Source organism: Cervus canadensis, chromosome 7 (genome assembly GCF_019320065.1).
Source record: "Cervus canadensis isolate Bull #8, Minnesota chromosome 7, ASM1932006v1, whole genome shotgun sequence".
In the NCBI taxonomy this organism is placed as follows: domain Eukaryota; kingdom Metazoa; phylum Chordata; class Mammalia; order Artiodactyla; family Cervidae; genus Cervus; species Cervus canadensis.
In genome coordinates, this window is record NC_057392.1 from 65,519,785 (window position 1) to 65,591,873 (window position 72,089).

Consider the following 72,089-nt stretch of genomic DNA (forward strand, 5'->3'; position numbering starts at 1 on the left):
CTGGGTCACGTGGAGTGCTTTTTTCTCACCCACCCCTTCCCCACCTTCCAGACACTTCTGGAGCCCACCCTCTCCTTTCAGGCCTCACCATGTCATTGTAGGTTGGCTGTGTTCAATGCCAGGACACATCATGTTTGCTGTGGGCTTTTCTGGCTTCTGGAGCCCACACGCCCATCAGGTCCTGTTGATACCCTCCTGCTTCTCTCAACCAATGGTTGCTGGGAGTTGGTGTATAAATTCCTTGGCCCCCTTGCCCTGGGAGGCATGCTTCTGAGGATGTTCCTCACAGGCTTATAAGTTCTCCTCCTGGGTGGTATGACACTCTGATTGCTTGTAGGGGTAACTTGCTTGAGTACACAAACTTTAGAGCCTGCCTTCTCTTCTCTTGTCCCCCAACCCCTGAATAAAGTACCTGTGCTTGAATTCCTTGCCTCACATTCTGCTTGAAGTGAAGTGTTAGTCGTTCAGTTGTGTCTGACTGTTTGCCACCCTATGAACTGTAGCCTGCCAGGCTCCTCTGTGCATGAAATTCTCCAGGCAAGAATACTGGAGTGGGTAACCATTCCCTTCTCCAGGGGATCTTCCTGACCCAGGGATTGAACCTATGTCTCCCACATTGCAGACAGACTCTTTACCATTTGAGCTACCAGGGAAGCCTAGGGAAGAACAAATCAAGGTGGCCCTGTGTTCTTGGGTGACCATGATGATGTACTTTATCTGGCCCTTTAGCATGCCACTATTCTAACTTCTCTTCCCAGTCATGTTGTGAGAGTATATTTTCCCCCTCCTGACACCTAGACTCTCCTGTGTGTGTGTTTCTTTATATTCATCCACACCAAGTGGCTTGTGAGATCTAAGTTCCCCAACCAGGGATCGAACTTGCATCCCCTGCCTTGGAAGCAAAGAGTCTTAACGGCTGGACCACGGGGGAAGCCCCTAAGTCTTGTGTGTTTTGAATTCAAGAGGGATGTTAAGGAGGTGGGCCAGCCTATTCATTGGCGCCTCTGGGGACAGGGCTGGGTGCCTGCCGACACGCTGGGCCCTTACAGTGACTCACAGAGCCCATGCTGTCTGTCGCTCATTCTCACTCTTAATCACATGCTCTCTTGAGATGCTTGATGAACTCTTGAGTGTAGGTTTGGCTACTCATTTGAAGCATCGGGTATCTTGATAGCAGCAGCTCTCTCACCCTGATTTTGAATTTCCCCTGGTACTGAGTGCTTCATAGATGCTTCCCAGATGCTTGAGTTTGGAAGTGTGGATACTGCTTTTGATTTTGTAAGTTATTCCACATGTGCTGTGTGCTTTCCCTTGAATATCTGTCATACCTGGAGTTGTTATTTATTAAAAGTTATTATTAAAGTTATTTATCAAAAGTTCATTCAAAATTCTTTAATTCCAAGTTTGTGTTAGGGCTAAATGAAGGCTAGAGTTTATCTTTTGCAGAGGAAAAAGGAAAAGAGGGCCTGTTAAGTCTGGCATAAACAGGTTTGTCTGGGAAATATGTATCTAAGTAAGAGAAGATTTTCTCTTATTGTTTAAACTGCTAGTTCACATACACTTATAAGGAAAGCAGAAGCAAATGGAAACTTTGCTTCATTACAGTTTTTACAAACTGTTCTTATTTACTAATGCAGAATGTTTACCAGGTGACACTGGTGCTTAAATGAATAAATACAGGAGGATTCATTCATGGCCAGGGTTCATGACACATCTCTGCACTCATGATGCTGTCATCCTGGGATCCCCGACTGGAATCTGGATTCTATGGTGCTGTGTTGTCTGTGTGTATGCTTACTGAAGAAGGGAGAATTAGTTGAGCATGAAACTTGCCCTTATGGGTTGCTGTAATGTACACTTTTTGGGTGGCTGCCTGGCTCAGTACTCCAACCTGCTCTGATCCATAGTCAAGGACTCCCAGCTGCCATCTGCCATTTTTGGTCCAATATGATCTTGCTTTCTTGACAATGGCTAATTTTTTTTTCAGTGATATCCTCTGACTATAAACTGAACCATCTAAATTATCTGTCCTAGGAATTTTATAATTTGACCTAAAAACAGTGAACCCATGAGTTATTAATGGGATATTAATTCCAACATTCCCGACGTTGTCCACTGTGGCTATACATTAAGATCGACTAGGGAGCTTTTGAAACATGCTTAGTTGTGAGTCCCACCCCTAGAGACTTTGATGTAATTTGTCATAGTAAAGCCAGTACATTGCTTGTTTTTCACATTTACCCATGTGTTTCTATTAAGTAGTCGAGGTTACATAATAAGAAATAAGAAATTACCAATGAAGTCTCTGGGGCATCACAAAGTCCTACTAGTGTCCTTTCAATAAAATCTTTCTCTATCTCCTTCAATGTCTCTGCATTTAGTCAGAGTCAGTATTTATTTCTCACTACTCAAAGACTCTTAATATAGGTAATATCAGTCTCAGAATTACCATCTTTGAAATATTTTTGTTTATGGAAACATATCAGTTAGCCACATGCCTTCCTATTTTGCTGTTATGCATCTGAGTTTTAAAAAATAGCTATTTAACATTTTTCTAATATGTTTTTAAAGGGGGTCATGCTTATTCCCTTAAGACATGACTATTTTGTTTCCTTAAGGTTTTCAGGAACTAATTCTGTTTCATTATTTTAGCTTCCTTCCTATTTTTATGTCTGCATAATTCTTGTCACACTGGCCTGACTATAACTTCTGGGAGTAAACAATGAATATGGACAGCTAGGATGTGAGTGTATGTGTGTGTGTGTATTTTAGTAGAATTGCAGTGCCAGTCCTCACCTTAATATGTTGTCAAATACCTCATTTACCTTCCTTTCCTGGCTTTTTTCTTTATTTGCTCTACATGATTTCAAAGGTAGAAACTTCATTTATTTGAGCATTTCCTTGCTTACTATCAGTCTGAAAAGCAATTGCCAATAGGCTATACTGGTTTGTATCATCAGACATACATAGATTCACACATACACATGGTCAAGTTTTCATGTAATCAAGTGGCCCAGTGTCTTTGGCATGGCTGCCAGAGACCAGCTGAGACTTCTGATACCAGACTTAGTACGTGTGTGTCCCCAGCTGTACTGAGCAGCTGGCATATGGCACCATGCTGGCACAGGGGTCCTATCCGTCAGCCCCACAAGCATGCAGTTCCACCCAGGATAGAACCAGAGGGCCCATTTGTCCCTCTGCACTGTCAGCAGAAATGTCCTTTCACAATGGCTTGCAATAATTTTGTCAGTGTGAAGGAGATCCATTTAATAGCATAACTTACTTCAGAGCCTTAAGGTTCAGAGGACCCAATGATTTTTTAAGTTGAAATATAGTTGAGGTACAATATTATATCAGTTTTTGGTATGTATTATTATTACATAGTGATTTGACATTTGCATACAATATAAAATGATCACCATGAGTCTAATATCATCTGTCCCTATCTAAAAATATTATATTACTGACCATGTTCCTTATCCTGTATATTACATCCCCATGGCTTATTTATTTTCTTCTGTACCTCTTAATTCCCTTCACCTATTTCACTCAACCCTCCACTCACCTCCCATCTAGCAAACCACCCATTTGTTTTCTGTATCTGAGTCTGTTTTTGTTTATTAGATTTCACATATAAGTGAGATCATACAGTGTTTGTCTTTCTCTGACTTATTTCACTAAGTGTCCATCCATGTTGCCACAAATGGCAAGATTTTTTTTAGTGGCTAATACTCCCTTGTGTGTATAGTGATACATCTTCTGTGTCCATTAATCTACTGATGAACACAGGTTGCTTCAGTATCTTAGCTTTTATAAATAATGCTGCAATGAACATTGGGATGCATGTGTATCTTGTTGAATTAGTGTGTTTGTTTTATTTGGGTAAATACACAGAATTGAAATTGCTGGATCCTATGGCTGTTCTATTTTTAGTTTTTTGAGAAACTGTCATACTGTTTCCATAGTGGCTGTACCAATTTACATTCCCACCAACAGTGTAGGAGGGTTGGGAGAGGTCAGTGATTTTTAATTGAAAATATTGGTCACAAATGAGGTTTAATAATGCTATTCCTGTCTTGAAATTCCATTACCTAGGATTGTAGTGAAGAGCTTTGTGAGTCAGTTGGATTCACCAGCTATGCTTTTTGATTTTGAATTACTGTGCTGCCTTGGATCTGAGAAGATGCCCATTATTCTTCTCATCTTTAGTGTGTGACATCCTTTCTAGTTTGTTTTAAAGTGAAGGATGGTAAACTGGGTTGGGAATCAAGAGGTAACCAAGAGATATATAATCAAGAGTCAAATATCTGTGTTCATTTCTATCACAAGGGTTGAGTGACCTTTGATTTAAGTAGGCTACAATCTGATGGTGAAAGTGAAAGTCGCTCAGTGGTGTCTGACTCTTTGTGACCCCATGGACTATACAGTCCCTGGAATTCTCCAGGTCAGAATACTGGAGTGGTAACCATTCCCTTCTCCAGGGGATCTTCCCAACCCAGGAATCGATCTGGGGTCTCCTGTATTGCAGGTGGATTCTTTACCAGCTGAGCTACCAGGGAAGCCCTCAAATCTGATGGTAATTCACTAAAAAATTGCCATAACATTCATTACTGTGTCACTCAAAGATATCCAGCCATCAGGAGTTATCATTCCTTTGATACTCATAAGCAAACAGAGCAAAATATACTCAAGGCCTATCTCATGTATAGTTGGGAATCATAGTATCTCTGGGAGGTGGGGGCTGGGGAACTAAACTGTTCCTAGCATGTCTGTCTGTGTTTTTTTTTTTTTGCTTATGCTAAATTGTTTGCTGCCCTTCATCTGACCTCCTGGTCCGTTTCTTCCCCTTCTATCCTTTCATCAATTCCATATATGGAAGACAGTTTTGCCTTGTTTTCTACCACATTTCTAAGACATCTAAGACATCTCAGACGGTGACTTTACTGAAAATCTAGAGGTAAAGTAGGTGGGTGGGGGTGCATGCGTGTTATGGACTGAATTGTACACCCCCAATTTCATATATTGAAGCTCTAACCTCCAGTACCTCAAGTTATTGTTGTGGTTCAGTGGCTAAGTTGTGTCTGACTTTTTGTGACCCCATGGACTGCAGCACACCAGGCTTCCCTGTCCTTTACTATCTCCCAGATTTTTTTCAGATTTTTGTTCATTGAGTCGGTGATGCTATCTAACCATCTCATCCTCTGGCACCCTATTCTCTTGCCTTCAATCTTTCCCAGCATCAGGGTCTTTTCCAATAGGGTCAAATCTTCACATCAGGTGGCCAGAATATTGGAGCTTTGACTTCAGCATCAGTCCTTGCATTGAATATTCAGGGTTGATTTCCTTTAGGATTGACTGGTTTAATCTCCTTGCAGTCCAAGGGACTATCAAGAGTCTTCTCTTAGTACCACAATTCAAAGGCATCAATTCTTCAGTGGTCACCCTTCTTTGTTGTCTAACTCTCACATCTATACGTGAATCTGGAAAAACCATAGCTTTCAGTATTCAGATCTTTGTCAAAATAGGGTTTTAAAAGAGATAATTAAGTTTAAGTGAAGTCAAAGGGTGGGTCCTAATTCAACATGACTGATGTCCTTATAAGAAGAGAAGATTAGACTGAGGTACCTACAGAAGAGAAGATCACATGAAGACACAGGGAGAAGAAGATGACCATCTACCAGCCAAGGAGAGAGTCCTCAGAAGAAATCAACCCTGTCGACACTTTGATCTCAGACTTTTAGCTTCCAGCATTGTGAGAAAATTCTGTTGTTTAAGCCACCCAGTCTGGGATAACTTGTTCTTGGCGGCCCTTGAAAAATGACTGCTGGGGGCTATTTCAGAGCAGAGCACTACACAGGAAATGATTTACAACTGAATAGCAGCCATCTTTATTTCACAAGTCTTGGCTTCCTTCACACTGAAAATTTCTCCCAGCAATCTTTTCTTCTTAAGATCTGGTCTTCTCCCCTCCGCCCCTCAACATTTGTTAGTGCCTTTCTTTCTCCTTCGACCTCCTTATCTTTCCCCGATTCTGCCTCTAAAGAGGAGGAATGCTGACCTTTGTCAAGAAGAGATGGACTTCTTAGAGAGCACATGGCTAGGGGAGTTCTTGGTAGCAGACAGAGAGGCCTGTCAGTTCCTATTAGATTCGACCATTTCCAAGCCCTAGATTTGGTTACTGAACCTCTTCATTCATCAGTGTCCTTACCTGCATGTTGGGGGTAGTGTTGGCACTTACCTTTCTGGAGTTGTTTTGATGATTAAATAAAACAGTGCGTGTAAGGCACTTAGCAGAATGCTGAGCTCAACAAATACAAGCTGTTATGATGTCACCGTCCCACCAAAATGGTGCATTAGTGGATGTAGCAGAAGGATGATAAATCGATGCAGGTGCCCAACCAGCCTGTGTATAAAGACTAAACAAGGTCACATTTACTCTGATGTACAAACGGAGCTGGCAGGCCCTTCTGTTTGCATTAGTGCCTCTCTTCTTTTATGAGCTCTGCTGTCTTTACTCCTCGGGGCTGTGGTGCAGGCTCTTTGAAGGCCCGACAGCAGCAGAGTGGGCCTGGATAAGGGAGCCACTGGGCCGGCACTTGCCTGTGGTATAGCTCAAGATTTTCTGGCTCTCAGAAGAGAGCCAGGTCACAGCATGGGAGAACAGAGTTTGGAGTGGAAGTCTTAGTTAATAATAATGTCTGTGTGTATGTGTGCATATTTCTTGGGGACCTGATGTTGCTATAAATTTGTAGGATAGGATTCAAGCATACAGAGAATTCACCTTGATCAGCGTTGCCATAACCAGCACAATTTTGTCATTGTTGAGGCATAAGTAGAAACAGTCTACATTAACCTGCTGGCATCCGCTCATTGTGAGATGGATCAGCCTAAGGCCTTGCATCTCTGTGGCTGCGGACGAGCTCCATTTATAACTCAAAAGTAATGAGTGTGGCTATCTGTAAGGAGCCAGCAGTCAGAGGGCCCCACAAAGACGTGCAGTCCCAGGGAGATGGCACTTCAGGCTTCTGGGGCGAGGACAGTCCCAAGTGACACTAGCCTTCGGCCATCAGGGGTATAAGTTGAGCAAAAGTGTCAGTACATTCTGGCATTGAGTCTCGACTTCATCTCCTTGGAACGCTGTCCCTTGTACGTGTAGTTAATAAAAGGCATTGAGGAGAAGGCACTGTTCAGGGCTTGACGTTTTGTCTATTGTGAATCCTTACAATTTCTCACATTGAGCTTTTAGTGGGTAGTTATTAATTATACACGGTATGGATTATACAATCAATATGCCTGAATTCCTCTAAATTGTCCCACAATTTGATCACAGAGTCATCCAGTTAACAAGACAGAAATAACTTTTAAATGATGTCTAATTACCGCCCTAACAGCCAGATGTCAGTTTTTAAAAGCAGGTCACAGATCAAAAGGCATTTTTCACAACTGTCGGGGAGAGGACGGTGGCTGGTGAAGGAAGTTCAGCGTCCACGTTTCCTGGGGAGTGTGTGTGGGGACTAGAGCAGGGTGGGGGAACTTCATTTCCATTTGAACAGTGATGCCTGGCGATGGAGTTTGTCTGTGTCCTGCGTGTCATAGTCAGACTATGGGGTGACCCTGCCCAGCATATGCCTGGGCTGCAGAAACTATTGGAAGAGCTTCAGACATGTGCTGAGTTGGGGATCTGTGTGCAGAGCTGTTTTGCAGGTGACAGAAATGGACACACAGTGACTGCGGGGGTGGGAGGTCAGAGAGGCAGCCCCCCTGTTTTTTCTCACTGAGTGAGACCCTCACACACACAGCAGCAGGCCATGCAGGCTCCGAGTCACTTTTCAGTATGTGTGCACGCTCAGTCGTATCCCACTCTGTGATCCCATGGACTGTAGCCCACCAGGCTTCTCTGTCCGTGGGATTCTCCAGGCAAGAATACTGGAGTGGGTTGCCGTTTTCCTCCTCTAGGAACTCTTCCTGACCCAGGGAACAAACTCGCATCTCTTGAATCTCCTGCATTGGTGGGCAGGGTCTTTATAGAGCAGCAGGCAGCCTGGGCAATGGATCACTTTTCAATAGAACCCCTCAATCCAGTTTCAAGAGAAAAGCCTGAAAGCTGCCTTTTTTTTTTCTCTCTCATCTGTGTCCAGACATGAGCATGTCAGTGGCTGATGAGCAGTGCCATTTTTTTAATTGTCATAGTTCTATTTCATAATTAGGTAATATAAAATGTGAAACTCTGCATCTTCTTGCAACCAGGGATGGTCTCTCTTTGAGATCAGTGAAGCTGTTTCATTTGTGTGAAAGATGTAGCCTTGTCATAGACATTCCTGTGTTTCTGATTTGGCCGTTGTGCATACATAGGCATACAGCTGGACTGGCAGGCTCAAGAGGTGATGTGAGCTCCTGAGTTTCAAAGAGGCAGAGAAGTGCAGTAAAGGCAAAGGCAAGTGGCCTCTGAGGTTGTAGGGATGTGTGTTCTAACCACAGATTTACTACTTTTTTGTATACTTTGGGCAAGGTAAGTTGAGGATAAAATGTACTTTATTATGACACCTCTTTCCTAGTGTTCTTGTGAACATTATACGAAATACTATAACTGAAGTGTGGGACTTGGTAGGTCACAGTAACCTGGGGCTGTCACCGTCATCAAGCATCATCATCAGCGTTGTCCATCACTGTAACCATCTTGTCTACTCATAGTTTCATAAACATAAATCAATTCCTGCTTTCCCATTGTGGTCAGTATTTTAAATCAAATCTGGCTTGACTATAACCTTCTCCCATCACCTCCCTCTTCCTGCCCAGCACACTCCACTGTTCCACTCTGCTCTAACTTTGCTACTGTTTCTGCCCTGTTTTCTATATTTGCCTTTTCTCCCCAGTGAAGATTCTGGAAAGCCGGAACTTGCCTCACCCTTGTATTTGTCTTAGCTGTTCCATGCCAAGTAGAATTCATACAATAAGAGGTCAATACTTACTTAAATGAGGAATAAAAATGTGTGCAAGCTTATTAAGTATATTCATGTGGTGAAGTGAGTGGATCAGGATTCAACTGCACAGAACGAAGAAGTTGGGAAAGACCTCTGAACTCATGCAGTCCATCTTTTATTTAATAGGTGGAGAAATGGAAACCCAGAGGAGCAATAGACACTTGTCTTCAGAGCTTTAAGTGTGTTTCTTTGCTTGAACTGTATCATGTTCAGTAAAAGTTCACAGAACATTTATGTCCTAGTAGACCTAAAGATGAAACATTTGCCATGGAAGCATATTGGATTCTTGGTATGTGGACTATAGAAAGCATCCCCTTAAAATTATTTCAAGGATTTGAAAAAAATGATGAACAATTCATCATATTGATCATTGTTTTCATAGCCCAGACCACTGTGTCTCTGTGTTCTCACGAGAGTGGGGACTTGAAGCTGCGTGCCCTGCCCCCAGCCTTTCCCTTTTCTGTTTTTTTTTTTTTTTTTTTTCCCCTTTTCCTTTTTAATGAACCTGATTGCAGGTCTACTCCCCTCCTTTATGCAGCCCCTGGAACTCAGCGGAAGCTGACCCCATTCTGCCCCACAGACAGATCATGATTGAGCTAAGACTTCAAATCAATCAGATTAATCTTACAGGCAGCCAATTCAAGAATGGATATGTTTTAGTATTTTGACGAATCAGCCTAGAGAAATGACTTGTCAGGGCTGAATGGGAAGAATCCCATTCTTCCCACACCTCCCTAGGGTGCACGTGGGAACCATTCTTTTTCCCATTGAATATGAATAGCATGCCATACGGCCCAGATCTCTACTGGAAACAGTCTAAGGCCACACGAGTAACCTGCTTCAGGATAAAATAACATACCGGACGGCAGAATACAGCATGAAAAGGACATGGGTTCTTTGTCAATACTGTCCAGCTGCAAGTCATCAACAACGCTGCCCCTGGACTTCATGTTGCGAACCACAATAAAGTCCCTGAGGATTAAGTCCATTTCAGTGGGTGTTCTGTTGCCTGCCTAGCATTGTAACAGAAGCCTTCATGGGAAGGTGCGTGCCTGCAAGTACGGAATGGTTTCCTGGCAGTAACAAAGCATTATATCAGCTGTAATGCAAATTAAAACTTTGGAAAACTTGCAAAACTGAAAACTTGCAAAACCCTCCAGAGAGTTCTGAACTATTTAAGTGCTTCAGTACCATCTAGAGATTTCCAGAACAGTGATTTCTTAAATATCACACTGCAACTCCTCTAACAATTCTAAAGATCTATGACTTTCAGCTTATTGGACACTGGTTTGGAACTAGCACTTGGTGAAAGTGGAGAATTTTGTAGGCTGAATTTTAGTAGCAAGGATTATGGTGAAGGAAGAACTCTTAAAGCTTGAGGCCCTTATTAAATTGCTGCCACCCCTCATTTGAGCTATAGAACTTACTAATAATGGTCATAATATTAATTATTATGCACTTACTCTGTGCCAAGTACTTTATAAACATTTATTTGCCCATTTAGTTGTTCTAACTACCTTGGTGTTATTATCTTTATTTAATAGATCAGCAAATTGAGGTTCAGCAGAAGATATAAGAGACAACCACAGTTTCAGCTTATGTTCATTTGTTTTTAGAACTGAGGCTATTAGCTGGTACATTGTATTGTCTTAAAACATTAGTATTTTGCTCATTTATTCATAGTAAACACTATTCACTAAGTGCCAGACACTGTTCTAGGCCCAGTAGAATACATTAGTGAATAAAATATTGCTGCTGTTGTTGAGATTACGTTCTTGTAAAGGATGATAGACTTAAAAAACAAGTACATAAGCACACACATGTGTGTATGTATTATGTAAAATGCTTACACAATGTAAAATGTAATGACAAAAGTGAACCTTGTTATGTGATTTCATTACAAAAATATTAACATCTAGTGAGGGAAACTGTACACCTAACAAAACTGGTGCATTTTGGCTCTAGGGAAAAATCCTGTCTTGGTTAGATTGCAAAAATGAAGTCCCTGGTTCTTGGTTGGATGGTGCAATCCCTAATGTCTGCCAGTGGGTGGCAGTCATGCCCTACAAACATTTCAGACAGGAAACTGATAGGCACTTACAGCTTACAATGAGGCTTAAGTTCTTTGATTTTATAATGCTAGAGCTTCCTATGCTATCTAATTATCTCTGTTGAATGGGTTGGGTATATGAAAGTCTTAATCAGTGCAATTTGAAATACAGGTAATGTGGCTGTGTAATTTTCAGTGACAATTTATACAACTTTTATTTTAAGGTAGTCCTAAAAATGTTGAACACATTTTGTTGAAGCCTATGGATTATATTTATGTTCATGATAAACAATCATACTGCATGATGAAAATAGGATTATGGAAGTGCAGCATTTTGCTAAATTATATAGTCAGAACACACTTAGAGTTGAAAATCTAATAAAGGTTTTCACAGAGGAAAATGCGATTGAAAAGTAAAAACCTCTCCTAGAAATTGATATGCCTTTTAATCAAGCTTGCAAAGTTGCTCTGAGAATCTTTGCTATTTTAAAGGAAGGAGAACTTTGCAATCTGCTGGATTTAGAAAGAAAAGGTATGTACATTTTGAGTTTTGATGCAAGATCTTTTGGTATTATCCTCCATCGTCCTTGTCATTTTTCTTTCGAAATTAGGTTGAGGGGTTAGAACAGGGAAATTTGTAGCACAGGGGCATCATTTGGTCTTTTCAAGCCACACTGATTTTTTGCAGTGAGTGGTTGAGCCCCAGTGTTGGATGAAACCCGAGATGGGGAAGGGAAGGGAATTTTAAAGGAGGTGTCTGTCCGGCTGCTCTGCTGGTGTTGTTTGAAGGTGCAGCCGCTGCCCTGGAAAGCTTCCTTCTTAAAAGTGCTGTTATCCTTGTGAGTCTGTAGCCTTTTGCATTTGCTGAGAGTGTTATTTGCTTTCTGTCAGATTTATTGTTTGAATTGCAAGGCAACATCTTATTTTAAAAGCCTCAAATCCCTTTTGTTGCATTGTTAAGAAGCTATCCATCAATTAGTATTCACAAAAGACATCTTGCTGGTGTCTGCAGCAGCCAGTGAATGTGTGACTTGGTTCCTTTTGTGTTGAAGACCTGAGGATTCTAGTGCTTTCTCTTCTACAGGTAATCTGGAAATAATTGTGTTTCAGGAAGTTGCTGGATTTTTGTAAAGGAACTGCCAAACTCACATGTGTTTCAGTTGCTAGCCCAGCATTATGTTATTATATTACTCTGAAATTACTGTTGGATACATTTATTTTGGTTTACTTTCGTTCCCTCTTGGGGTATGTGTGCCTATTAATCTCAGTAATAACAAAATGGCATTTTCTTGAATTAAATTTCATTTAGGAAGTTGAAACTTGTCCTTTACCTTTTTTTCTTGAAGGGTGGCAGGAGAGTGTAAGGAACTTTTCAATTCTCAGAAGAACTCCGAGTCTCTTTTCTCAGATCCTTTCTGGGAAGTCCAGCCACTCATCTGACTGTGGTTCCTGGCTCTTTCTTAAGTTGGATTTACTCCAGTTTCTAACTATGCTGAATTCATCTCAAAAAGTCATGTCTTATGTCTTCCATTTCTATCCTAACTAAACCTTAGAATTAAAAAATAACCCAAGATTGGTACCCAATAGACTTTTCAAAACCCCATAATTTGTTTCTCTTTTGCTGCAAGACCAAAGGAAAAAACCCCCATGAACTAGTAATAACCAGTCTTGAGCTGGGATAAGATGGAAGATGAACTAAAATTGGTCAGAAGATCTATAGAAAAATAAACAAACAAACAAAATCTTTCTTTGATTTTGGTTTAGTGATTGTCCTGAAGATGTTAACGTAACGATACTTGGGTAAGAAATCACAGAGCATATGAGGACTTCGAATTTAGAAATCTTTGCATCAGTCCATTCAGTGCTGATCCTGGGACTCTGCTTGCAAGTACCAGGGAGAGTTTTCTTCAAAATGTCTCAGTAAAAATGGGATCAGGGTGGGGGAGCCTTTGATGGAGCAAAGCTGAGAGATTAAAGGCAAGTCACTTGTGCAATGTGGCATTTCAACAGAGTGACAGCCAAGGAGCATCCTTTCTACTCCCTGCCTTAACTAAATGTATCTTTCTTGGAATGTTAAGGTGGAGGGAAAAAAAATCAACATTATTTATAGCTAGAAAGAAAATCTTTTACAAAGCCATAGAAAAGTGGGGACCCAGTGTGGTTTTCTAAAGTGTCTGAAGAAAGACAGCATGGCTCACTGCTTCTAAATTAGATCACAAATTTTCTGGCTGATGGCAGCATCTTAGTGCTCACCCTAAAGGCAAAGATCTGAACAAATTACATTTTAATATCTTAGGTTCATTTATCCCTGCTGAGATCACACAGAAGCAAAGAAATACACACACACGGAAATCCAATAGGCCCACGGGACCTGGCAGCAGTGTGGTACGTGGAGAGGATAACAGAGTGAAATGAAGCTCTCTGCTTCTGCAGCCGGCGATACCCTCTGTTTTGCACATGTCATTGCTCTGATGGAGCACAACCCTCTGAGGGACCACACCCATCTTCGATAAAAAGGGGCACAATGGATTTGAGAGCTAGCCCTGGCTTGTTGAAATGTTCATGGAGTTAGGGACTGAAACCCTCACTTGTCCCCTTCCCCCATCCCATACCCAGGAAAGATGCTAATCTTGACCTAAAACTCAAATAACATGTTTTTGGGAGAGTGTAATGACTTTGGAGGATAAAAGCAGGAAAAGGTAACAGAAGGTATGACCAAAGAGGAGGGGGATACTTTGGGCTGGGCTAAGACATTCCATCTTGATTAAACAGAGGTGGTTCTTGGGAATGACAGGACATTTCTGAGAGTGGAAAGGATTATTGTGGAAGAGGCATGTGGATGGTAAAGAGGAGGCAGATCATTTAGGAGACTGTTGTAATGCTTGCAGTAAAGAGAAGTCGGGGCTACAAGAAGGAAAATGAAGGGAAGAATGGAGATAAGAAAACTGAAGCGAGGATAAGCATGAATTGGCAGGCTTAGGGAGACTTAGCAGTAGCTTGGTCACACCAACCAGAGAGAGTGAGAGGGGAATTCCAGTCCTGTGAGCTCTTGGGCCTGGGTCACTCTCCAACTGGTGCTGCTGCTGACAAAACAGGATCCCTGGGGATGGAATTGGGTTTGGGGTGAGACAACAATTCCATTTTCAGTGCGGAGTGTGATAGATTTCTGGGGGAACTATGTAGAAATGTCCATGAAAATAGTGAAAATGTGGAACTGGAGTGTGTGAAGGTCTGACCTGGAGGTGTTTGGGCAGGGAGGAGTTAGGGCATAAGAAACAAATTTCCTTGGCAAGTTTATGCTTCATCTAAAAATTTATTTTTCCTTTTATTCTTCACTATATATATGTTTTTTTCTTAACATTGTTTTACAACTAAGCTTGACAAAGTTAAATGAAAACAAATCTTAAGTATATAACTTGATATTTATATTTGTTTTAACATGAGAATAGCTTTTAATATTACTTACAGTCAAGAAGCAGCAATACTTCTGAGTATTATGGCCTATGCTTTAGCATGGACCCCAGGGTGTATATAGTTGAGCATTTGACTTCAGTGGTCACTTTTAGTAATGGAAGGGGTTGTCGAAGGAGAGAATAGAGAAAGGAGGCTAAAGGGCTCTGTTGACACATTGGGGACAAGCCTATAATTAAGAGGAAGATAAAACCAAGAGATGAGAAAATTCAGGGAATTTGTGTTGCTGGTACTGTGGGGAGGAGGAGATTAAAGCACAGATGGTCAGCTCAGTCAAGTGTTCCCAAGAAAGCTTCAAGAATGAAGAAAGATTTTTAGATCAGAAGTGAAGGTTGAGGGAAGGGATTCCTGCAGAGTAAAAATGGTGGAAAACAGACACCAAAGTAAAGGAGTGAGCTGATCAGGGAAGGGGTAGTGGAAGGTGAGTTTCTAATGAGAAGACTTGCGAGTTTGAAGGCTGACGGGAACAAGATGGTGGGTTGGCCAAAAAGTTTGTTTGGCTTTTTCCATTACATATCATGAGAAACCAGAATGAACTTTTAGGTCAACCCCATAGTTTCAAAGGCAGGATAGAAAATACAAGTGAGACAGAGGAGAACTTCATTTGGGGGAGGCAGGAAGACTGGGTGGGTAGAAGCAAAGACTTAAACCCGGGTGAATCCACAGATGCTAGATCCTGTTTCTCTCCTCTATGTCTAGCAGAACTACAAGGAATTTAGCGGTTTAAAAAAATTGTTTTGTAAAGTCATGGCAGATCTGAGTGATACTAAAGGCAGCATTTATTCTTGTTGGGAAGTGAATCGTGGGGAACCCGGTCTGGTTCGATGGGCTGTTTCATGCTGATATGGTCTAGAAGTGCCCTCCTTGCCAAGCTGGGGTTATGGGAATGTGTCTGCCGTAATACAGTGACCAGCTCTGCCTCGTTTTTCTAATCCAGTGGATTATTCCAGGCCATAGAATCATGCTAATTTAATTATTGCCGCCCTTGCCGGGAGATATTCTCTAACATTCCTGGGCTTGAGAACTATGGTGGAAAGCATGGCTTAGGTTGGCATTTGACTCTGCTGAGATGTCAGGATTGCAAAATTCACATCCCATTCCTGGAGAAAACTAAAACCTACTTGCCAAGTGTGCTAAACGTGCACAGAACATCCTTGAATCTGTTAGAGGTTGAGCATACATTTCTTTTGCCAAGTTGGCCAACGTAGTATATATACTTCCTTTCCAAGCTGAGGAAAATGAGCCGACTTTCCCCAGTTCCCTAGAGGGATGTCAGCTTGCTACTCTTCCTTGTACCTCTCATCAAACATCAGTGCTAATTATGACTGATTAGGATAAGTTGGATTTGTTGTCAGAATATCTAATGTAGCTAATCAACTCCAATTTTTTTTCAAAGTTAATTTTGTAAATGTATTCCAACTGAAGCACCATGGGGTAAGAACTTTTCTTGTTACAGCTCTTGATCTATCAAAAAATAGAAATATGAGATAAACTATTGTATCACACCTCCCTTAAGTTACTTAGGCCTGTGCCTGAGAACAGCAAAGAAAGGAATTCCTAGGGGAATAGACCTGTCTTCAGGAGCAGCGTATGCTATCGATGAACCCAGTGGTTCTCAGATGCCATCTATCTTGTGATTGATTACTCAAAGATTCCTCATTTGTAACAGTGGATTTTATTGAAGGTTGCTTAATGTCATGTCTGAAAATGTAAACTCAAATCCATTTCACTTGGGTGCATTAGCAACATTTCCTTGTGTTGAGTGGAGGTATGTCAAAACGCTGCAATACTGATGCTGAGACTTTTGAACTAACATTTCAGTATCCATGAAACCAGAGCTATAAATGTCATCACTAAGTAGCTTCTTATAGCCAATGCAAATATTCTGAAAATATTCTGATCTGACAGAGTAATAGAAAATTAGTTTAAATCTAACCTCTAAAAAATTCTCCCCCAAATCACCTTAATACTTTTCTGAGAGATGGGTTTTTCATTTTCACAGTTCTGTTTCCCCACCCAAGGTGCTTTGAGTATGCTCTCCATTGGCCATTCTGGGATTTGGGTGTTAAGGTTTTATGTGTGTTTAAGGTTTTTTTCTTCTTTTGGTCAGCTTAAATGCCATACCTCAGTTTTCAATGGCAGGAGATTTGATTTATATTAAATATATGGACTGTATAGTCCATGGGGCCACAAAGTGACTCTCACTTAAGGAACACTCAAGGCATTGTTTACATGGTAGTTCATTTTTCCAAATTAAACTTCCAAATTTTAATCACTTAAAATTCCTATTGATTCCTATTGTGTGTATACATTTTTGGGTAAGTAGTCTCTTGTACAGAAACCCAACCTCATGGTCTCAGAGGTTATCATTAAAATGCTTATTTCATATATGCACATACACAGGGGATATAGAAAGACCAAGGATTTCCATAGTTAAACTTCCGAGGTTTGACTGAAGTTGGTAAGAAGGCTATGAAATATGTGATTTTAACCTTTGCCTATTACCATGTAAATCATTTAGTTTCAGAATGTTTGCCCTGGAATGAGTGAAGGTTTGTATTTTCTTCTTGTCAAAATGCCTGTGAACTGGGAATGAAACAATGATGTTTGCAAATGTCAACTGTAATGCCTGTCTGCTGGATCCCAGGCAGCTGCTTTTATATATTTAAAAAATCTGAAACCTTTGGATGTAGTTTAAGTGTGAGCACTATGTAAAGGTGGTTTTTCAAAAAAGCTGAGTATATAGTGACCAGAGAAAGAAAATATGAAAATCAATGTCATTCCTGCTTCACTTACCACTAGAAAGCAGGTAAAATGAGAAAATTATACCTTTTATTTTGCCATAAAACCATTTCAAAATAAGCATTGTTGTTGAGGTATTTTTTTTCCAGCACTGTATTATGTCTTTTTTCCAATTCCTATGTTTATAGCACGGCATTTGAGATGTAATTTCTTCCAGGAAACTTAGAAGCTTTGGGTTATGGTTGTGATCTCATTAGGAACACATTCTACCCAGTGATTGCTATTGGTTTCACATGGTAAAAGTAAGTTATTGCTCTCAAAACAGCAGATGACAGAGGAATGGTTACAGTTCTTGCCACAATACTGCCTGCTCTCCCAAGAAAGAATTCTAATATGCTTTGCATATAGTTGACTTCACTAAAACTGTCATTAGGGGGATGGATATAAGTGTGGGAGAAATGCAATGACTAGATTCAATTTTAATATAGTAAAGGTAAGTTTTTGAGTGTTACTCTCTGCTAGAAACTGTTCTAGGTACTTTCTGAGTTTTATCTCATTTAGTCCTCAGAAAAGCTCAACACAGTAGCTATCTTTGTTTTTTCCCTTTTACAGATAACTCCACTGAGGTATTCCTTCTGAAGTTTGAATTTATAGAGTGAAGACAAATGAATTGAAAGATATTCTGAAAGTTGGCTGAGTCAAAGATTATGCTTAAGCTTAATCTTTCCCCGTAGCTATGTAAGAATTCATTTTGCCTGGTTTCCAGCTTCCCTGAAGAAGATAAATAGCCTATCCCATCCCTAGGGGAGGGAGAATAAGAAAGATGTGGCTGATTGTTCTTGCCTTTCAAGGGGCAGGTGGCTGGTGTGTCCTCTGGTGGTGGGTTAGTTTGATGGCAGTTTCTTCAGGGAGGATCATAAGGTATTATAACACCTTTCTGGGCTTCCCTGATGGCTCAGCAGGGAAAGAATCTGCCTGCGATGCAGGAGATGCAGGTTCAATTCCTGAGTCAGAAAGAACCCCTGAGGAGGAAATGGCAACCCAGTATTCTTGCCTGGAGAAGTTCATGGACAGAGGAGCCTGGTGGGTTACACTCCATGGATCACAAAGAGTTGGACACAACTGAACATGCACGCATATTAGCTATTAGTTCTCATCCTTTGAGAGCTGCTATCTGGGGCCATTTCAGCTTCAAGTTCATAGTAGTGTATCATATTTAAGCTCCTCTGTTATAAAATTTTGCATCCCCCTTCTGCCTGGGTGTCTTGAGAGAAGGGGTGTTCAGCCTTTGGGTGGATGTGGACAGCATGTGTAGTAAGTGTGAGCTGATGGGAACCAGCGGAGCAGAATGGCAGCCAGGGCAAGGATGCTGCATGAAGGCTACAACTGTGGCAACATGTGCAGGATGGAGAGGAGGAAGGATTTTCCACCAGGGTAACAAACAACAAAGCCCAGACAGGGAGTAAATTCAGGAAGTGGGAGACTGCAATTTTTCAGCAGTGTACAAAAAATAACTAAAAGCCAAAGAGAAACACTGACTGACCTATCCCCATTCATAAAGAGTTGATCTTTCTGCCTGAGAAGAGATCAGTGGTCAAAGCTAGAATCATACTTGTTTTATTTAACTGAAGTGTTCTGTTTTTTAGAATAATTCAGTTAATAATTCAACAATCACAGTGCATTTTCTTAAATCTTTTTGGGTTTTAGGTTGTGATTAAAAACCATAGCTATTTATTTTTAATCACTTCAGATTTACCTGAATTTGACCGATGGCTTTTTGAATCATTGGACAGGTGCCTGACCTGAGAACTTTTCCCCATGCCGTGTCCCTCATCTTTGACCTTTCTGGAAAAGAGGAAGGAAGGCCCTGAAAAGATAGTAAAACAAAGCCAGAGGCTTGGGTTATTTTCTAATATCGAATGCGGAGAGCTGCGAGTTACTGTTGAAACAAGATTATATTCCACAGGAATTTGCTGGAGGTGTGTTTGTTAATGGAGCTGTTGGAGTCTTAGCTTACACTGCTTAATTTCATAGCTGTCACTTTGTCTCATGGGAATGTGGTATTTCTAGTCATTTGCAAGAATATGTGGGCTAAACTTTGCCAGATCTCATGGCCGGGATGAAATTAACGTATATATGATCAGAGTCTTCCTCCTGAGGCCCTTAACCCATTAGGACCAGAATACCAAATAACCTGTTTAAATGTGCTCTGTTGGCTCTCGGTTTATTTTACAAGCTACTTTAAAACTTTAGGCAGATATATCTATACCTATATATCTACAGATACACATATATACACACACACACACACACACATATACACATAATATACATCTGAAATATATATTTTAAAGATACAACATGCCAAAGAATTAAAAGCAGAAAAACATAAGTGCAAACGCTAAGTCTTCTGTTTAAAGCTAAGCTTTAGCAGAAGTATTTATTTTTCCCTTCTCCTATTTACGTTCTGTTTTCTACTTGATTACCCCAGATATTCATGAGTTTAAAGCTCTAGGTGCCTCTTATACAGTTTCTTGTGAAGTGCATTTGATATGCAAATTGTTATAGTGAGCCATCATTCATAAGCTATTTATGTTCATTTTAATAGGGCAAGAAGTACCATGTCTTATTCCATATAAATTTCTCTTTACAGCCTATCAAGTACAGAAAGATGCTTGAGATTAAATAAATGTGCTACTCATGTTAGTGAACGTCTGATACTTGATATAGTTCAGAGATTTTTGGACATTTATAATTACATTCCGCTAATTGCTCTGGGAACTGGCGACAAAAATGAGTGATGGGTAGAGCTTCAGCGAGTGGTCTCCATAGTCGCTTGTCCCACTCCTAGAGTTGACTTACTTCATAAGGAGACCACAGGTCAGTAAGTGGAAAAGAGAAGCTTTAAAAAGGTGAATATCCCCGAAAGAATGAAACAAGCATTCATGCCTTCATTCACTGAATGTTTGTTAATGGTCACCTCCTCTGCTGGTGTCCATGAAGAAGACATGACTCCGACCCTCAAGATACTGAGAATCTGGTGGGGAGTCAGACATGCGACAATGTGAGTGCTTCTTGCTATGTCACCTTAACCTTATCTCTTGCTACAGAGAGCGTGTTCCTTGCTTTCCTAATCTCTTTAAGGCTGCATCTAGGCATTGTCACCTAGTTTCTAGGATATACATCTTTCCTGCATCTCTTCCTCTTAGGACTTGCTCCTCTCTGGAATAGATGCTGCTGGCTACACTCTCCGTCCATTTTGGGTCACTAGAAGAGCAGCAGCACTGCTTCCTAGCAGAGGAGGGGACACCTTTCCTGAACGCTGAAAACCCACCCTAAACCTGGTCCTGTCAGTTGATGGTGGTGGCGACAGCCTTGTAAGTGTGACAAGTCTCCTGGTTTACTTACAGCAGCTCTCACTGGCCTTACAAATGGATTTTTACATCCTCTTGCACTTACAAACAAGAAGCAATTTTTTTCACTTTAATAAATCAGGCTGATGGTTGGTTGCTGTGAAGCTTATGGCCATAGTTTACACAAAACAAGTTTGTGCTGCACCCCCCAGGCATAGGCATTGTGGCCCCAGGCAAAGAACTGGTTTCATCCTGTGTTTTCCATTTTATGTTTTATAATACTCCTTTTTTCATTATGAGAGATTTTTCTGGGGGATATATTTAAGTATTGGAGATTCAGTTGGATAACTAGTTAACTGTTAATAGTAACTTATAATTAGTAACATGTTTTTTGAGATGAGGATTCTCACTTTTGGGGAGCTCATCAGGGTTGTTGTGTAGGTTGTGACACAGCATGGAGTTTGTGAAGCTGTTTGTAGACAGTGTAATTCTGTTTTATAGGTGACTGTAATTCTGTTTTATCTGGCAACACATACCATATTTCTGATAAAAATAAGTTACAACAACATGAACTTAATATTTCTAGGTCAAATTATGATGTTGGCTTTGTTTTAAAGACAATTACATTCCAAACTTATGAAGATATTAATTAGGAAGTTGGTAATGATGGGAAAGCCATGTTCATAGATTTGTTTTAAAGTTTATTTTCCCTAATGATAACACATGTAGAAAGCTTATTCTTTGAGTAGCATTAAGATTAAAAAAAAAAACCAAAAAACAGGTTTTCAAGTCAAACATACCTGGGATTAAATCTCAGCTTTGTCATTTACTGGCCGTGTGACCTAGGTTAGATAAAGTTGTCTGGAGTGTCAGTTTATGTACCTGTAAAATATGAGTGAACATACACTTCTTAAAGGTTGGCTGTGAGTTTACATTAAATCATGTATGTTTGGTATTCATCCCAGGCATTGGTATTCTTGTCACAGGCGGGTCATCAGTCAGTGTTGGTGGCTGAAGGGGCACAATCTTAATTGAGCTAAGATGCTGCACTAGTGATGGACAGCCTTTATGGACATTGCATTACTGTTCGCCAAGCACCTTTTAGGTGTGTTGGACTCTGGGCTACGCACTGGGCCGTGGAAATGTTGAGCCCCAGGTCCTCCCCGCAGGGAGGTCTCAGTCTGCTGAGGAAGCCAAGCCCGCACATCTGCGTCACAGTGTCATACAATAGGAGTCATGCAGCAGACATCCTGGCAGTGTGAAGAGGCTCATCTGATTCAGTGGGGGAGGCCCATCTGGGAGAGCTTCTTGGAGGGAGTGACCCTTGAGCTGATTCCGGAAGGACAAGTATGAGTCACTTTAATTTATTCAATAAGGGAGTAAGAAAGGAGGAAAGAACAGGAAAAAGTCCATGGGGGCCTGAGTCATATCCGACTTCTCATTTTGGGCTAGAAGTTTATGGATTAAAACATCATCTTCCTTTTTTGTGGGGTTCATGTGTTTTGACTTTTCTCCCTCTGTCAGCACAAGAATATCTGAGGAGGAGAGGGAAGACTGCAGGGCTCACCTCATCTCTGACTCCAAGTTTTCCGTTCCGAATGGTGCCACTGAGGAGGCCACGGTGGACAGGCTGCTTCCCACACCTGGGGAGGCCTTGCTGTCTGTTTCCCAGGGGGTGGCACGTGAGAGGGCAGGGCAGCCTGGCAGCGGTGACTCTGCTTCATGTGTGTGTGGTGACCGCATCGCTGAGTAATTCCGTGGCACTGACACCATGCGCCTCGCCCCCTCAGGTCAGGGAGAGAGCATTCTGACGGGAGGACCGCAGCCATGCTGGAGTGTGAAGCCTCTTCTGGGCCGTGTTCTGCTTCTGAGATTCCCACCGGTCTCCGGACCACCCTCTCCCAATATCCCATGGCAGTTGCTCTTTCTTCTGGGAAACACACTTGTACCTAAACACACTTGCATGCTGTTACTTCCATCACCAGAATGTAAATCACTCCTTTGAGTTCCTGGGTAGGTGGAATTTCTGAGGCTTGCAATTACCCAAGTTATGCAAACAGCCTCTTTTTAAGATTTCCTTAGAGTGAGTGCTGCACAGGGAGAAGAAGATGCTTTGTGGAAATTGGGCATTAAAATTGCCTTGAAAATACATTTATAATTGCATATAAAACAAAATGTGTATGTGAGCTGTGTGGTTTTATTTTTAATTATCTGTTTTTTAGTAAACATTACACTCAGATTTCAAGAAATAAAATCCCAAGGCCTCATAAACGAATAAATAAAATATGAGGCATAATAAAATCAGATGATATAATGCACATGAAAAATGGGACAAGAGGAATATAAATAGAAAATATATATAGTCTTGTAAGACTAACATTGTGCTCCTTTATGAGATATCTCTAGAACATTATAAGCAAACAAGTTTTAAAATTTAGAAATGCACTCTATTATTTTATCTTGAGTTTTATATCTAAGCATTAATGTATTTATATTTCTTTTTGTTTTCATTAATCCACTGAAGCAGCCTTTGGCTAATTCCCACAACCCAAATGTAGTTCACAGATGCTATCTTTTCATAAAGAAAAGAAATAAATTTGTATTTCGTGATGTGGCTTTATTATTTTCAATGAGAGGAGTTTTATTATATTAGATTTTTTCATTCCTCTGTAACATAACAGTCTCAAAATCGATAAAACAGCAGCACAAATAATAAATACTATGTAGAAAAGTAGGTCGCTCTGCATTAATTCATAGTGAAAATAGGTCTGCTTGATGGCTGGTCGGAGAGGCATAATTAGTATTAGTCACTGTTTTAATGCTGGAAGTTGTTACCAGTTCCTGGCTTCCTTCCCTCCCCCACTTCCCAGAGTCTTGTGTCAGCAGGCACTGAAAAGGCAAATAAAAGAGTTATTTCAGCGGATCTGAGAGAGGCGGCAGAGTGAAGGTCTGGGGTTAATGTGACTGTGTTTGGAGGCACATCAGATGTTGACCGCCCAGCCGTGGAGGCTGTGAGGCAGCCGGTTCCCTCACCTGAGCTGCAGAGACATTGCTGCCCATTCGTCCCTTGAGGAAACTTAACTCCAAATACAGGAGTAGGAGGGTCATCTGACAATCACGTCTCTTGCTGATGCTTCTGTATCCTGGGGCTGGTATAACTGCTTCCTGTGGATTTCGTTAGAATACTTGTCCACTAAGCTGACCTTTGGTCCTTAAAGAGTCACCCTGGCCATCTATGTGGGGAGTGGTGAAGTATTTTTATTAATGGAAAATTCTTTTGTGTAAATCAGCATATCTAGGACACAGGTGACAAACTCCTTGTTCCAAGATGTACTTTCTTAAGGAGGCATAGTATTCTAAATTATTTTTCAGGACTTAAAATTCAGGGTTTTTGATGTTAAAAATATCCAGATTTCTGTGTAGTCTTAACAAATCAGAAAATCTGACAGCCACTGGCTCCTATTCCTTCATGGTGACAACTGTCTGGGGCTAATCCCCTGGAGAAGGAAATGGCACCCACTCCAGTATTCTTGCCTGGAGAATCCCATGGACAGAGGAGCCTGGGGGGATACTGTCCTTGGGGTCGCAAAGAGTCAGACCCAACTGAATGCCCAACATGACTGCTAGGCATCAGCGGTACTTCTTAAATAGGCATCCACATGTGTGGTTTCTGGCTCCCCGGGGTGCCCATGACTCCTGAATTAACACACCCTGCCTATTTCCCTCATTGCTGCCTACCTTTTTGTTTTTGGACCAATGATTCACAAAACTAGTGGTATAAAATCACCGGGGGAACTCAGGTGTTGGCTTCACCCCCAGAGATTTGACTATGTTGGTCTAGTGTGGGGCAGTCTCAGCAGCACCTCAGGAGATGCTAATAGACACTCCAGGTTGCCGAAACATGGCCCCAGGGGAACAGAAAGTGGACACTGGTCACCTTCTCGGGAGGTCCTAGTGGAACCATTGCTTGACCTTGGGATGTCCATTAAGGAAACCACATTTCTTTGTTCTTCCAAAAAGAATTGACCTAATTTTCTTTGCCTTTTAAATTTCCTTGTGTTGAAGGGGTTTCTTGAAGTTCGTGAGATTCACAGTTCAGTGCCACTCACCGGGGATGGTTTCAGGATCTTATCTGTTGAGCAGTCACAGATGCTGAGACTCAGGCTCTGGGTTTTCCTGTCATACCGAGCACCACGTGGGGAGCTGTAGCTTGCTCCCTGTTATCTCTTCCTCCCTCCCTTTCCTGCCATTGCTCCAGTTCTGTGCAAGGTGGGGACTTTCTGGAGGAGTGAAGGGGGATGCGTCTGTGGAGCATGTCATGAGATCAACCTTTTCAATGCCCATAAAAAGACAGGATGTCAATTTAAAGCCTCATCTGTCACAAGCGTTTTCAATCTTGTGGTGATTTATGAAATACTGTAAATTGCAATCACATTGGCCCATAACAACCTGGCAGCTACTTCAATAGCAAAACTTTCATCCAAAAATATGATCTATAAGTGGAATAAAGGTATCAGAAAGGGAGTGTCATTTCATAGGCAGGCGCTATTATCATGCACTTACTGACAGGGGAAAGTTTTCTCAGTTCAGGAAGAAATGTTCTTTCCCACCCACACAACACCCTGCACAAAGCAGGGTGAAGGGCAATTCTGCCTTGCAGTTTTGTGCATCCCACGAGCAAGGAAGAGTTCAAGGAGGATATGTCAGAAAAGGCACGAGGAGAGTTGAAGCTTTCATTTGAAATGAACTATCCAAGGTTCTCTTCACTGTTCTCTGAATTTTCACCTGCAGACAGATTTCCCCTGGAGTCTTGTGGGATAAGGTGGGAAGCTGTGCAGAAGAGTCAGGATGGGCCAGTTTGATGTGTAATGGATTGGTAGATTTAAGATAAAAAAAAAATGCATCTCTGTGTGTGGTGTGGGGGAAGGGAGATCAGCTGGGGCTGTGTTCCAACTGGTTCTTGTACAGAAAGTTTCATATTAAAGTGGAGTGACTTCTTCAGAGCTTGTTGACAGAGAACCATACTCTTGGCTTCTCAGAAGAAGCGTAACATTCAGGATTCCTAAACTGCTCTTTGGACATGAATTTGCCATCAGCGAAGATTCAGGTGTTACTGGGTTGTAGGGAATTTAAAGTCAGCAGGGATCTGGTGATGGTGGGGGAGAGCACAGATTCAGAACCAGAACTTAAAATCAGGTGTTGCTGCCTAGAGGACCTGCACTTCAGAAAGGAAAGAGGGGGCTTTACCAGTCAGGGGCTGGGAATTGCCTCATCCCGGTGTTTTTAAACACATCAAAGTGATAGGCTTTCTTTCATATTCAGTCTACCCTTCAAGCTTTGCCTTGTGGTCAGCTGAGGAGAAGAGGCTTCATAACACTCAGGTAAGAAAAAGGAGACGAAGGGACGCTTAACAGGGAAGGGAAGATGGACGTGTATGTTGTCAGGCTTCCAAAACTCTATTTGAAAGGGGTGTATTTTAAAGGGGTACTGATAATGTACTTGAAAGGATGTCAAATATACATTTGAAAAGAGGTCAAATACACTTTTGAAAACAAAGGGAGACATAATATTTGTTCTGGAGAACAAGGAAGATTATGATATGGAAATTCTACAAAGGGGTCATGTCTGTTCAATGGAGTAAAATATAAAGATGTTTTTGGACAGTTGACTTTTTGGTGAGACAAGAAATTCTCTAGATTGAGAAGGCTGATTTCCCCTCATATTCTTTTTTTAAGCTTTATAAAAATTTATTGGTATTTATTTATACATCTTCATGTGACAAAATGGATTTGAAGCAGCTGTCAATTTCAAGATTTATCATTTCCTGACACCATACAAGGGTGGACAATAGAACTAAGCTAGGGCAAGATGATAATCAGTATTGCTTTATTTTATCTTAAAGTGTTTATACTGTATGCTTTATCCCATATCCTATCCTGATCGTCTTGGTATTCCTTTCAGGTAGTCTGACCCAGAGTAGATGCTCAAAGAATACATTTTGATAAATGATGTCCCCTATGGGCAGAAAGAAGCTAGACTTAATCACAATTTTGAAAGCACTTAATTATTTGTTGTAAACCACTGTGCAAGATCAATTTTGTTATATCCTCTGACAGTGTTAAACTTTATAGTAGGTCTGTGCTTCCAGAAAGCAGGGACAGTTAAGAAATCCCATCACAGGTTTGTGATTTAGAAATGGCTTGTCAAGAAAAAATTGCACTGGATAGAGTTAAACAGTCAAGGAAAACTTTATTGAAGACTATAGCAATCAGGGAGAGACTGAACTCGTCTCCAGCATTGAAGGCAGTTGTGGATTTATAGACAAGATGCAGAGTAAGAAAGTCAGTGGATGAAAACTAAGAGGAACCCTGTTAGCTATCGAGGGTAGGGAGATTCTTGCTAAACTGGTGTGTCAGGGTTCTGGTTACACGGGGTCAGCAGGCCATACACAGGGCCTAGCTGAGAAGCGGGCTCAGAGGAGCCTGACTAAAGAGCAGTTGGGGTGACAAGGTCCTTTTTATCACCACAAAGGACCATCTCACTTTTGTTTATTCTGAGGGAAAGCTCACCCTTTCTTCTTCATGACTCCTCTAAGACTGGAAATGCCTCTGTGAAACCCCAAACTCTTTTTCTTCTCCTTTTTTTTTTTTTTTTGCATTTGCATTAATGAATCATCTCCTTCTGGCAATAGCCTAAATAAAATTGCCTCCTTCAATGACTGGTGCATATTGTCCTTCCCAGTTTTGGTCCTGTATCTTGGAGAGGAGTGGAACCCTTGCCCTGGGAAACTTGTTCATTCCGCCCAGGTGAAATGGCCTCTCGGAGTTCTTTGTGCTCAGTTTCTGACTGACAATCAATAGGGGGTGGATTTTGTGTGTGTCAGACTGTTGCCTTTCCAGAACTGAATCCAAGACGATATCTTTTGCATGTAAACTATCTTTGATATTTCCGTGGGGCGCTGGAAAATCACAATGAATCTGTTTTACTCCTTGTAAACAGAGATGCTAGAAAGAATTAGGCTTATTTGTTGTTACTATTGATGAATTGCACAGAAAGAGAGGTCAAATCAGAAGAGATACTCTGCCTTCTCTAGGCTACATTTTTCTGGGTAAAATGTTAATAATACAAATATTTCAGAAATTGTAAGCTGTTGGAGAAGTTCTCAGGGAATTGTCAGTGTCCTTGCTGTCCTTATCTATCTTTATGCTGTTGCTACTTACCAGAGACTTGGGATGATTTGCTTGATAATTGACAACAATGGGATAGTGTTATCAGCCATAATTGCAGTTATTTTTTTCAGTGTTAACTGAAGAATGAAAGTTGGTTGCAACTTACATTGTGGGCAGTTAGGGTATATATTCCTCTGATGAGATATAATATTCATCCCCAACCCCCCAAAACCACTAGATCACTTAAACTGCAAGCATTCACATGTACATACAAACTCTCAATAAATGTCAAATGACAGCTACCTATCAAGCACTGTGCTAGGCACTAGTGGTCAATTAGATTTATTAATATTATCAGGTTTATTCTATTGGTAAAGACAGACAATAGATGAGTGATCAAAAAGTAAGAGTTACAGGTGATTTTTATAAGGGAAAAGGGTGATGTGTTGAAGATGAGAGGAAAGATAAGGGTGATCCTGGAAGGCTTCCTAGGGAGGTGGCAAAAGCTGAAACTGGAAGGTTGTTGTAGAGCCAGCTAATGAAGACTGCTGGGAGAAGGGCCTTTCCACCTTTCTCTGATTTCTGCTTAGGCTACCTGCTGGGCTAAACAATGTTTTCCATTTGCTCAGTAAAAATTTTTTTGCCTGGTGTGGCTAGTAGGCTACTTTCAAGAATGCATTTACCTTCCCATCAATTTTATCTACTGAACAAGAGTCAATTGTACTTTTTCCCCCAAATTTGTTTGCTCTGGCTATGTTGTTTCGATTATGCAAACTGATGAAATATGCTTTTGAAAAGAGTAATTTCTATGGAAATTAACTTCATTGATATGGAAAAAGTTTCCAAAAGGTGACTTTCAAAAGTTTTGCTATCAAATTAGTTGTGTGGGCAAGACAACTGTCAGAGTTGGAGAAAAATTTCAAAAATATGGAAGCATTTTGGACTTTGCTTCACAAGAGTCTTTGTTTTCTCACCAATTAAAGAAATTGAAACTAGAAATAGTTGACAGTGTAGTACATAAAGACAAGTGATGCAGAGCTATAAAAAGTGGACTCACAACCAACAAACTTTAATCTTGGCCCTTTATGAAACAATTGCAGGAGTGTACATTTATGTTTAGTTTAAAACAAAATATTTGAGCTATGTATGTATATTTATAGATTTAGCATTAAACATTTTAACATACTGTACCTATCTATCATCCTTCTTTCTTTTTATTTCTTATGTTTTACCACTTTAACCTATTTTTTTTCCTTTTAACTGACCAATCCCCTGACCTGACTAGGTAAGGGGGAAAAAAAAAAAATCACTCCCCACTGAAAAAACTACAGTATCTTTCTCACAAAAATGAGATCATCCTATTCATATTGTTTCATAACATTTTTTCCTATTTACCATACTATGAACATCTCTCAATGTCAGTCAGTATATTTCTATAATATAATTTTGGATGCTATCATATTCATTACATAAATGGATCATAGTTTTTTTTTTTAAGCTATTTATAATAGTTAGCTATTTAAGGGGCTCAAACTTGTCACTACAGTGATCAGCCTTATATACACATATTTGCACATATCCTTAATAGTTTTCTTAAGATGAATTCCCAGGAGGTGCATTTCTGCCTCAAAGACAGTCACCTTTTAAGACCTTTGATATATACAATTAAATTTTCCTCCAGTTAAGTGAACACATGTCTTTTTGGAATGAAATGTTTCTGAGGTTCTCTGAATATTTCTGAGGCAATGAGGCAATCAATCAGACAGTAGGGTCTGCTCTTAAAGGTTATGTGCACATATAGGAACACTGAATGCAGGCCACTCAAAGAACAGAATGAATAAAACATAGCACTAAAATAAAACAAAACACCATAGCGCAGCAACAGTACATGCCCAGCAAATTCATCATCATCTGGTCAGAAGCTTGCTTTTGCCAGTTAAAACCTTTATTTTGAATGACGAATAACATGGACTAGACTGTGAACTATTTTTGTCCTAGTGGTCCTCCCACTCTTTTCTCTGAAAAACTCTCACTGGCTTACCTGCACCTTTCAATTGAGAAGTTTCCCAGCAGAGAATAGCTACAACCTTGCTTGAAGGAGCTATCTCCTTTGTCAGCACACCTGGCTATCTTTTTGATGATGTCAGTATAAAATTTGTTACTTCCTTTTCTTTAATCTACTATGTGGTCACTTTAAATGTCATTCTTTAAAATGTCTCTTAGAGACAGCCCTAGAGGAAAAATAATTGCATTAGTTACAAACACCAAGATGCAGCACAGCCCCAGAGTGATACACTAGTCAGATTTCACACCTTTTCCTGACATAGCTGTCCCTGGATGTCTTTTGAGCTGATAATTAGGTTTCCAGGGTTTTCTTTCTCATTAATGGCCTGGTACTGTCAAAACCCCCACTGAGAGCGAGATTTATTTAAGGTAGAAATTAAATTCCAGTGCAGAACAGAGAGCCAGGAATTCCCACCACATCATCAGGTGATAATGCTGTCTCTTGCCACTTTGTGCTTTAAGACGATTTAATAAGGGCCGCTTTCTTGTTCCAAACTCAAATAATGACTTCCATATGTAAAATTCTGTCAGTTGTAATTAATTTTGTCTTTATTTACTCGGTAGCTTTGGATATAAATGCTGGCTCACCTTCTGGAGCAGAACCTCTTAAGGATCCTGGAGGAGGAAGACATTGAGACTTGTGAAGAAGCTTTGTCCTCTCGGGTGTGGGGAAGCAGCCCCTTGGTGGCTTTGAGGGAGGTGGGACAGAGGCCAGTGGAGAAGGTGGGTGTGAGCTTCTGCAGAAACACAGAGAAAGCATGACCTGAGTCCTTCTCAAAGTATCATAGCGGACTCTACAGAGGAGGAGGCCCTTGACTGGGATTTTGAAGGACAGGTAAAAGTTATGCAGAGAAGGGTTCTATTCCTGGGTGGGGAAGATTTCCTGGAGTAGGAAATGGCAACCCACTCCAGTATTCTTGCCTGGGAAATCCCATGGACAGAGGAGCCTAGCAGACTACAGTCCGTGGTGCTGCAAAGAGTTGACATGACCAAGCACACGTACATGAGGCAGAAAAGACAGGTAGAAACAGCCCTGCAGGTGGAGGAAGACAGGGAATGCTTGAGGAAGCACCACAGGGGCCCCCAGAGGGCAGGGTTGTTTGAGGAGACAGAGAGTAGGTGTTTGTGAGATGACCTGAGTGAGCAGGCAGAATGCTCTCTCCAAACCTTTGTCCTTTACAGCCTCTATTATCTGTGTTACCGTCATTAAATAGTTGTTTAAGAGGTCACCAAGTCTTTCTTGTTTTCAGGAATCTACGAAAAGGGGAACAATCCTGGGAGAAGTGAAGGATAGTGGGGCCCCAGATTCCACTGGAGTGGCTTTATACGTGCTGTCCCGCTTAGCCCTCCCAACAAGCCGTCGGCTTTTTGGTTAAGGAAACAAGGCTTTTTCGGTAAGTGGTTGTCAAAGGCCACATCCCCTGGCAACTTGTGGAAGAAAGAACCTTCAAAGGTCGTGGTGGAGGCGTCAGCGGGGAGCAGGACACCTTGCTGGGTGGGGGCACAGTCAGACCTGGGGTGCATCTGATGGCAGTGCTGGCGTGGCACTTGGCAGAGTGGGTGCCTGGAAATGGGGTGCGGGGGTAAAGAGTAGAAGTGGAAGGAAATGGCGAGAGCTGGTCACACATTTCTCAAGTGCATTGACTTACCTCTTACTCATTTAAAGGGAGTTTGTTGAACATCCAGGAGTAGGCAGTGAGCAGGATTGGGGTGACAGGGACATGTTGAGGAGTGTTACTCCCGTGGTACACACGGCCTTGTGAGAACGTGAGCATAGATGTGTCACCGTTCACCATCACTCACATGGAGGCACGCCCAGGGTATCAAGGTGGCAGCTCTGCTTGCTAACCTTGAGGGGCTAACACTGAGGTGGACCCGAAAGAATTCCTTGGAGGTTTTCTGAGGAAGGCAGGTAAAGAAAGACATTTGAGGCAGAAGCAAGGAGGATAAAGGCGTCCACTTGTGAGGGAAAAATGTGTATGTGGTGCTTTCAGCAGAAAGAGGATGAGGAAGTGCAGTAGGGATGAAGATGGGGCCTTGGACAGGTTATGGGCTTTAGAAGTCATTCTGAGGAGGGAGCTTAATCCTGTTCAGTTTTTTTTTTTTTTCCAGTTTTTTTTCAGTTTGGGTTTTAAGGAGGGAGCAAGAGGATAGTAACCCTGGAGGGTTGAGCTCAGGGGGAGAGAGACTGGAGGCCAAGAAATAAAACAGGAGAACGGTACGATGGCCAAGGGAGAGGTGATGAAGATCAATAGCAACTGAAAAACAGAGAAAGGTATGGAATTCCTTTATATTTCTGTATATTTTAGAAAATTATAAAAGTGATTCATGCTTACTGTAGAAAATGCAAATGAATCCACACATGTAAAATAAGTGGAAGTCCACACTTGCCATAAACTTACCCCAGCAAACCTGTATGAATCCTTTCCAGACAGTGTTGTGTTCTTTCTATACACACACGCACACACACACTCATTGACATATGCACATTTATAACCCACCTTCTGTGTGAGTCCAGCATTGATCCTGTCCTTCTGGAGTTCACAGGTGTTCACTAGACTCCCAGTCATATGAATCTGAAGCTCAAAGCAGGGATTTGAGATTATGAATGATAACTGAAATATATCCACTCACCCCCCACCTCCATGGGAGACAGACGAATCTTTGAATTCTTGTCTGTTCACTACTACTCACTGTGTGAAAGAAATAATTGTTCATACCTAAGCCTCCTCAGCTATCTACAAGGAGAATCAGAGATAATAGATTTAATGAGTTTCTGTTCCAAGCAAAATGTTTGGTTTTTTAAAAACTGGTGAATTAAAGATCTCTTCTGTTACCTACTTGGCAGTCCTTACCTATGAGGTGGTGCAGTAGATAATCTAACACCATCATTATTATATCTCTGTTCACAGGTTTTATAAGAGCCTCTCAGTCTCACAGGAGGGGTACTTTAAAAAGCAACTCCATGATGAAGAGGGATTAACTGTTCTTTTAATAACACTGGGACATGATTTAATAGCAATAGAACATGGCTTCCTGAAAAGTGTGTGTGTATTCTCATTTGTTATTTTCACTTTTTAGTTTTACACTTCACATTTTTAACAGCTCTAACAAGGTATAATTAGCATACAGTATGTCTTAGGCTGTTCAGGCTGCTATAACAGATGTACCCTAGACTAGGTGGCTTATACACTTCAAAGGTTTATTTCTCCCAGTTCTGGAAGCTGGAAGTCTAAGATCAGGTTCCAGCAGATTTGATGTCTGGTGAGATGGCAATCTATTCACTAGGTCCTCACATGGCAGAAGTGGGCTGGAAGCTCTCTGGGGTCTCTTCTATGAAGGCAATAATCTCATTCATGAGGAATCTACCTCATGACCTAATCATCTCCTAAAGGCCCCACCTCCATATACCATCACATTGGGGATTAGGTTTTTCAACATATGAATTTAAGGAGACACAAGCATTTGGCATAGTACATTCTCTACATGTGTACTTGATGTATGTAGAACTGGGAAACATTGTCATGATAAAGATAGTGAACATGTCCATCATTCCTTCAAGAATGCCTCATGTCCCTCTGTAGTTCCCCTTCCTGCACCTTTTTCCTGTCTCCAGGCAACCACCCATCTGTTTTCTCTCACTGCATAATCACATGTTAGGTTTTATAAACACGGGGCAGGGGGAGGGGGCGGAAATTGAACCAGTCAGGGAAAGGTAGTTACTTACTCAAACACCCATTCCCACTTTTAAATGAATTTTAAATGTTCCTTTTAAATCAATCCTGATTCATAGCATAGAGAGCAATGATCACTCTAGAAGAATTTTTTCCCAGCCTTCCTTGCCTCTAGGTATTGCCATACAACTGAGATCTCACCCGTGAGATGCAAGTAGATGTGTTACGTGAGACTTCTGGAAAGAGAGCTCAAATGGAGCTGACTTGGCTGGGGAAAAGACCTTTTCACCTTTTTCTCTCATTTCTTCTCCTGTGGTGTGGAATGCATCTGTAATGGCTGAAGCTACACTGGCAATCTTGAACTATGAGATGACCTTGGAAATGAAAGCCATTTACTGAGTTGGTAGAGCAGAGAGATGAACTTGCCTTTCTTATGTCACCATGATGCTTTCATACCAAGCTACCACTATCTGTACTTGGATTTCTTCTATATGAAGGTATCATAAACTTGTAAGTTTCTTAAGCAACTCTTATTTTGCTTTCATTTTCATATGCAACTCACCTTATCTTAACAGAAACATTCATACTTCTATGAATGTTTTTTGTTAGTTTTCTTAGAACAGTTCCAACAAGTCCATTTGATTTTATTTCCTTTCAAATTATATATGTGATTTAGATCCTCTTCTAAACTATTATATTTCACTTAACTTTGACAGGGAATGGGTCACTTCACTGGGGTCAACCCGATTGCCTCAAAAATGTTAGCAAGCCAGTCGTTCTAGCAACTTGATTCCCTAGGCTCTGACAAACCAGCTCCTCTGTCGGAATAAACTGCTCTACGGTGAAATACCTTTTTACCTTAAGGGAATTTCATAATGCATGGTGCCTTCAGCCCTTTCACAGCGGGCTGGGGAGAATCCTTCTGACACCCTTTGTGAATGTTAAGGAAACGAAAGAACACAGAAGCTACAAACCTAGGTGGTGAAAAAACGTCATTAGGGTTAAATGAGAATTTCCTAGAAACATTATTCCTTTCCTGACATGGACATAGAATATGTGCCTCACTTCCCTGGCTTAGTGTACAATGTCAGTTATCTTAATGTGTGTGAAAAATAGAGTCCTCCTTGTTGCATTAGCCACCGGGGGTTTCCCTGGTAGCTCAGTTAATAAAGAATCTGCCTACAATGCAGGAGACCTGGCTTTGATCCCAGGGTGGGCAAGATCCCCTGGAGAAGGAAATGAGAGCCCACTCCTATTCTTGCCTGGGAAATCCAGTGGACAGAGGGCAGAGGAGCCTGGTGGGCCACAATCCATGGGGTTCCAAGAGTCGGTCACAACTTAGTGACTAAACCACCAACACTACAAGGCTCCATGGAAGACTGTGGTGGGCTTCACATGCTTTTCTATGGGCTGGGTCCTAGGATACATCCTCTTCATTTCCCTCTAACAAGCTTTCTTTTGTAAGGCCATGTGACTTGTGCTGTAAAATATAAACTTAATTAAGCTCTGTTAGATGCTGGCTTCCTTGTGAACAACAAAAATGGATGAACTATAATAAAGAAGATTTGGCCTAGGCAAACATTTGGGCTGTTTTTCACTGGCATTTCTGGAAATTAAGCTATTAAATCAGGAGAACGGGTCAGACCAGTTTGATATTTATTTTTCATTCTTGACTGCAAAGTAAAAGGCTTAACTTATAATGACATAAAATCAACACCTACTGTGTTCCATTAATTAATTCTGGCATCCTATCAAAAACATCTCCCAAGTTTGTCTAATCTGATTTTTTTCCCTTCATAAAAGCCTAAAGCATATTAGTCATGATGCCATTATATTCTAGATGCTTTAAAAAGATTTCTGTAATTCCTGTCAGCCCCTGCCTACTACTTTTTAGTGAGAAAACCAAGCTGGGTAAATGAGAAAGTTTGTGGCTTGTAGAGATGTCTTGGCATTTTCTCATAGCCGTTGGTGGACTCTTTCCAGTTTTTAGTATTTTAAGAATATAGTGAGCAGTTTATTGAAAGCATGAACAATTTGAATACTCTGTGGCATACTTAACTCAGAGCTTCCTATTTATTCCAGCCTAAACTTTACAGGGGTTTATTTCAAAATAATATTTCTCCAAATCTTCATTATTTTCCAACTGAGCACATTTATTTTTGCCATTTAAAAATTTTTATGTGTAATGGATTTGTCTTGTTCTCATAACATTTCTATCCTAGAAGATAGAGATATTTCAACTTGCTTTCCTTTCCTTAATTTTAATGAAAAAATTCCTCTCATTTCCTTTACTCAGATCATCAGTTCAGTTCAGTTGCTCAGTCGTGTCCGACTCTTTGTGACCCCATAGACAGTAGCACGCCAGGCCTCCCTGTCCATCACCAACTGATGAAGTCTACCCAAAGCCATGTCCACTGAGTTGGTGATGCCATCCAACCATCTCATCCTCTGTCATCCCCTTCTCCTCCTGCCCTCAATCTTTCCCAGCATCAGGGTCTTTTCAAGTGAGTCAGCTCTTCACATCAGGTGGACAAAGTATTGGAGTTTCAGCTTCAACATCAGTCTTTCCAATGAACACCCAGGACTGATCTCCTTTAGGATGGACTGGTTGGATCTCCTTGCAGTCCAAGGGACTCTCAAGAGTCTTCTCCAACACCACAGTTCAAAAGCATCAATTCTTCAGTGCTCAGCTTTCTTTATAGTCCAACTCTCACATCTATAGATGACCACTGGAAAAACCATAGCCTTGACTAGACGGACCTTTGTGGACAAAGTAATGTCTCTGCTTTTTAATATGCTGTCTAGGTTGGTCATAACTTTCCTTCCAAGGAGTAAGCATCTTTTAATTTCATGGCTGCAGTCGCCATTGGCAGTGATTTTGGAGCTCAAAAAAATAAAGTCTGACACTGTTTCCACTGTTTCCCCATCTATTTGCCATGAAGTGATGGGACCGGATGCCATGATCTTAGTTTTCTGAATGTTGAGGTTTAAGCCAACTTTTTCACTCTACTCTTTCACTTTCATCAAGAGCATTTTGAGCATTACTTTACTAGCATGTGAGATGAGTGCAATTGTGAGGTAGTTTGAGCATTCTTTGGCATTGCCTTTCTTTGGGATTGGAATGGAAACCGACCTTTTCCAGTCCTGTGGCCACTGCTGAGTTTTCCAAATTTGCTGACTTATTGAACACAGCACTTTCACAGCATCATCTTTTAGGATTTGAAATAACCCAACTGGAATTCCATCACCTCCACTAGCTTTGTTTGTAGTGATGCTTCCTAAGGCCCACTTGACTTCATATTCCAGGAGGTCTGGCTCTAGGTTAGTGTGAGTGATCACACCATTGTGATTATCTGGGTCACGAAGATCTTTTTTGTACAGTTCTTCTGTGTATTCTTGCCAGCTCTTCTTAATATCTTCTGCCTCTGTTAGGTCCAGACCATTTCTGTCCTTTATTGAGTCCATCTTTGCATGAAATGTTCCCTTGGTATCTCTAATTTTCTTGAAGAGATCTCTAGTCTTTCCCATTCTATTATTTTCCTCTATTTCTTTGTATTGATCGCTGAGGAAGGCTTTCTTATCTCTCCTTGCTATTCTTTGGCACTCTGCATTCAAATGGGTATATCTTTCCTTTTCTCCTTTGCTTTTTGCCTCTCTTCTTTTCACAGCTATTTGTAAGGCCTCCTCAGACAGCTATTTTACTTTTTTGCATTTCTTTTTCTTTGGAATGGTCTTGATTCCTGTCTCCTGTACAATGTCACGAACCTCCATCCATAGTTCATCAGGCACTCTGTCTGTCAGATCTAGCCCCTTAAATCTATTTCTCACTTCCACTGTATAGTCATAAGGGATTTGATAGGTCATACCTGAATGGTCTAGTGGTTTTCCTGACTTTCTTAAATTTAAGTCTGAATTTGGCAATAAGGAGTTCATGATCTGAACCACAGTCAGCTCCCAGTCTTGTTTTTGCTGACTGTACAGAGCTTCTTCAGCTTTGGCTGCAAAGAATATAATCAGTCTGATGTCGGTGTTGACCATCTGGTGATGTCCATGTGTAGAGTCTTCTCTTGTGTTGTTGGAAGAGGGTGTTTGCTATGACCATTGCATTCTCTTGGCACAACTCTATTAGTCTTTGCCCTGCTTCATTCTGTACTCCAAGGCCAAATTTGCCTGTTACTCCATGTGATTCTTAACTTCCTAGTTTTGCATTCCAGTCCCCTATAATGAAAAGGACACCTTTTTGGGGTGTTAGTTCTAGAAGGTCTTGTAGGTCTTCATAGAACCGTTCAACTTCAGCTTCTTTGGCATTACTGGTTGGGACATAGACTTGGATTACTGTGATACTGAATGGTTTGCCTTGGAAATGAACAGAGATTATTCTGTCATTTTTGAGATTGCATCCAAGTACTGCATTTCGGACTCTTTTGTTGACTATGATGGCTACTCCACTTCTTCTAAGGGATTCCTGCCCACAGTAGTAGATATAATGGTCACCTGAGTTAAATTCATCCATTCCCGTCCATCTTAGTTCGCTGATACCTAGAATGTCAATGTTCACTCTGCCATCTCCTGTTTGACCACTTCCAATTTGCCTTGATTCGTGGACCTAACATTCCAGGTTCCTATGCAATATTGCTCTTTTCAGCATCAGACCTTGCTTCCATCACCAGTCCTATTCACAATTGGGTGTTGTTTTTTCTTTGGCTCCATCCCTTCTTTCTGGAGTTATTTCTCCACTGATCTCCAGTAGCACCTACCGACTTGGGGAGTTCATCTTTCAGTGTCCTATCTGTTTGCCTTTTCATACTGTTCATGGGGTTCTCAAGGCAAGAATACTGAAGTGGTTTGCCATTCTTTTCTCCAATGGACCACATTCTGTCAGACCTCTCCACCATGACCTGTCATATACCTATCTTAAAGAGAAGAGCACTGTAGTAAAATGTGGGCATGGGGTGTAGCAGTCCAACTCCCTGCTGGATTGAAAGCCTCTTTGGGTGGGAGGTTGTGTTTATCTCCTTTAGCCCATTTCCTGCATTCAGAGAATTCTCCATATACACTTGTTGAATTGATTAGTAATGGTACCAGAATAGAACTTCTTGACTTGTGCTCACCAAGGTTGTACTTACATACAACAACTGACCTAATAATTTTTAAGAAAATGACTTGACTAAATATCTATTTCCCTTTAAGCCACACATGTTATGGTTGCCTAGATACAAGCTTATGAGTTGATTTTACTATCTACTTTTGAATTTTTCATGTGAAGGTATTAGAGCCAAGCATAAGAAGCCCTTTGTTGATTATTTGGTTATCTACTCATCACTCTACAAATGTTTCCACTTCTTAATTGTGAAGTCCCTGAGATAAGAGAAAGTCATATTGATATTTTCCTTGTAGCCTGTGTCTCAAACAGGATAAAACTGAGCAATAAACATTGAGGAATAAGTGATTGATACACAGGGATTAAACTAAACAAATGGAGAATATAATGTTGAACAAGTATGAAACTGTAAATTTATTTTTGACTTTAAAAAGCATTCTTTTTATTTATAATCTCTGAAGATTACACATCACCTTTCCCCAGTTTTTTGTGCCCTTTTCTAATGTAAGAGTTGAATCCTGCAGACCAAAGGCTGGGGATGGAGGCAATGGGAAAGGAAGCAACCTCCTAATAACTGGTGATGGTCAGAAGTAGTCTACTCCATCACTCATCTGTGATGAATGTTTCAAACAGACTCAGACCACTGGCATCTCAGAGAAGACTTATTCCAAAATCTTTGGAAAGAGAAAATGCTGAATAACCAAAGGCTATGTGGAGCTTGACCACTACCTGAGGTGGAGTGTTAGGAGAGAAGCCGTTTCCAGCTCCAAATACACTGAGTCACCCCTCAACTAGGGAAAGATAATCCTTTTCCTCCAATCCTATCAGAATGACTAGTGATTATCTATATTGATTAGAAGGTGCCTATCTTATATTTTGAGCTTCCTTGGTTGGCTCAGTGGTAAAGGACCTGCCTGCCAATGCAGGGGATCTAAGAGACAGGGGTTTGACCCCTGGGTCAGGAAGATCCCTTGGAGGAGGAAATGTCAACCCACTCCAGTATTCTTGCCTAGAGAATCCCATGGACAGAGGAACCTGGCAGGCTACAGTCCATGGGATTGCAAAGAGTCAGACATCACTTAGCAACCAAAATAAAACAACCACATCTTATGAGTGAAATTTTTGAGGTAAATGTACTACATAGATGAGTGAATTGAAGCTAATTTACAATAAATACTCAGTTATGAAATATACAAAAAGCAACTTCACTGACCGTAATAGTACCCCCGCAAAATTTCTTACGATTCAAGTATCTTTTAAAAGCACCTGTAGGTGAAATTGCTTTCCAAATAACTGATGGCACTCAATAACACATGACACTTATGGTTTTGGACTGCTGTGACTCCTGGAAAACAAAGGTGTCCTATTGCTGTTAAGTTTATTGAGAAATGAGCTGGTGCCACACTTAGCCATTTCACCTCTGTGGGCTCCCAGAGGCCTCTGGACTGACCCAGTCACCTACAGATAGGCACCTAGGATATGGTGCTTGCCAAGCTGACCGCAGCAACTTCTCCACTCCCAGTGTGCACACTCCTTTCCAGTGTGATCTGGATGATCCTCCTGTCGAGAGGTGAAGTCTCTACCCTCTTAAGTTTGGGCTGGCCTCAGGATTCACTCGGACCAGAAGAAGGTGGTGAAAATAATGTGAAAATTCCAAGCAGGCCTGAAGCTTCATTTCTCACACTGTTGGAATGTTGCCCTGTAAGTGCCGTATGGCAAAACCGTGGTCTAACCAGCATGAAGATGGGAGGTCATATAAAGCAGAGATAGACCAGCCCAGCTAAGTCTCCACAGACCGACTAGCCAGTGGCCAGCCACAGCTACCAGCATGTGAATGGGGCCATCTTACACTACCCGGCCCCACTCAGCTGCCAGGTGAATCAACTGCAGGAGTGGCCGCAGACAGAATCCGCGGGAGGTTGCCCACTGAGCCTAGGTCAAGTTACTGCTCCCCGGAATCATGAGCAAATGGATTAATTGGGGTGATTTCTGACATGGCAATAGACAGCTATTACAGCAGCCTGTGAGAAGGACCCTTTTCCTCATGTTGGCAATTCGTGGTATCTCTTCAGACTGTTTCTTACAATTCCAGTGCCCCTTGCTGGCTGCACCTCTTGTTACACCCTCTTTGACTCACACTCAGCGTGTCTCACTCAGTCTCTGGCCTCTTTAGACTCTAGATTTGCTTTGGAGTGTCTGTTTTGATTCCTGACTCCAGCCTCACCGGGGAACACTGGGCCTTTGGCTCCATACCGTTTACCCTGAAGGCCAGACCAGTTATGCTCGTGGTGACCAGGAGCCTGGCTGGATGTGGTGTTCAGAGTCCCAAGTTGGTCAGGAGGGAGTTCAGAAGCAAGAGCTGGTTGAGTAAAGGCTGTCTTATAGTCATGGAGCCTACAGGAGAACTCTACTTGGGTTTACTGCAGCCTATTTATACCTAATATTTAAACCCTCTTTAAAAAGGCTTCTCTGAAGATAAATTCAAACTCTTTTTATGGCTCACAAAGCTCTGCATGTTTTATTTGCTGCCAAACTCCATCATCTCATCTCTTACCATGAGTAGTCCCTGCACTGATTCCGTCTTTCTGTTGGCCTGAACTTTCTTTATATTCTTGAATGCACCTTGCTAACTAGCCCTGATGTTTAAGCCACCTAGTTTGTGCTTTGTTATGATCTCCTGAGGAAACTAATACAGTCTACAATTTACCACATAGTGTTCAGATGCTTGGAATATGTCAGTTAGCAAAATCAAGATCCCTGCCCATGAAGGACCTACATTCTAGTGGACAGTGATGGACCATGAACCACAGATATATGTTGGAATGGAGCATATGCTGTGAAAAATAGAGAAAGTGTAGAAGAGTAAGGGGGATTGGAAGTGTGGAGGAGTGGGTTAGTGGAGGTCTCACTGAGAAAGTGACATTTGAGCAAAGACTTGGTGGCAAAGTTATCCAGGGGTTTTGTAGGGGAACAGTATTCCAGGTGAGGAAAGAGCAAAGTCAGGTCCTGGCATGATGGAGGAGAGCTAAGGAAGTCAGTGAGAGGAGTCACAGGTAAGTCCTAGGGGTGGGGTGGGATGGGATGGTGTGGATGGGTCCAGATTAGATTACATGGGCTCCTTAAGCTCCTATTGACTTTTTTTTTTTTCTGTTCCCCATTGACTTTTACTTTGAAAGCAGAAGCTGGTGTGGGTTTTGGATTAGGAAGAAATATGATCTAATTTATGTTTAAAGAAGATGGCTCTGGCTGCTGCATATTAGGACAAGGGTAGAAGCAAGGAGAACCTATAGCAATAATCCAGGCAAGAAAGGAGCCTCACTTGGCAGTGGCAGTGAGTGAAAGAATTCACAAATTCTGTGTGGCTTTGGAAGGTAGAGAAAGACTGGATACAGGAGTGAGTGTGTGAGAAAGGGAGGAGTCAAGCGTGACTCTAAAGATTTTGGCTTGAGCAACCGAAGATATGGTGTTCTCTGTTATTTCTTCTCTTATTTTGCTGAGGATTTTAAAACCTTTTTAGCAAAGTTGATTCCTTCTCTCTTTGCAACCTCTGTTTTTTCTAGTTTGATTTGTTTTCTTTAGAATAGATACCTGCTTTCCATTTTAGGTGATTTCCTGCAGTGTCCAGTAACTCTTGGCTGTTCGCATTTAAGAGTAGAGCACAGAAAATCTATGCAGAAGTTCTGTGTGTGTGGGGGTGATGAGGAGTGCCTGTTGACTGTGTCCTCTCCATAGGGTGACTTCTCATGCTGCTTGAATAGGGAACCCCAGTGACAGACATTGTCTTTCCTCCAGTTGTTGAGATTCCTTAGAAAAGAATCTTCCAGTTTTAGAGATTTACTTGTAAATATGTGCTTAGGATGCTAAATGGTTCAAGAAGGGTGGGTCTGTCAATAATGAGTAGGAGTCCTGTTTCCAGTAGTATGTCTTTGCTTTGGGCTGTAACAAATGTTTTTAGTCTAGAGACCTGTTTTACTCTTTCCAAAGGAAAAATCTTGGGTGTCTTGTCAGGGTAAGTGGTGAGCAGGTGCCGGGCTAGGCAGGAGAGGAGGAGGGGACCAAAGCCACTTGTAGCAGAGTTTGAATGAGTGCCCTTGTTGTAAGGCCATGCTCAGTCCTGCTTTCCCAGATACCAAGCACCACAGACTTAGGAGCCTTTGAGAGGCTCAGCAGCATCTGTGATGTTGCTTTTTGGTTTTACCCTCTTGTGTTTGAGAGTCAGTTTTCTCCATTCAGTCAAGTCATTTTCCACTTGTCAATCTGCTTTCCAAATTTCAAAATTTCTTATGGGTGTTTTATTTCCATTATCTTTGCTCTTATAGGTTTATGTGTTTATGTCTTTTATTTAAAAATTTCTTTTACTTTCATATTAGTGATTTTGTCACCTTTAACCAGAAGTCCTTGTTGTCTTCTCTTGAGTAATCACTGCACATCCTTCATTCCTCAGCTGAGATGTCACTTCTCTTGGGAGGTTTTCAACACTGAGTTGTGTTTCCAGAGGTTTCTATATTCCCCTATTCAGTTCTTCAGAAAGAACATCATGTTGGAATTACCTGATCACCATGCACCTTCCTCAACAGATGATAATCTCTATAGGGAAAGTAGAAAGGGTGTCTGTGTTGTTGGCCATTGTAACCCTGGAACCTGACATAGTGCCTTGTATGTAATGGGGATTAAAAAATATCTGTTGACTCATTGGTTAAATAATTCTGAACAACATCTGCAGCGCTCTGAACTCTGCCCACACTTCTTGAGGAGAGAGCCTGGAGCTATTTGCTATTTTCTCTGACAGCGTACACCACACCCCCAGGAGTGTCTACCTCACAGACCTGTCACGGGACCCTTTGAACCTAACACAAGAAGCACATTTCTAACAGACCTGCTGGGAAGAGAAAAGCACTGTGGTGGAGAGCCTTCCGCAGCTGTGTGACAAATCTCCCACGTGCTCTTGCACACCATCTCTTCTCCCACAGGAATCTTCAGCTCAGGTACTCTTTGAACAGCCATCAAAACCCCTAAATCTTCTTCTCAGTGTGCTATATATAGATTAATAAGTCAACTACCTCCAGCACACCAGGTTTTCAAACCCTGGCATCTCAGCTTATCGATCTGGATCTTCTAACAAAATGCACAACCGCGGTTTCATCTCGTGCCACAGAAAATGTCTTTGGTAGGAAAGCACTTTAGTTAAAACCAGCTTTGGGCATCTGGGAGCTCACAGCCTGGAGGCCTGTAGGTCAGAGGGAAAATTATGTGCTTGAAAGACCCAGCTCTCTTAATTAATAATAAATTCCTCAAATTAAGAGAAGATTTTGATGTGGTGAAACAGTATTACTATTTCAAAAGACTTATTTCTCCTTTTTTCCAAGGCTGTCCTAGGCTTTCTTTGAAAGGAATATTTTCTCTCAAGTTTTCTTCTGTCTTCAACTGTGTAACCATACAGTCATTTAGCCAGGGAGAAATAAATACTGGTGCAGCGAGGACATAGTAAAATGAGACATTCAGAACCAGGTAGATTCAAGAAGTAAAGAGCTCTGATATTTATACAAAGGAAAGTCTTCCCTGACCCCCCATCTCTTACCCCAGTTCCACAAGCTACCTCCCCCTTCAGGTTGGCTTAGCCTACACTCTTCCCCCATTCAATTATTTTTCAATTATTTAAAAAAAATTATTTATTTATTTTTGGTTGTGCTAGGTCTTTGTTGTTGCGCAGGCTCTTCTCTAGTTGTGACCAGCAGGGCTATTCTTCCTTGCAGTACACAGGCTTCTCATTGTGGTGGCCTCTCTTGTTCTGGAGCACAGGCTCTAGGGCACACAGGCTTCAGTAGTCGCTGTGCGTGGGCTCAGAGGTGGTGGCTCCCGGGCTGCAGAGTACAGGCTCGGTAGTTGTGGCACATGGACTTATTTGCTCCACGTCATGTGGGATTTTCCCAGATCAGAGATTGAACCCCATGTCTCCTGCATTGGCAGGCGGATTTCTTACCACTGAGCCACCAGGGAAGTCCCTAGCCAGTTACATTTTTCTAGCACTCATAGCACATCATTGTTGCCCAAGGCCGGTCTTCCCTGCTGGCTGTGACCCCAACAAGGGCAAGGATTATGTCTATCTTGTCCGTTGCTCTTCTTCTGTGGCTAGAACAGTATTTAGAACTTTGGAGGCATTCAAAACCTTTTCTTAACCTGAGCATGAATGACTATGACATGGAAAAGGAGGCCTGGTAAACTGTTTGCAGAGATGGCTGCAGCAGTTCCTTGCTCTCTTGCACAATGTGACTTTGCTGCTTTTTGCATCAAGAGGTGGAGTCTGTGCTTTTCAAACCTTGAACCTTGACTGGCCTTGTGCAGCTTCTGTTGTCTCTGCCTGGGCACTAGTCCTCCACTGAGGAGGCCCAGTTAGCTTGCTGGCTCAGGGGCAAGTGGGGGTGCCAAGCCAAAAGCCTCACCACCTACACGTAGAGGAATGAGGTTTTCCAGGAAGAGCCAGCCCCCGCCTACCCACCGCCTGATTACAGACACATAAGCAAGCCCAGTCAACACCGTGTGGAGCAGAGTTGAGCCCTCCCAACTGGGACCTGCCCAACTTGTTGACCCAAAGAATGTGAGCAAATAAATGACTGATGTCTTAAGCCATTAACTGTTGGGGGTGATTGTGAAGCAGTGATTGATATGGGAAGATTTTTCAGATTTTCCTCAGCCTGAGAGTTGTCCTCCTCATTCAAACTAGAGAATCTGTGAAATCTGTCCTCCCCACAACCTCTGTGGCTTCACTGCAGCCTCAAAAGATGAAAGCCATTCCTGGGTAAGTAGATGCAGCTAGAGGTAACTTACAAACAGCAAATCAAATTAAATCCCGGAATAACACAGGTCCCTTACACAGACTGACAGAATGTAGTTGATGAAGAATCTACTTTTAAAGAAAATCATTATTTTTATGAATTCACCTTGATTATAGAAGTGGTTCATGATAATTATGAAAAATTTGGAAAAATGAGTTAATTATAGAGGAATAATAAAATTTACACTTAAAAATTCCAAAATGTGAATCCTGCTCTACTAATGATGCGTTACTACTACTGCTGCTACTAACTTGTTAGTGGTGAGTGTGCTCCAGATCTTCCAAACCTCTGTAGTGACCTTCCCTTTCAAGAACATGGGACTGTCTTTATTTACTCCAGTCTTCTCATGCACATTGTGGTGGGATTTATAGGTGTCTGCTGGTTAGACTGGCACTTGTTGCTTTGGGTTTATGCTTAGTAGCTTTTAAACAGATGTTTGTACTGACTTTGATTTTTTTTTTAAGTTCAACATTGTTCAGTTCAGTCCAGTTGCTCAGTCGTATCCGACTCTGCAACCCCATGGACTGCAGCACACCAGGCTTCCCTGTCCATCACCAACTCCCTGAGATTGCTCAAACTCATGTCCATCGAGTCGGTGATGCCGTCCAACCATTTCATCCTCTGTCGTCCCCTTCTCCTCCTGCCGTCAGTCTTGCTTCCCAGCATCAGGGTCTTTTCCAATGAGTCAGTTCTTTGCATCAGGTGACTGAAGTATTGGAGCTTCAGCTCCAATTGTTTATTCATTATGAGAGCAAAGCTGGCTAGCAGACAGCCACACAAAACGGTGGCTTAAAATAACAAGCACTCATTTTGCTTGAAAGTTAGTAGGCCAGCTGGGGTGCCTGTCTGGTCTTGGCTGAACTTATTCATGGGTCTGTGGTCAGCTGTGAATTAGTTAGGTGGGCAGGTTAGGTGACTGTCTTATGTGTAGGGGTCCAGGTGGTGACAGCTGATCAGGGAGGCCTCTGCTGGTAGGACGAGACTGACTCAAGTGAGCTCCATGAATTTCATCTTTCACCAGCTTAGTGGGCCGAGTATGTGATGGCAAAGACAGAGACCTGCCAACTCACTGCAGAGCAGAAGAGGCACAAGAAGTACTAGGAAAACGCAAGCACTTTTTCAAGGTTCTGATTATGTAGAATTTGCTAGTGACCCACTGGCGAAAATAAGTCACAGCTAAAACCAGTCAATGGGGCAGACACTACTGCCAAATGGCACGGAGACATGGAGTTTTACTGGTAAGCAATTAACTTTGTACACTTGTCTTTTAAATACTATTTTGCAGTTATTGTAAGAGACATTTTAGTAAATGCTCATGTTATCCTCATTTTAATACTAGTAACTGTAATTTCTGTTTCATTTGTGTGAATGCATTGATCAGAACTTCCAGTTTAGCTAGTTGGACCCTTGGTGTTGCTCAGATTTTAACGGGAAAGCTTCTAGTGTTTAGCACTAATGTACATGGCTGCTGGTTTAAGTTAGGTATTTTTATCAAGTTAAAAAGGAATCTTTGTGTAACAGTTTACAAGGAGTTTATGTCAGCATTGCATTTTGGATATTATTGATTGTCTTCTAATAGCACTTGCTTAGGTCATGTTGGAGGTCACTGAGAGGACATGGCCACTGGGTGACCCACAGCCTGGATGGACATGGGCAATCAAAGACTGTTCCCTACATCCTGTCCCTAGAAAGTGTGTTCCCATTGTCTCTGCTCCCAGGAGCTGCCTCAAGGACACTGTCTTGAGAAAATAAGGTGGTGTTGAGGCAATCTAGATTGCACACATGGCCTGGTTAAGACCTCTGTATAAACTTTAAGGTTCTGGTGGGCTGGATCAGAGATCTCCTTGTTCTGTGGTACCCAAGACAAGCATCCTAGGTGGGTTTCCTTGCTTATTAAACTTGCCACCTACCAGTCTGGAGTAGTCTGCCTTTTTGATCTTCCCTTGCCTTATGTGTCTGGGGCCAGTTTGCAAACCAATAGGTCATTATTTGAAGTTTCTTATTAGATCTATTAATATATTATGCTAATAAATTTCATAAAGTCATCTTTGGTATTATGAGAGAAAAATCTTTTATTATCAAGTGGTTATTTGTTGTTAGTAAACCAGCATTTTATTTAGAAATTTTGCATCTACATTTACAAATAAAGCTGTTTTATGGAGTGGGTATGCTTTTTCTTTGCCAGTTGATAAAATCTGGGTTATGCTTGTTTTATAAAGGGCATTAATGTTGTTGCTGGTCAGTCACTAAGTCATGTCCAACTCTTTTGCAATCCCTTGAACTATAGCCCTCCAATCTACTCTGTCCATGGGATTTCCCAGGCAGGAATACTGGAGTGGGTTGCCATGCCCTCCTCCAGGGGATCGTCCCTACCCAGGGACTGAACCTGAGTCACTTGTGTCTCCTGCATTGGCAGGTGAATTCTTTACCACTGAGCCACCAGGAAAGCCTATAAAGGGCTGTAATAGATTAAAAGACTCTGGGAGTGTTTAATTATACAGAAATTACCATTTTCTTAAACATTTGAAAAACATTAATGGTAAAACTTTTAGACACTAGTTTTTTTTTTTTTTTTTTGAGATACTATGATGATAAAAGTTTCAGTTTATGTCATGGTTATTTATGGAGTCTTTTTGATTAAAAAGCTATTTATTTAATTTGAGATTTCATTTCTTCAAGATCATGAAAATCAAATCTTAAAATTATTTTATATATAATTAATCTCTCACATTAATCTTTCATTTTAAATGAATATATTTTCCTGCTTTAATATTAGATTTTAATAGAAATGTTTATCTAAATTGTTTCCCAAAGAACTAATTTTTTGATTTATTCAATTGTAACTTTTTGAATTTTCTAATGTTGTCTGTCTTTACATTTATTAGCCTTAAGTTTGTTTTGTTGGTTTTCTTAATTCTTAAATTTGCTTAATAATGAAATTGGACTATTTAAAGCATTTCAAATATACAGAAAATTATGGAGCTAACCTAGGGAACACACATGCAGTTTCCTTTAAGTTTTAACAAAATTTAACATTTTCCCCTGTTTGCTCTAGACACAGACACATACACACACATGCAATTTCAGACACAGGTAAAGCCCTCCTTTGCTTCTAGTGGGTTCTTCCATCCTTTCTTCTGAGATAATCACTGTACTGAAGCCAGTGTATATATCACTGACATAAAGTTTTTTACCAATATATTTTTAACTAACAATTATGTTTGCATTTATAGCAACATACACTATCATTTCTTGTGTTTTATATTCATTTATTTATTTGTGTTTTGGCTACACCACACGTCATGCAGGATCTTAGTTCCCTGATCAGGGAATGAGCCCATGTCCTCTGCAGTGGAAGTGCAGATTCTTCTGGGATGTCCTCATTTCTTATGTTTTAAATCTTAAATGAAGGCTTTATACTGGAGTAGAGTTTCCCAGGTGGCTCAGTGATAAAGAATCTGCCTGCCAACGCAGGAGACAAGGGTTCCATCCCTGGGTCGGGAAGGTACCCTGGAGAAGTAAATGGCAACCCACTCCAGTATTCTTGCCCTGGAAATCCCATGGACAGGGGTGCCTGGTGGGCTACAGTCCATGGGTTGCAGAGTTGGATGTGACTCAGCAACTAAACAACAAACAGCAACATTATCCTACAACTTGCCTTTTTATCCAACTTTATTTTTTACTATATTTTAAATTAATTCATTTTTAATTTTATATCTCAGTTGCATTAACCTTCTGCTTTTCAGCTACTGTTCCTACTGTACCTCTATTTTGATACTCTATTGAAAAAACCAATAATCTTTACTATTTTACTTTTGGTTTCCTCTAGTGTGTCATATTCAGAGAAATTTATTTTTTCTGATCATTCAGGACAGTGTTCCATTGATTTCTAGTGTTTTTCCCCTCCCTGTGGTTTTTATGGATTTGGTTTTCTTATGTGTGAATCAAAAGAAACCATCCCAGGTCTACTGTTTGCCAACAGAGAAGCTGTATCAGCCTTGGCCCAACTGAGTCTTGTTAAATATTGTTCTGGAATCATAGCTGAAAAGTAGATTACTGTGCTCATTATTAGTCCCATGTACACTGTTTAGTAGACATTTAAATTACCCATTTTGTCTGGTTGAGGTAGAGTTTCCTGCCTCTTACCTGACTTCTAACAATAGGAAGCAGGGCATGACATGAAAACCTACAAACCACTGCTAACATTGCTCTGCTCTGCAATGGGGCTTCTCTTTCCAAGAAACAGTTGAGCATCATCTATCTGTGGATAGTTCAATTCAGTTCAGTTGCTCAGTTGTGTCCGACTCTTTGCGACTCCATGAACAGCAGCATGCCAAGCCTCCCTGTCCATCACCAACTCCTGGAGTCCACCCAAACCCATGTCCATTGAGTCAGTGATTCATTCCAACCAACTCATCTCTCGTCCCTTTCTCCTCCTGCCGTCAATCTTTCCCAGCATCAGGGTCTTTTCAAATGAGTCAGCTTTTCAATCAGGTGGCCAAAGTAGTCCTTCCAGTGAACACCCAGGACTGATCTCCTTTAGGATGGACTGGTTGGATCTCCTTGCAGTCCAAGTGACTCTCAAGAGTTTTCTCCAACACCACAGTTCAAAAACATCAATTCTTCAGTGCTCAGCTTTATTTACAGTCCAACTCTCACATCCATACATGACCACTGGAAAAACCATAGCCTTGACTAGATGGACCTTTGCTGACAAAATCATGTCTGCTTTTTAGTATGCTGTCTAGGTTGGTCATAACTTTCCTTCGAAGGAGTAAGTGTCTTTTAATTTCATGGCTTCAATCACCATCTGCAGTGATTTTGGAGCCCACCAAAATAAAGTCAGCCACTCTTTCCACTGTTTCCCCATCTATTTCCCATGAAGTGATGGGACCAGATGCCATGATCTTAGTTTTCTGAATGTTGAGCTTTAAGCCAACTTTTTCACTCTCCTCTTTCACTTTCATCAAGAGGCTCTTTAGTTCTTCTTCACTTTCTGCCATAAGGGTAGTATCATCTGCATATCTGAGGTTATTGATATTTTTCCCAGCAATCTTGATTCCAGCTTGTGCTTCCTCCAGACCAGCGTTTCTCATGATGTACTCCGCATACAAGTTAAATAAGCAGGGTGACAATATACAGCCTTGATGTACTCCTTTTCCTATTTGGAACCAGTCTGATGTTCCATGTCCAGTTCTAACTGTTGCTTCCTGACCTCCATGCAGGTTTCTTAAGCGACAGGTCAGGTGGTCTGGTATTCCCATCTCCTTCAGAATTTTCCACAGGTTATTGTGATCCACACAGTCAAAGGCTTGGCATAGTCAATAAAGCAGAAATAGATGTTTTTCTAGAACTCTCTTGCTCTTTTGATGATCCAGCAGATGTTGGGAATTTTATCTCTGGTTCCTCTGCCTTTTCTAAAACCAGCTTGAACATCTGGAAGTTCAAGGTTCACGAATTGCTGAAGCCTGGCTTGGAGAATTTTGAGTATGGCTTTACTAGTGTGTGAGATGAGTACACTTATGTGGTAGTTTGAACATTCTTTGGCATTGCCTTTCTTTGGGATTGGAATGAAAACTGACCTTTTCCAGTCCTGTGGCCACTGCTGAGTTTTCCAAATTTGCTGACATATTGAGTGCAGCACTTTCACAGCATCCTCTTTCAGGATTTGAAATAGCTTAGCTGGAATTCCATCACCTCCACTAACTTTGTTTGTAGTGATGCTTCCTAAGGCCCACTTGACTTCATATTCCAGGATGTCTGGCTCTAGGTGATGAGTGATCACACCATCGTGATTATCTGGGTTGTGAAGATCTTTTATGTATAGTTCTTCTGTGTATTCTTGCCACCTCTTCTTAAACCTTCTGCTTCTGTTAGGTCCATACCATTTCTGTCCTTTATTGAGCCCATCTTTGCATGAAATGTTCCCTTGGTATCTCTAATTTTCTTGAAGAGATCTCTAGTCTTTCCCATTCTATTATTTTCCTCTATTTCTTTGCATTGATCGCTGAGGAAGGCTTTCTTACCTCTCCTTGCTATTCTTTGGCACTCTGCATTCAAATGGGTATATCTTTTCTTTTCTCCTTTGCTTTTTGCCTCTCTTCTTTTCACATCTATTTGTAAGGCCTCCTCAGACAGCCATTTTGCTTTTTTAATTTCTTTTTCTTTGGGATGGTCTTCATTCCTGTATCCTGTACAATGTCATGAACCTCCGTCCTTAGTTCATCAGACACTCTGTCTATCAGATCTTGTCCCTTAAACCTATTTTTACCTTCCAGTGTGTAGTCATAAGGGATTTGATAGGTCATACCTGAATGGTCTAGTGGTTTTCCCCACTTTCTACAATTTAAGTCTATGGATAATGCATGTAGATTTCTGAATTGAGCTCTTTATATGGATGTAGAAAATGAATGTTACCTAAGATAGTAACTAAGGGGTAGCTTGTATAGTGGCCACCTCAAAAGCATTCCCCATGGTGTTGCCCCCAACTGGTTGGACCTCAGAACCTTGAGCCAAAGGGGCAGGTGGAGGATGTGGGAGGGAAAGAGTGCCCCTCTGCCTTTGCCGGGAGTGATGTGCCCTGCGTTGGTATCAGATCATGCATTTTCCCTTCAGTGTTGATTCTGAATTTTGTTTTGTAGGACTTATAGTTTGTACAAGTTCTTTTCAGGTTAGCAATAAACTGATACTTGGACTTTTGTGTTAGGTTTTTTTTTTCTTCTGTAATGTCACATGTATTTTTAGTGGAATGTTAGAAGTTGCAATGGGGTCTCCAAGTCAGATGCCATATATAAATTAAAGTCCACAAACTCTGTAAGATTTAATAATTGTACTGTACTGATTTTGAGCAGACTAGTTTGGGGTTTGTAACAGCCTGGGGCAAGGGAAGGGTTTAGTGAAAGACAGCCATTTAACAAGGAAAGCTGAAAAAGATCTGGAAAGAGCCAAGGCAGAGATGTTTTCACTAGTCATTCCTGGCCAAGTGTTTCATAAGTTTCTGCGTGAGTAGAAATTAAAATTTAATGTGAGATCTACCCTGTAAGTATACTGACTCAGGTCACTTGATGGTTAACGTGAATTTTAAAGTGGAGGAAGGCATAGCAACCCACTCCAGTATTCTTGCCTGGAGAATCTCGGGGTAGCAAAGAGTTGGACAGGACTAATGCGATGGAGCATGTGCTCACATGCATCTTAAAGAGGAGTGTGAGATCGTGTCTGGGCTCAGCCAGAGATTCAGAGTCCAGAACAGTTGGAGTGACTGCTATGGTGTAGGATGTGCTGTGTATTTACAACGCCAGTAGCACTTTGTCAGTAGATTAAGTACCGCAGTATATTCTCAGAGTGTCAGTTCAGGTCCTTGGAGAAGCAGATGTCAACATGGTTGAGATGTTGATGTGATTGAGATTTTTTTTTTTTTTTTTTTTTGTGGGGGGGAAATGCCAGTGAAGGAAGAAGGGAGGGAACAAAAGTTATCAGGCAGAGCCTTTAGGCGATAATTCAGGTTCGGAGCTTGTGAAAGGAAAGAGGAGATGAAAGAGTCAACGAAGAGTCTCAGACTGCAGTGTGTTTCTGAGAAAGTTTTGACCAGGCTGATGGGAAGTCCTTGGGCAAAGCCTGCACTTCAGAAGAGTGTTTCATTAGACAGCAATGGTCTAGCTCCACTAGCCGCTGTCAAGCTCAGGCATTGACTGGGAGCACCGGGGGGAAGTGTGGCCTTGGGGGGAGCACTCTGGTGGATCTGCAGCGGGGCAGCTGAAAGTGTCTGTCTCCATTAACACCTGCCACCTACAGAGAGCATATATGATCCATAAAACTTAAATATTTAATTTAAAAAACAAACTTGTAAGGTAAATAGTATTGCCTCTCTTTTGTGATTTTATAAATAAACTTCAATTTGGAAAGAGAATAATTTAAAGTCACATAATCTGTAAGTGGCAGTGCTAGAATCTGAACATAAATCTGCAGATTCATGTTAGGAGTCTCTCAGCTGAAAGCAAAAGAAAATATTTTTTAAGAGGATAACTTTTTTTTTTTAGAGTAGAGGCACAGTTGTTATCCAGAACCCAAAGGCAGACATGCAACCAGGATGACCTGGCAGCCGGAATTGGTATGCCATCAGACTCTCTCCACGTGGTGCTGGTGGTAAAGAATCCGCCTGCCAGTGCAAGAGATGCAGGTTTAATCCCCGGATGGGGAAAATCCCCTGGAGTAGGAAATGGCAACCCACTCCAGTATTCTTGCCTAGAGCATCCCACGGACACAGGACCCTGGTGGTCACAAAGAATCAGACGTGACTGATCACACTCACATATATACACACACAGGCTCTCTCCATTTCTCACCTGTGCTCCTCCCAGGACATCTGATTTTCTCTGATTACAGAACTGGTTTTCTGGTACATAGCAGAGAAGTGGCTGCTGACAGCTGTTGAAAAAGCTCTTTTTTTTTTTTGTTTTTGTTATTGTTGTTCAAGAGAGCACCAAAGACTAAAGTTGGAGTTACTTTCTTAGGAGAGGGGTTCTACATCAGCTAGGATCATGTGTTCACCTTTAGAATGGTTGGTTGACTGGGCTCTGGGTTCGGATGGGGAGATTTTATTGGGATGGGGTGGGGGTCAGGGTGTGATACTGTTGTTATCATGTAAATAGCTGGGAAAGGGGAAAGAAATTACCAGAAATTGGAAGTGTTGGGTATAAAACTCAATAGGCATCCATTATAAGATACCTTCTTCCGTGGGGTAAACCCGAAATATATTTTTAAGTATGTAAATAATATATGTATGTATATGAAGACCAGTAACAACACTTTTAATATATTGTCAATTAGCAAAACATTTTTTGTCTGAATAGGTACTTATTTCACATAAAGATAATGAAAAGTGAATGTCTGTCAGTTGGGTCCGACTCTGTAACCCCATGAACTATACAGTCCATGGAATTCTCCAGGCCAGAATACTGCAGTGGGCAGCCTTTCCCTTCTCCAGGGGATCTTCCCAACCCAGGGATTGAACCCAGTCTCCCGCATTGCAGGCAGATTCTTTACCAACTGATCCACAGGGGAAGCCCAAGAATACTGGAGTGGGTAGCTGATGCCTTCTCCAGTGGATCTTTCCAACTCAGGAATCACTGGATCCCTGGGGAAAATGTTACACCATCTGGCCCAGGTCTTTTTCTCTCCTCTTCCTGAGAGGATGCTCCGGAACAAGGCAGTGACCTGGTCTAATCTTCTTGTGAACATGCTGATAGCAGAAACTTACAGTAGATAAATTAATGATGTTTGCTAAGAAGAGAATCTTTATCTATTTCCCTGGTTTAATATTGCTTCAGTCAGTTCAGTTGCTCAGTTGTGTCCGACTCTTTGAGACCCCGTGGATCACAGCATGCCAGGCTTCCCTGTCCTTCACCAACTCCTGGAGCTTACTCAAACTCATGGCCGTTGAGTCGGTGATGCCATCCAACCATTGCATCCTCTGTCATCCGTTTTCTTCCCGCCTTCAGTCTTCTCCAGCATCAGGGTCTTTTCAAATGAGTCAGTTCTTTGTGTCAGGTGGCCAAAGTTTTGGAGTTTCAGCTTCAGTATCAGTCCTTCCAATGAATATTCAGGACTGATTTCCTTTAGGATGGACTGGTTGGATCTCCTTGCAGTCCAAGGGACTCTTAGTCTTCTCCAATACACAGTTCAAAAGCATCAATTCTTCAGCGCTCAACTTTATAGTCCAACTCTCACATCCATACATGATTACTTGGAAAACCATAGCTTTGACTAGATGGACCTTTGTTGGCAAAGTAATGTCTCTGCGTTTTAATATACTATCCAAATTGGTTATAACTTTTCTTCCAACGAGCAAGCATCTTTTAATTTCATGGTTGCAGTCACCGTCTGCAGTGATTTTGGAGCCCCCCAAAATAAAGTCTGACACTGTTTTCACTGTTTACCCATCTATTTGCCATGAAGGGATGGGACTGGATGCCATGATCTTAGTTTTCTGAATGTTGAGCTTTAAGCCAACTTTTTCACTCTCCTCTTTTACTTTCATCAAGAGGCTCTTTAGTTCTTCTTCATTTTCTGCCATAAGAGTAGTGTCATCTGCATATCTGAGGGTATTGATGTTTCTCCTATCAGTCTTGAGTCCAGCTTGTGCTTCATCCAGCCCGGCATTTCACATGATGTACTCTGCATATAAATTAAATAAACAGGGTGACAATATACAACCTTTACGTACTCCTTTCCCAATTTGAAACCAGTCTATTGTTCCATGTCCAGTTCTAACTGTTGCTTCTTGACATGCATACAGATTTCTCAGGAGGCAGGTCTGTTGGTCTGGTATTCCCATCTCTTGAAGAATTTTCCACAGTTTGTTGTGATAGTTTGTTGTAATATTGCTTATGGTGACCAAATATAGGATACATGGATTTCTGGGGCATGGCTCCCTAGAAAATGTTCTGCTTTTAAAAAAATTGAATATCAAAATATTGTATTAGTCTCAGGTATACAGCAAAGTGATTCAGTTGTACCTATGTATATGTACATATCTACATTCCCTTTTTTGGATTCTTTTATATTTTTTATATGGTATTGAATATAGTTCTGTGCTATGCAGTAAATGCTTACTGTTTATTTTATATATGACAGTGTACATTCTATACTCCCAATTTATCCCTCTCCCACATTCACCTTTGGTAACCATAAATTTGTTTTCTGTATCTGTGACTCTATTTCTGCTCTGTAAATAAGTTTATTTGTACTATTTTTAAAATTCCACATATGTGAAAAAAATTTCCACATATGTGATATCACAAGATATTTATCTTTCTCTGTCTGATACACTTCACTTAATAAGTTTTTCTCAAGGTTCATCCATGTTGTGGAAAATGGCATGATCTCATTCTTTTTTATGGCTGAGTAGTATTCCATTGCATATATATAAAACATCTTCTTTATCTGTTCCTCTGTTGATGGACATTTAAGTTGCCTCTATGACTTCATGACTTGGCTATTGTAAATAGTGCTACTGTGAACATTAGGGTGCATGTATCTTTTTGAATTAGAGATTTTGTCTTTCTAGATATGTCCCCAGGAATGGGATTGCTGGATCACATGGTAACTTTTTTTTTTGATTGGAGTATAATTGCTTTACAATGTTGTGCCAGTTTATGCTGTACAGAGAAGTGAATCAGCTATATGTATACACAAAGCTACTCCCTCTTGGACTTCCCACCTACCCCTTGCCCCCACCCCATCCATCTAGGTCGTCAGAGAGCACTGAGCTGAGCTCCCTGTGCTATATAGCAGGTCCCCACCAGCTATATATTTTACACATGGTGTATATATGTCAGTGCTAGTCTCCCCTGCGTCCTCCCCTCCCCTCCTCTCCCCTGCGTCCACATGTCCATTCTCTAGGTCTGCATCTCTATTTCTGTGCTGAAAATAGGTTTGTCTGTACCATTTTTCTAGATTCCACACATATGCATTAATATATGATATTAATATTTCTCTGGTAACTCTATTATTAGTGCTTCAAGGACCCTCCATAGGGCTTCCCGGGTAGCTCAGTGGTAAAGAATCCACCTGTAAGGCAGGAGACATAAATGATGCAGGGTTCGATCCCTGGGTCAGGAAGATGCCCTGGAGGAGGGCATGGCAACCCACTCCAGTATTCTTGTCTGGAGAATCCCATGGACAGAGGAGCCTGGCAGACTACAGTCCATGGGGTCTTAACAGGTCGGCTCAGGTAAATGCACAAGCAGGGTAAAAGGTTTCAGTGCTCATGCCAGGTCTGTTCATAAATAAAATACCCACCCACTTTCTACCTCCTGCTTTTTTTTTTTTTTTTTTTTTTTTTTAGGGAATAGCATAGATTATGTTTAAAATTTTTAAAGCTGTGAGAAGACATTTCTACTGACTCTGAGAACTCTCAAGCAAACAGATAGGAGAGAGACAGGAAGAGCGATTGAGAAGTATTTTGTAGATTTACCTTTTCTCTCATTACTGTTGCTGAAGGAGATGAAAATATCTGATGAGGACTAGTTTAGAGATCACGATCCAAACAGAAGAGGGCAGAGGGTGAGAGGAAAGGGGCCACGTTATTGGCCTCCTTGAAGGCAGTATTCCCAGGAGCCTCTGGGCAACAAGACAGGAGTTTAAGGGGTATTTCCTAAGGGAGACTGTAAAGGTGTTTATTTCCTGTAACAGTCTACGAGGTGTGCTTAGGGCAGAAGTTGTGTGTCTAAGCCTGAAGGTGTTTGTCTTCCTGCCCGAGGCCCTGACCGATTATGCGATCTATTAATTCTCTCTGTTCTTCTCATCTCAGATGACCCCAGAAGGTGTTTACTTGTTGCTTGTGAGTCGCCAGTTTAAGGGAATGCCAGTGTTAAGGGAGTCTGGATAAAGAGCTGCATGAAAATAAATTCAGGTTATATGGTAGTTCTATTGTATTTTTAGTTTTTTGTTTTTTGAGGAACCTCCATACTGTTCTCCATAGTGGCTGTATCAATTTATATTTTCACCAACAATGCAAGGGGCTTCGCTGGTGGCTCAGATAGTAACGGATCTGCCTGCAGTATGGGAGACCCAGGCTCAGTCCCTGGGTTGGGAAGATCTCCTGGAGAAGTGAATGGCAACCCACTCCAGTATTCTTGCCTGGAGAATCCCATGGATAAAAGAGCCTGGTGGGCTTTAGTCCATGGACTCACAAAGAGTCGGACATGACTGAGCGACTAACACATACATTCATTCCAACATTGCAAGAGGGTTCCCTTTTCCACACCCTTTCCAGCATTTATTGTTTGTAGATTTTTCGATGATGGCTATTTGGATTGGCATGAGGTGATACCTGATTATGGTTTTGATTTATATTGCTTTAATAGTTAGTGATGTTGAACATCTTTTCATGTTTTTGTTGTCCATCTGTATGTTTTCTTTGGAGAAAGTCTATTTAGATCCTCTGCCCATTTTTTTATTGGGTTGTTGTTTTTTTGATAGTGAGCTGTATGAGCTATTTGTATATTTTGGAGATTAATCCTTTGTCAGTTGCTTGATTTGCAGATATTTTCTCCCATTCTGTGGGTTGTCTTTTCGTCTTGTTTATGGTTTCCTTTGCTGTGCAAAAGCTTTTAAGTTTAATTAGGTGCCACTTGTTTATTTTTATTTTCATTACTGTAGAAGGTAGGCCCCAAAAGAGAGATATGAAATTGTTTTTTAGGATGTCTCAAATTAGAGGAAAAAAAAATTCTGATAAAGGTTGAAGACTAAATATCTAAAACTATTGTCTCCATCAACAAAATCCATGTAAACATCTAAATTTTGATTAATAATCAGTACATTCTTAATTCACTGCCTAGAACTCCTGAATAGATCTAACTGGTATATATATATATTTTTTAAAAAATTTCAAAACCAGATCAACAAATCCTGTTAATAGCTTGAAAATCACCTCCCTACTGTCAAGTCTCTGAAGTTGTCCCTTATCTCCTTCCTCTCAGTCTAGTGTCCCATATAGATAAGAGAAACCATCATTGCTACTAGCCTAGGCACATGTACTTTCTCTTCACAAATGATGTATAATTATTTTGCACTTAAAATAAATGAATGTCAAAATATATTTTTTTAATTTAAAAAATAAAAATGGAAAAAAAAACACACGAGTACAAATTTTTTCCCTTTCGTTAAAAAATTTACTCTCTTGTAATGGAGAAAGCCTGGATGTACAAACCTCTCAAAACTCTAGTCTGGTAAGAAATAATGAGTGTGCCAGTCAGAGTGGAAGAAATAACCAAAGAATAAAGGGAGAAGGACAGAAAGTTTTAATGAAGAGGTGAGAGAAAAATACTATTGTCACACGGCAAATTCTGACACAGGGGAAAGCAAAGAACCTACACTTTAGTTTGAGTTATACTATTTATATGTCTGTGGGACCTTTCCAGAAAAGAGGAATTTGGATCTTATGAAGAAATGGTAGCATCCCATGCTCCAGAGAAGTGTCAGTAAAATTAGCTCCTGGTCTGTGCAGATAAACCTACTATGATGTCAGTGGGGGAGAGGTGCTCGACAGTGGTTGCTGTCTTCTCATTCAGGACGTAGTGTCAGCAGTTATATGCAGAGACCTGGGATATTGGACAGTGCTCTGTTTTCCTGCAGCAGGTCAATGAGATGTGATACCGAGTTTCACTAATATATCAAATCCAACCAACCATTAGCTCATTCTCTTGACTCATATGAGGCTGACTGTGTCTATTAGCGTAAGGAAGGATGGCTTAGAGGTTCTGGAAGAAATGGAAGAATTTAGGTATACAGTGGGTGTCCTTATTTCTTCCTGTCTGAGTATGGAATTATAGGCAAGTATTGAAATTATCTGTTCATTTACTTGAACACACTCATCAAAGGGAGGGGACATTGTTTACCTTTTCACTAGTATAACCTCAGTTATTACCACAGCACATCCTATTAGATGTCTGTTGAATAAGTACGTGAGAAAGGAAAATGTTGCTATTGAATGTATGACAGTGTGGAAGGGGTTGCTGAAATAGAATTTAGATTTGTGAACTATAAACTTAAGACCCAGAATATTGGGGTTTTGGCTAGGGTGAGGATAGAACTCAAAATTATATGGTTGAACTGAACTGCTATATTTAAAATGGATAACCAACAAGGACCTACTGTATAACACATAGAACTCTGATCAGTGTTATGTGGCAGCCTGGATGTTGGGGGGGGAGTTTAAGGGAGAATGGATATGTGTATAAGCATCACTGAGTCCCTTTGCTGTTCACTTGAAACTATCACAACATTGTTAATTGACTATACTCCAATATAAAATAAAAAGTTGAAAAATTATGTGGTTGAGATTTAAACTAAATATGAACAAGAAGACAACAAATGATAAGATACATTGGTGTAGACTCTGATTTCAGAGAATGAGGGTAGTAATAGGGACCGTAGGAGGTGCTTAGTGATTTGCATGAATAGTCAGCAATAGTCTGGAAAGCCAAAATTATAGGCTCCAATTCTTAAATGCTTCTGCAGAACCTGAGAGGTGAACAAGACATAGTAAGATTTAACACACAGGCAAGAGATTTAATACTTTCATAATTATCATTGAAATTCATTGAGATGTGATTCAAAATTGAAGGATTATGACAACATCTCTTTAAAAGGAACAGACATTTTGTAATAAGAGGTTACAGAAGTAGTTATGTATCAAGGAGATATACACTAGTGGAGAAACTCACAATGGTGTGTACTATCATTGAGGAAAACTGAAAAGGGAATAAGTTATATTGTAGGAGGAGTGTTTTTCAAGCTGGCCAGATGGAAGAAAAGATAATATGCTTTTGATGGAGAGCCAAAAGATGACCTTGTGTCAAGATGCAGTCATTATTGAGGGATTTTAATTATCAAGAAATCTGATAGAAATCTCAACCTGCTATGAAGTCGAGTGCTTGCTAGCTCATGAGGTTCTTTGAGAAACCGATAAAGTCTCTTGAAAGATAGGCCATTAAAAGAACAGTCCCTCTGGATCTGTCTGTGACATCTAGGAGAAATTTATTGATGCAGTGAAAGGAGCAGGAGCTTTGGGGGTAGTCCTGTGGCATCTTAGGGTTTGTGATACTCATAGAGGGGAAACCTGGCATGTTCGGTCATCGGCTGCAGACTCTGAGGACAGATTTCAAAAAAGATCAGGGAAATGTGGGCATGATTTCATGGCACACTATATCAAAGGGAAGATGACAACTAGTTTGGGAACTTCTTACAAATAAGGTTCTGATTCTGTATATTGCAAACGGTCCATCTGGTAACAACAAGGGGGAATTCCAAAAAGAAATTAAAGTCATTGCACAGAGAGATCTTTTGTGAACTCAGACTTTTGAAAGATATGTAAAAGCGATAGAAAAAGGGCTGCAAATCAATTAAAAATATGTGAGGATGATCCACAAGTATAAAAATGGAATTAGGCCATAATGCTCACATGTATGCAGGTTTTCAGAAACTGCCACTGACAATAAAAGGAAGATGAAATTTCTTCAGTATATTCAGAGCCAGAAACATCAAGGAAGAGGCAGTGTAACAAAGTTGGGAAGAAGATGCAGTATTATGTATAACCCAGTAGAATTCCCTGAATCATCTTGATCATCATACTAAAATGAGGGGTCAGACATTAGAATGGGGAAATGCAAACTCAATACAAACATGGGGGGGCATTAGCAGTTCAAGTGAATCCAAATCTTATGAAGGAAATGATTGACACCTTAGGGTACTCACAAAATTCAAACAAATTAACTGAATTGCTATTTGTTATTGCAGAGAAATTGTGGAAATTGGGCAAGATACGGAAGATTAGATGTTGACAGTTATCCTAAGAGTTTTTAAATGAAAGATGATCTCTGTAAACAGAGTACACATTTCTGTCAATATTTAGCCATACATGTTAATCTATTGCAACAACCCCCTCTTTTTTTTTTTTTTTTGCTGATAATTTTACCACAATGCCAGATATCATGTAATTTTGTCTCTAAATATCTGCACTGGGATGACCCTGAGGGATGGGATGGGGAGGGAGATGGGAGGGGGGTTCAGGATGGGGAACACATGTACACCCATGGCTGATTCATGTCAATGTATGGCAAAACCCACTACAATATTGTAAAGTAACTCACCTCCAATTAAAATAAATAAATTAAAAAACAAATATCTCAGTATTCATTTAGAAAATTTTAAAAAGGTTGTTTGTTTACATAACCATGATACCAGCAGAGGTGGCTTGTTTAAAAGATTCATCATCCACCAGAAGTAGAGCTTGATCACTGGGACGTGGACTAGGTTGACCCAAGTACATCCTAGGTTGACTTTCTTTCTTTGATGGAATTTCTTGCCTAGGAAATGCTGCCAAATAATCCTCTCTATCTGAATATGATCAAGGAATGTGACAAAGTCTTCTTAATTTGTGGACAAGGTGAAATATGCAAATTAAATTCTAGTATTCAATTGAAAAATGGATTTCTGTTCAATTGGAGGAAGTTTCTATTCTTGAAAATGAAAGTCACTCACTTGTGTCCAACTCTTCACAACCCCATGGACTATACAGTCCATGGAATTCTCTGGAACAGAATACTGGAGAGGGTAGCCATTCCCTCCTCCAGGGGATCTTCCCAACCCTGTGATTGAACCCAGGTCTCCCACATGGCAGGCAGATTCTTTACCAGCTGAGCCACCAGGGCAGCCCAGGAATACTGGAGTGGGTAGCCTATCCCTTCTCCAGGGGATCTTCAGCCTTGTCATTTCAGATATTTTTACCAATGACTTTGAAGAAGATACAGAAAGTTTTTTCATCGTTGTTGTGGATAAAAGAATCACTAACTAGATAATATTTATTATCTGGAAGGTAGACTGAATCCAATGGGGTAAAATTTAGCAGGTCTTAATATATGGTCCTTTATTAATTTCCAAATCTACTCTAGAGACAGATGGTTTCTGTTGGCTGTATGTACACAATTGACAGTGTGTGGTGAGGCTTTCAAAGAAAAATGAGAATGTGATTTGAGATTGTAGTAATACACATAAATGTCTGGAAGGAGAGTAGCTATAACTTTGTTCCTTCTCTTCTCTGGTAGGTCAGTTCAAGAGGATTTAGATAGATGAAATAGCCAAGAGTTATAAAAGAGAACAATCAATGTGGTTAAGTCACATAATGTAAACAATTTATTGAATGAAATTAGAATAAATATTCTGGGAAAGAGGCAACTTGTGTAATGTGCTAACCATTTCCTGATATTTGAAGTGTTGGCATCCCTGGGTGGGGAAGATCCCCTGGAGAAGGGAATGGCAACCCACTCCAGTATTCTTGCCTAGAGAATTCCATGGACAGAGGAGCCTGGTGGGTTACAGTCTACGGGGTCACAAAAAATTGGACATGACTGAGCAAGTAACACTTTGACTTGCATTTCACATGTGAACATGTAATTAGACTTTCTGTGAAGACTTGAATGTTAGTATTTTAACAAGGAATAGAGCTTCCAAGGAGATTTTTTACTTGAGATATAGAAGAAGTTTCCAATGGTCACAGTCATCTAAAGTTGGAACGTGTATGATTTATTTTTTAAGTCATTGGAGGTTTTCAGAATAGATGCATCATTTCATGGGATGTTATAACAGGCATCTAAGCTTTGGATGATTAGGTAACACTTAAAGTCTTTTTTCATGCCTGAATTTTTAACATTCTACGAAGATGTTTTCAGCTTACTTGACTTCAAAGAGGCTAATTTTCTAGTAATCGAATTCAAGATAATTTTGTTTTAACCCTAGAGGGATGGTGCCACTTAATATAGATCTTGCTTAGCTTTCTTTATTCCTAACTTTCTGCCTAACTGACATTTGAGTGGCTTCTGGCTGCTATTCTGTCTTCCTGGAAAACCTCTTCCTTCTTTAAACTTATGTTGCTTTCATGGCACAGGTATCCAGATCACCTGTATCTTCCCAGTTGCTCGTTCTGGTCTGATGGAAAGGCTCTTTGACATTTGATTGGCAGGAATTTGATGACAGACCCTCCATAAGATCCACCCAGTGAATATTCTGGCTCTTCCTCTCCTAGGTTATTACATTTGGCCAGCTAAAGAACTTTCAGTGCAAACTCAGTCTTTATTCATTTATCAGTTTACAAAATAGCTGCAGTATAACTCTATACAGAACCACCACAATTAAAGTCCTCTTATGTGTAAAATGAATTTACTTTGAAAACCATTTGGCTTATGGAAGGGTGACAGTGGCAAACACAAGTAGAGATAAATAGGCATGCGCTGTGCTTAGTCGCTCAATCGTGTCTGACTCTTTGCGACCCCATGGACTGCAGCCTGCCAGGCTCCTCTGTCCATGGGGATTCTGCAGGCAAGAATACCGGAATGGGTAGCCATGTCCTCCTCCAGGGGATCTTCCCAACCCAGGGATCGACCCCAGGTCTCCCACATTGAGGGCAGATTCTTTACCATCTGAGCCACAAGGGAAGCCCAAGAATACTGGAGTGGGTAGCCTATCCCTTCTCCAGGGGGTCTTCCTGACCCAGGAATTGAACCGGGGTCTCCTGCATTGTAGGCAGATTCTTTACCAGCTGAGCTACTAGAGAAGTCCATAAGTAGGCCTGTGTGGTAACAAAGTTAGAGACATGATTTGGGAGAATTTATATAATGGATTGGTTACTTAAAGAATATCAGTTCAGTTCATAATTTAAAGAATATGCAGAGAGGAAATAATGGGAATTTCAGCTCTGGGATGAGTGTCCTTTCCTGGTAATACTCCAAGTATGTTCTGATATTTAGACAGGGGATTTAAATTTATTCAACACTCAGATCAAACATTAGTACTAAGAAAAAAATAAAGGAAAGTAGTGTTTATATTATTTTGTGTTATGGCCTGTGCTGGGTACTTTATCTATGTTATCTCATTCACTTCTCATAACAGCCCTTGGAGGAAGGTGATAAAAGATGCAGGTAAGGAAATAGTCCAAGAGGTTTAATACTTGTTCAAGTATACGTGGTTAGTAAGCTATAGAGTGGTCATTCACATTTGAGATATGCACTCTCTGCTGTAGGGATGGAGGTGGGGGTCTCAAAACATAACACGTAGCAATGGGACAATGAGGCCATAAGTATCTTTTCATCAATTTAAGCATCAGATGGTTATTTGCTTGTAATGGAAAACTCATAAGATTAAAATACTGGATTTATGGAACCCTGTTGACTTCAAAGCAGACAGTTTAAGAAGCATAAGGCACATGCAAATTTGTCAGCTGTCAAATACATTGACCTGTAGCTCAAAGCATTCTGTAAAATATGAAAAAGCAGAGGGATTTTTTTCTTCTTTAAAATAATTCTGTTGCTGTCCCCCAAAACCAATGTGATGAATTTGCTCGACCTCAAGTGTTTCAGGTGAGGAGATGAAATCAATATGGAGAAAGGTTTCTTGACCCCAAGATACCTTGAGTTCAATGAGATCTGCTTGAGAGGATCTCTGACACAGTTGTAGGCTCAGGGCTGTAGGAAGCCTTTGGTAGCTGGTGGCATGTTGGCGGAGGGCTGTGATAACACACTCTCCATCAATTTCCTTATCTCCTGATTACACTGCTCTTTAGAAGCTATCCCTAGGGTAAATCTCTTCAATTGATTTTGCTGTCAGGAGTCAGTTTGAGTTCACATAGGAAAGGAAGATTAGTACCTCACTGGTTAAGTGCTTTAGCAATTTGCCCTACATGTTAAATTATGGGCTTTATCAGCTCAGAGTTGCTTAATTTCCAGTGCAGGGCGAAAATGATACCATTTGGGCCAACCATTGCGCTTACATGGCAGTCACTGGGGACTTTGGTTGTTTGAACTTCTCTGTAACTTTAGTAAAATCCTCCAAGTCCGGAAACTGATTTTTCGATATCGTTGGCAGTTTGTGCCTCTCTTGATAAATTGCATGGTCACATTACTGTGAATTGCTTTGTAACCTGACTTCACTATCTCTCCCTGTTTCTTCAAATAAATGTAAGCATCTGTTGAAAATGATAATACTATTGTTTGTGTTGGCCCCTGGTCTGTGTGGTTGTGTGATATGGCAAGCAAATAAAGCAAAAATAATTACATTACAGAGAGAAGTGACAGGAAAAGCCACAGTCCAACTCAGTATCAACCCCCCCCCACAGGGCTATACCCCGAATTCTGTGTCTATTAGAGGAGAGGGAACAATTCATTCCCTTCATAGTCTTTGGTGCCTTCAGGAAACCCTCATGGAAATGCCTGGAAACAAAAAATCCCTTTCTTTGTTTTGTAAATTATTTCAGACTCCTTGAAATGTCCGAACTTCAATTTTGTGACAAAATGGACTTCTATTTGGCAAATCTTTTTTTTTTTTTTTTTTTTTTAAAGAGGAATGAGAAAGATTTCTAGTGAATCCTCTTGTTGGATGTTGGAAGAGGCTTGGTGATGGTCTCCCGCTGTGTTATTCTTACTTCAAAGTGTTTTAAAAAAATAGATGAGCATTATGTTCACAACATAACCCTTATAATTTCTCTGAGCAACAGAATGATAGATTGAGCTCCCTGACTTGTTCCTAGTCTGCTTGGTTTCTCTTTTCTCTTCCCCCATGAGGACCTCTGTTGTGCTGTGCTAAGTCGTGTCCAACTCTTTGAGACCCCATGGTGGCCAGGCAAGAATACTGGAGTGGGTTGCCATTTCTTACTCTAGGAGATCATCCCAATCCAGGGATCGAACCCAGGTCTCCCACATTGCAGGCAGATTCTTTACCGACTGAACCACCGGGGAAGCTCTTGGCCACAAGCTCTCGGATTTCCTCTGCTTTTCTGGTAGCAGCCAGTTGAATGACAGTTGGGAGGGGATCTGGCGGACCTCCAGATTGGAAACAAGCAGTGTGCCCTGTACATGTGGACATCTGGATAGGATATCCGCTTACTTCAGTGTTGGGGGGTTCAGAAAAGACTTCTGGGAGAAGCATCTTCTGAACAGAAGGATGGATATATAAGCATTACTCCAGTAGAGCAAATGCTGGGATAAAGATTGAAAAATCAGAGAAACTGATGTGATTGGGGAACTACAGGTGGCTTAGAATAGCTGCAGCATAAGGTAAAGGTGGGGGGGGCAGGTGAGGTTGGAGAAGTAGGCAGGGCCAGATTATGAAGGATCTTTTCCATTTTCAGTTTATGTTGGTATTTATTCCAAAAGAAGCAAGGACATAATTTTCTAGTCCTTCAGAAAATTGGTAATTCCTAATACCAATGATTTACCTCTACATCGCAAACAGGTATTGCTCTATTGCCAAACAAAACTCCATCTCCTGTGATAAATAGATGGGCAGATAAAAATCCTTCCTACTGTTTTTCATTGAGCAGGTATGAATCCTGAACACATAAGCCTCAAAGCTACATTTTAGGATGAATCACTCTTAGTGCTTAGACATTTTGGAAAATCACCTTACTTCTATTTGTATTCTCTCCTACACTTACCCACTAAACCCCTTGACTGTGTACTGCATGCTAAGTTGCTTCATGTCTAACTCTGTGTGACCCCATGGACTATATCCCACCAGGCTCCTCTGTCTGTGGGATTCTCTAAGCAAGAATACTGGAGTGGGTTGCCATGCCCTTCTTCAGGGAATCTTCCTGACCCAGGGATTGAACCCGTGTCTCTTACTTCTCCTGCATTGGTAGGTAGGTTCTTTACCACTACCACTAAACCCCTTGACTGGATCATTTCAAAATGAAAAATTGTATCCTGCCCCCACCTGAAACTATTTGGTGATGTCTCATTGCCATTCTCTGTGGGATCCTTCCTGGTCTGGTCCTCTGCCACCTCCCAAATTCATATGCTTGTTTTTCCTCTCAGGCTCAGAGCTCAGATCTCATTGACTGTCTTCCAGGCCCTTGTCCCTCCTGCCATAGAGAAGTTGCACCTGATGGTCCCTTTTCTGTAATATTGTTTCATTTCCTTCTCACTCAGGTAACTCTCATTTCTCCAGCAGATCTCAGCTCCATCATCACCTCTTCAGAAAGGTCGTTCCTGAATCCTCTCTGTGACCAGTCGGGGCTCCCTCCATGGTACTTGGTCATTTTTTGCTGACTCTGCTTCCCAAGAATAGTTCAGACCTTGTGACTTGCTGGAGGGCACAGCACTCTGTTTTTCCCTTTGATATGTGTTTCCGGTACTTTCTTGGTTAACAGTCAACCACACATGGTGTTCTCACTACTTCTTGGAATGAGTTTTCGTGGCTCTTATGTGTTTGGATTTACTCTGTTCTTTCCCCGTTCCTGCAATGGCTCCTAGGTCTACTCCAGCATCTCCCACCTCTTTTCTTCCTTGGTTAGCTCCCTCTTCTTTCTCTGTCCCTGCATGTAGGTATTCCCCAGGGCCCTGTTGTTATTTCTATTCTTTTCTTCCTGTATGAACTTGCCCTAGGTTATCACGTCTACCATGATGATCTCTGCTATCACTTAGGCATGCATGAGTCTCAGACCTTTTATTCTCTCTGTCATCTTCACACTTGAGTACATTTGCATTTTTCTTACAAACAACTGAATGTTTCACTTGGATGTGTTGAAAACCTCTTCTATTTTGTGTCTGCTGTGGACCTCCACATTTCTTCTTTCATTAGCACTGTTCTTTTTCCTTTATTCTCTGGGCTAGATCTTTATTTCTTCCAGTTTATTAACATATTTACTTGCAGCACTGTGTAAGTTTGAGGTGTATAATGTAATAACTTAACCTACATGCATCATGAAAAGATTATCACAGTAAGTTTAGTGAACATCTGCTATCTCATATCAAATTGTCAATATCTGTTGGGTCATTGAAAATGGAAAAGGAGTTCCATAAAAGCATCTAGTTTTGCTTAACAGACTATGCCAAAGCCTTTGACTGTGTGGATCACAACAAACTGTGGAAAATTCTTCAAGAGATGGGAATACTAGACCATTTTGCATGCCTCCTGAGAAATCTGTATGCAGGTCAAGAAGCAATGGCTAGAATGGGACATGGAACAACAGACTGGTTTCAAATCAGTAAAGGAGTACATCAAGGTTGTATACTGTCACCCTGCTTATTTAACTTACATGCAGAGTATATCAGGCAAAATGCCAGGCTGGATGAAGCACAATCTGGAATCAAGATTGTTGGGAGAAATATCAATAACCTCAGGCCCTTGGACTGCAAGGAGATCCAACCAGTCAACCCTAAGGAAATCAGTCCTGAATATTCATTGGAAGGATTGATGCTGAAACAGAAACTCCAGTAGTTTGGTCACCTGATGCGAAGAACTGACTCACTGGTAAAGACCCTGATGCTGGGAAAGCTTGAAGGCAGGAGAAGAAGGGGATGATGGGTTGAGTTGGCTGAATGGCATCACCGACTTGATGGACATGAGTTTCAGTAAACTTTGGGAGTTGGTGATGGACAGGGAAGCCTGGCATGCTGCAGTCCATGGGGTTGCAAAGAGTTGGACATGACTGAGCTACTGAACTGAACTGACTATCTCATGTAGGTACAGAATTATATTTAAACAATTATAAAATTTTTCCTTGTGATAAAACTCTTAGGATTTTTTCTCAATTTCATGTATAACATATTAAACAGTCTTAATATATTTATCATGTTGTACATTACACCCCGAGTGCTTATTTATAACTGGAAGTTTGTACCTTTTGCTCACCCTTCCCTTTCCCCCCATGCCTGCCTCTGGTAACCTCAAATCTATCTCTTTTTCATATGAGTTTGTTTTTGAAGTATAATTGACCTATAGTACAATGCTAGGTCCTGTTACACAACACAGTGATTTGGTATTTCTATACATTTCAAAATTATCACCATAATAATTCTAATTATGATTCATAACCATATAAATACATTAAATAGTTATTGACTATGTTCCCAACACTGTACATTTCATATTTAAGACACCTTTATTTTGCAACTGCAAGTTTGTACCTCTTAATCTCTCTTATCTATTTCTTTTTACCTCCTCCTCTCCAGCAACCGCCTGTTTGTTCTCTGTATGTATAATTATGTTTTGTTATGCTTGTTCATTTGTTGTTTTTTAGATTCCACATATAAGTGAAATTGTACAGTATCTGTCTTTCTCTCTCTGACGTCTTTCACTTAGCACAATACCACTTAGGTCCATTCATGTTTTCACAAATGGCAAGATTTTGTTCTTTTTTATGGCCAATATTCCATTATATATAACATGTACCATATCTTTTTTTACCCATTCATCTCTTGATGGGCAGTTGGGTTGCTTCTGTATCTTGGCCACTGTAAATATTGCTACAATGAACTTAGTAGTGCATATCTTTTCAAATTAATGTTTTTGTTTACTTCAGATATGTACACAGGAATGGAATTGCTAGATCATATGGTAGCTTTATTTTTAATTTTTTGAGGAACCTCCATAGAGTTTTCCATAGTGGCTGTACCAATTTGTATTCTCACCAACAGTGCACAACTGTTCCCTTTTCTCCATCCTTGTCAACACTCATTATTTATTGTCTTTTTAATAATAACCATTTTAACAAACATGAGGTGATAGTTCCTTGTGGTTTTGATTTGTATTTCCCTGATGATTAATGACATTGAGATTCTTTTCATATGCCTGTTGGCCTTCTGTATGTCTTTGGAAAGATAACTATGCATGACCTCTGCCCATTTCTCCTTTGAGTTGTTTAGTATCTGGATGTTGACTTGTATGGGTTCTTTGTATATTTTGTATATGAACCTCTTATCAGATATTTGCACTATCTTCTCCTGTTCAGCAGGTAGCCTTTTAATTTTGTTGACAGTTTCCTTTGGTATGCAAAAGCTTTGTAGCTTAATGTAGTGGCATTTGTTTATTTGTGCCTTACCCCCCACTTTCTTGAGGAGACATATCCAAGCTAGATCTCTTGGAATCGATTCTGACTCTTCCCTCTTTCTATTTCCTCCCATATTCATCTCTCTACTCATCTGATCACCAAGTACAATGGGGTCGACCTCTTAAATGTCTCTAGAATCTAGCTTCTCTATACCTAGCTTTCCCCAAAAGGCCATCTCTCTTGTCTCCTCATTTAAACCTCATCTTCAGTTTATCTATCTATAGTTCATCAAAGATATTGTCATCAGAGTTATTTCAAATCAAATAGAAATCTGTTCATTCAACAATGGCTATAACCTTTGTTCATTATACATTTTCTACAGGATAGTGTTTAAGATCCTTTGTGTGGCATTTAACATCTCAGTCACCTCTTGTTATTTTGCCTGTGAATTGTTCACTCTGATGATGCTAGTTATCCCCACTCTATTTGCTGCCCTCTGTGGTTTTACTCATGCTGATTCCTCTACCGTTAGTTTTTTTCTTCCTTCTCTGACTGGGTAACTTCTTCACTCTTCAAATGTCACCTTCCTTGTGAAACTTCCCTGGAATCCCCAAGCAGAAATTAGGACCTATCCCCTCTTTGGTGCTGCCACAGTATTTTGAACATGTCATTGTAGCACTTATTATAATGAACAAACAATATACATATGTGCACATATATATGATTTTAGTTATTTTTACTTGTGTGTCTGCCCCCCTCACCCCCACTAAATGTAAACATTGTGAAAATAAGGATAACATTTTAGTTTTGTTTTCATCTTTACATCTCCGAGTTTAGTACAATGTTTGGAACGAGAGCATGTGGGAGGGCTTTGAAACATTTTTTGTCAAATCGAATTTAAAAAATAGTTCTGTGCATTGGATGAACATTCTCTTTAGCAAATGGGCAGAAACTGATGAAAAAAATCTAGCTGTCAAGGAACAGACCATGTGTATTTTTTGTTTTATCAGTGTTGAATGAATTCTTTGCTAAAATATTGAAAAGGGAAAACATGTTTGACTTTATTTGACATAATGTGTGCTGCCGGCATTAATAATGCCCCGTTTAGAGAAGAATAAATAGAGCTTTTGAGAGGTTAGATACAGAAATCAAGTCCTCCTCTTGTTTTCCTTCAGTTTGCCCACAGGCTGGGGAGATGAGGCAGGGCTGTGAGTGCAGTATTGATAGGCTGGAGCAGAGGAAAGGCACTATGGCAATTAAGATAGGTGCATTCAGAGACATACTGGTTTTATTTTTATTTTATTTATTTATTTATTTATTTTTTGACATA